We start from the raw sequence: 72089 nt of genomic DNA, 5'->3' as shown, positions 1-72089 counted from the left end.
GGCCATCCCGTTTCCACGGGAAGGCCAGGAAGGCCAGGTTCCCAGGCAGACTGGGTGCTAAATGCACCCAGGTTTCAATTTTCTGGATTGCATCTAAACCGAAATGACTTGTCTTTTCCTCGGTCATCAGAATTCACAGATTGCTGAAGTCATTAATAACGAGACATGCCGTCACTGCTGCAGTCAGGCTGTTCCTTGGCTCCAGATTTTGTTTTGCTTCGCCTGCCCAAGAAGTGTCTGGACTCTGAAAAGTCACCAAAGAGGTGAGCTGCTTGGCCAGGGCTCTGGTGTAGACTCCAGCCAAAAAAAAAAAAAAAAAAAAAAATAGAGACAACGTGAAAACTCTCCTTGGAGACTGAACTCTTAGGCAGGGCAACCACCAGACAGAATGGTCAGCTTGGCTAATAGCATCACACACCAGGCACATCCGAGGCTCCCTGGGCTCCGCTACCCTGTCGTCAACCAAACCTGACCTCAAGGAAACTCTCACCGGTTACACCCAACTGGAAGGCGAGCGCTCCCTGTGACCTAGTCCAGGGGAATCCACGTTTCCAATCTCAGGCCGGTTGTGAACAAAACGCAGTAAGGGGTTTCGTGCACCAAGACGTAAGAAGAAACTTCCTATCTGGAGGCCTCCCGTGGCCTTTCCGAAAGCTGACATTATCATTTCACGTTTTTAATTACCATTACATAACAAATCCACAAACACGTGTTCTTTCTCACATTAGAACGATATGGATAAAGATCAAATCCTGTATTTACACTGTTCATTCCTGGAACCTCTGTTCTGTCCTTCCTGACGGTGTTGGTGTGGTTGCCAATGCATCTTCCAGAACTTGTTATATCCCTTTGCATACATCTCTGTGTATTTACAGGGATAAACCTAAGAGCACTGTTCGGTGATTTTTACAGCAATGAGACGAAAAACACTTGGAAACATCGGACACTATGGTTTTTTTCCTCAACCAGGTTAGAACGTGCTAGGTACTTCATTTTTTTAACTGTGGTATCACATTTAGAGCGTAAATATACTACATTTTTTTGCCATTCCTTCACCGACGGGCCCGAAGTCTTAGCTTTCCAGTGAGCACCCTTCTTTTTTTTCTTTTAATTTTTTTTAATGTCTATTTATTTTTGAGAGAGAAAGAGACAGAGGGAGACAGATTCTGAAGCAGTCTCAGGGCTCTGAGCTGTCAGCACAGAGCCTGACACGGCGCTCGAACTCACAGACCGCGAGGTCATGACCTGAGCCGAAGTTGGATGCTTAACCGATTGAGCCACCCAGGCGCCCCCCAGTAAGCACCCTTCTTAGTATTCTTCTCAATCCAGGCACCTGGCCACAGTTCTGACTCAGAAAGAATCTAAGGAATGTGCTAGAAACCTAAGATGGGAGCATGAGACTTCCAGAGTCGTAGTTTGAAACAGCAACGACGCAAGTTCAGAGACACAATTCTCCTCCACTGGTTGTGAAAAGCCCATGTGGAGACAGCGTGTGCATTTACAAAAGGAGAGGGTGAAAAGGAAAATCTTTAAAGGGAAAATAAATTGCTGAGAGCTGGGAGTGAAGTGAGGCGGGGTAATAACCATTCTAAATCAGCGAGAATACTAATGGAAAAAGTTACACTTGGGGATTTTATGGGACCTGGGCTTGGTTTTAGCACCTAGCCTCACTCCTCATTTGAGAGAACAGGGTCCCTAAGTACTTTTCCAATATCCACACAGATTGATAGAAGAGATCCTTCATTAATTTGCTCTGGGCTTTCTTGGTCTGCTGTGTGTTCAGGTCCGTGAACTCCGTGGACTGGGGGAGTCTCCTGACTCCCAAAAGCGTAGAAAGCACAGGAAGTGCACAGCCAAGTTTGTGCTCCGGGTGTGTGATAATTTGGGTGTTATCACTCTTAGAGAACATGCTCAGAATCGAGGTGGCCAGCCTCTGGGTGTTCCCAAACAAGAAACCTAAAACTCTGCAGAGACGGAGGAGAGCCGGAGCCCACGCAAAGGTGCAGTATGGAGTAAAAGAGACCCACAGGGGAGTCCACACTCCTTAATGTGCTAAAAGGTCCATGCCTGAGGCTTTGGCTCAGATCCCTGGGTTCCAGTCCCAGCCCTGCCACTCAGATGGTGTACCCCCTCAGGCACGGTACTTAACCTTTTCATGCTTTGGTTTATCCATCTGTAAAATAAGGATAGCCATAATTCTTCATAGGATTGTGATGATTAGATTCAATAATTTCGGTAAAGTGCTAATTCAGTGCAGGGCCTGGCACACAGTAACCATTCAATAAATGCTCACTTTCATTAACTTCAGTAATGTACTTGGTATCAAGCCACGAAAGGCCTGGTGTTCGGATGTCCAAATGATTTTACGGGGGGCGCCTGGGTGGCTCAGTCGGTTGAGCGTCCGACTTCAGCTCAGGTCACGATCTCGCGGTCCATGAGTTCGAGCCCCGCGTCGGGCTCTGGGCTGACACCTCACAGCCTGGAGCCCATTTCAGATTCTATGTCTCCCTCTCTCTGCCCCTTCCTACCTCGCACTCTCTCTCTATTGTCTATTTTGATTGTCTATTTTGAGAGACAAAAATAAGTAAACAGTAGAAAATAATAACTGAAATTGTGGTGAAGAATTATGACTTCTGATTTTTTTATTTCCCACCTCAAGGAAGGACCTAGATAACATTTACTGGGACAAGGTGGCCACTAACTTCCTGTGTCATGACTCAGCCACTGTTTAGTACACATCTGTAAGTCCAAAACTCGAGAACTGCACTTTTAGAAATTGAGACTTTCTCTTTTAACAATTTTTTTTTAATTTTAACGTGTATTTTCAAAGAGAGTGTGCATGAACAAGTGGGGGGACAGGCAGAGAGACTTGGAGAGAGGGACAGAAAGAGAGGGAGAGAATCCCAAGAAGTCTTCACACTGTCATCACAGAGCCCGACACAGGGCTCGATCCCACGACCCTGGGATCGTGACCTGAGCAGAAGCCAAGAGTTGGATGCTTTACCGACGGGGCCACCCAGGCACCCCAGAAACTGAGACTTTCTCAAAAGGGCTTTTACGCTGTAGTAATTTCACCCCGGATTCAGCCTCCAACCCTCCAGTGTTGTTCACCATTCCAGAGGCTTCCAGTTCTGAATGGAAGCCAGAGGTGATTTTTAAAACACAAAAAAGCAAGCGAAGGTGCCATCAGGACACACAAACTTCCTCAGAGGAGGCTGCAGCCAGCATCTGGGTTCGAAAGCCTGGCCTGTTTGCTTTCTCGGGAGGGGGCACACAATCCCCAGAAGGCAGCTAGGGCTAGAGTTCAAAAGCAAAGTGAACAACTCCTCGTCTGCCTTGGCCGTTAACAATCCCTGACTCTTCCCACAGCCGTCACTTTCCACAAACCCGGGCATCATGGAGGGCGCGTCTGGAGCGCCTGATTCCAGGTCTTTGAACAAAGGTGCAATGACAACCGTCCCCTCAAGGGCAAAATCTGAAATTTGCCAAGAAATGGCGAGGACCATTTGCCAGTGGGTTTAACTCAAATGCCAGACGCTGCCTCTGTGCTCGGGGTCCCCGACCACGCCAGACGGCCCGTGTTTACTCGATGCCTTGGCTTCTCTTCCCTGGAAGCAGGGGAAATCGAATGTGTTCCTCACGGCCCGGTTGATGGAGAGCTCTGAAATCCCTGAAATTGAGTTGTTTGAAGTAAAGCCCTCTCGAGGTCACAAAGGACCATCTTTAAGAGGCAGGGGCCCGGGCAGAATCCCAGCTGGGATGGAGTCACAGCTGCACACACGTATGCGCTCCCCGCCCCCCAGAAGTTTCCGTCAATAGAGTCCTCTAAGATGTGAAAATGAGGACTCCCTCTCCCCTTGGCTTTCTTCTGAAGAACAGAGCAGGATTATACCACCAGCTGTTTCCTCCTTCTTCGTTTTTGTTTACGGTTTCTTTGGCTAAATGACACGGAGAGGATTGGAAGCATAAGGTTCTGTCATGGCATTTTTGCTGCATCACTGGATCCCATTAATCCTGAGACGGCAGAGCAGGTGGTTTCGGGGGGATCCCCTCCAGCCTGGATGTTCTTTCGGCTTTGGGAGCATCGGTAAGAGAGGCGGAGGGACATGTGAGATGCAAACATCTTTGGGACAAACAACCGGCCGGGGGGTTGAGCCTCCCAACATGGCTTTCCTTGTGCCAAGAGGAGACTTTCACAGGTATGGCTCAGCCTCGGGAAGGAGGGAGGGATGGGTGGCTGAGGGCCCCCCCTGGAACCCAGGTCCGGGGTGGGGGGCGGGAAGGTGCCGGCTCCCAGGCACTGGATCAGCAGGGGGAGAATTTGGTTCTGTGCCCCAAGGCTCTGCTCACTCAACGGGCCACTCAACTGTTCTCTAATTCGTCTTCTAAGGAATCATGGTTATAGGACTGCAACCCTGAGTCCCACAGCACCTCAGCCAGACTGTGACGATGGAACGTGCTTTCAGCAAATAAGGAGAGGGGAAGGGAGAGGAGGGGAAACAGAGCAAGTGGGCACTCAACTTCACTCAAGTTGTCTGAGTACGAAGGGGCCAGCTTTCCCATGGTGGTTCTGACAGTAGACTAAGACAGTGCGAGAGTCGGCCTGTGCTACGGGTGAGTGACAGCTGCCTGTACAGTCTGATGCGGGGCTCCTCACCAGGATGCTGGGTCCTCCACAACTGCCCGATGCCTGAAATTCTACTGCAGGTGCGTCAGCAGTATCCTCCCCCATGGAGGTCTCGAAATCATGGTCCCAAAGATGTTTGCATCTCACATGTTTTCTTTCATTCATTCATTCATTCATTTTGGACTTTCTGTCCAAAATCAAAAGATTTTGCCCAACACCAAGCCCTCATTTTAGTAGGGCAACAACCATCTATGGCTGGCGCTCTCATTCTCCACCATGGCGGCCAGTCCCTCTAAGAGGCCCACAGGGAGCTTTTATCTCGTGCTGTCTGGACTTCACCGATGTATGTTGCCCACCCGCTGCACTTACTCCATTCTGGCTCTACTGCGGGGTCAGCTCTTGCTTTATTGATAATGCCCTCTCTTTACAAGTGGACTTTCCTTTTCCGGAGGACGGAGGGTGTGATCGCTAGATTTCTCTGGAATCTACTACTGCACCTTCCAAGTGATTGAGTGGACTGACCATCTTTCAAATAAGCGTCACGGACAGTCATCTCTACTTTAGTGTGAATAAAGAGAAAGAGAACTGATTTGGGTTTAGAGGTGGAGGGAGAGAGCATGGAAGGATCTGGAAAGAGTATCTGGCAGTAGAAATGATTCTGCTCTGGGGCAACTTGGTGGCTCAGTCAGTAGAGCGTCCAACTTCAGCTCAGGTCATGATCTCAAGGTTTCATGGGTTCGAGCCCCACATTGGGCTCACCGCTGTCAGTGCAGAGTCTGCTTCAGATCCTCTGGCCCGCTTTCTCTGCCTTTCCCCCACTCATGCATGCTCTCTCTCAAAAACAAATAAAACATTAAAAAAAAAAAACCAAAAAACCTCAACAATTCAGCTCTGATCTAACCCACAGATCTGTTTTATCTGTTCTGCCCATTACTTCTTAAAAAATTTTTGGGGCGCCTGGGTGGCGCAGTCGGTTAAGCGTCCGACTTCAGCCAGGTCACGATCTCGCGGTCCGGGAGTTCGAGCCCCGCGTCAGGCTCTGGGCTGATGGCTCGGAGCCTGGAGCCTGTTTCCGATTCTGTGTCTCCCTCTCTCTCTGCCCCTCCCCCATTCATGCTCTGTCTCTCTCTGTCCCAAAAAATAAATAAAAAACGTTGAAAAAAAATTTTTTTTTGGATGCCATATTTAAAAATCAATTGATCAATGGCTGATTCTTGGCCTGGGGCAGGAAATATATAAGCTCAGCTTGGAGTCTCTTGTAGAAAACAAGGAAGTGCTAAAAAACAAAAACAAAAAACAAAAACAACAACAACAAAAACACCTGAATGATGGGGGCTGGGGGCAAAACAAAAGGACACGGGAACTAACTGAAAAGGCTCCCAATGGCCAAAGTTGGAATGATTTGAGTAACAAAATCACACAGTATTGAATTATAGCTCAAAATACAAACTGAATACCTTGACTCCCTACTGATATAAAAAAAGGAACAAAGTAATAAACGGGGAGAAGGGACAAATCTCCCAGGCAAAAGAATTCCACATAAATTATGTAGATGCTTCACCCTCAAGCAGGGGAAGCTAACTTCCCTGTCCTTCAATGTCGGTTGTATAGAATGACTTCATTCCAAAGAGTACAGTATGCCAAGGGGATAAAAAGAGTAACTTTTCAGTGAAGAAACCTGACAAACAACATCTCAGCCAGGTGATCAAGGTTAATTTAATACCCTCAGTGACAGTGCTGAGTCACGTTGGTAGTAGGTACCCTTGATACGATGTGATGAGAATGGCACTTGACCTGTGTGGTCTTCCTCCCCTCCAAACTCTATAACCCCAGTCGAATCATGGGGAAAACATCACATAAGCCCTATTTGAGAGGCCTTCTGCCAGTCTCCTCAAAACTGTCCACGTCATCAAAAACAAGGAGAGTGTGAGAAACTGTCACAGCCAAGAGGCAACATGAAGACTAAATATAATGTGGTATCTTAAATGGGATCATGGGTCAGAAAAAGGATATAAGGTCAAAACCAAGGAAATATAAATAAAGCATGAATGTTAATAATAATGTACCAATCTTATTTCAATATTCTAAAAAATGTGCCATAGATATATTAGTAATTAGAGACAATAGGGTATGAAATATATGGGAACTTTTTTGTTATTGTCTTTGTAACTTTTTTTTAAAGTTTACTTATTTATTCTGAGAGAGAGAGAGAGTGCTCGAGCAGTGGAGGGGCAGAGAGAGAATCCCAAGCAGGCTCCGCACTGTCAGTGCACAACCCAAAAGGGGGCTTGAACTCACGAACCGCAAGATCATGACCTCGGCCGAAGTCCGACGCTTAACTGACTAAGCCACCCAGGCGCCCCTGTCTTTGTAACTTGTAAGTGAATTTAAAATAAGTAGAAAATGTCTCCTTTACAAATCGATTTATTCCACATTAAAACCTTGATTCCCCAGCTCTTTAAGAACGCAACGTTCTATCAGCGATCCAAAGATCAGAAGGTGGAGGCCCGTCATGGCGGGCTCCCTCCAAACAGCAACCTCATGTGCCAAGTCAAACAGGAAGAGGAAGATGCCCTCGATCCCACCTTCCAAACCTCACACAAGTGCATGCAAAGGGCAGAGCCTGAACCACCTACAAAACCCTCCCTGCAATCCAGAAATGTAGAGAAGGGTATGGAGAAGCACACTGAGTGCCAAGTGACCAAATACCACACAGACGGATCTGTCACATTTGCCGTCCCCAACGCTGAGGCCAAATGTGACCTGTCATTGATCAATGTCTTCACGTTGTTCTTACAGGTGCCCTGCCTTCCTCACGTACCCTCCACCCCCAGCTCAACTTACGCACACTTCTGGCGTTCTACACGAGCTGGTAGCACAGTCTGGAAGCAATTAAGGTTTTAATGATCATCTCATATATTTAGTTCAACGAAGTTTCCCAGGCTTCAAAATATTTGGCTAGAAGCTGTAGGGGAGGGAAATGAAGAAGCCATCTCGTTTGTGTCAAAGAATCACTGTCCTACTGAGTGGGGGCATTCTGTGAACCCAAATCAGCCTATCACAAGACACCACACTGTATTGTCACATATGTCAACTGACAAAATATCACACAAAATTGCCACGCAAATTAAATCCAATGGTGGGATGGGGTTTTGAAACGAATAACAAAAAATTAAAAGATGGGGGCAGCTGCATGGCTCAGTCGGTTAAGCGCCCGACTCTTGGTTTTGGCTCAGGTCGTGATCTCACGGTTCGTAGGATCGAGCCCCGTGTTGGGCTACTCACTGACAGTGCAGAGCCTGCTTGGGATTCTCTGTCTCCCTCTCTCTCTGCCCCTCCTCTGCTTACCTTCTCTTTCTCTGTGGAAATAAATAAATCAACTTTATTTTAAAAAGCTTTTAGGGGCGCCTGCGTGGCTCAGTCGGTTAAGCATCCAACTTTGGCTCAGGTCATGATCTCACAGTTCGTGAGTTCGAGCCCCACGTCGGGCTCTGTGCTGACGGCTCGGAGCCTGGAGCCTGCTTCGGATTCTACGTCTCCCTTTTTTCTCTGCCCCTTCCCCACTCGCGCTGTCTCTCTCTCTCTCACAAATAAACATTTATAAAAATTTGTTAAATAAAAATTAAAAAGCTTTAAAAAACGACAAGTATTATTTCTATTATAGACATATTGTCCACACGTTGTCATACACCCAGACATGCAACTCTAACCACGGGCTTTACATTCTAAATTCAGTTACAGGAACTAAAAAATATTACATGTGACTATTTCCAAACCATCGTCACATCATTTACTCATTAAAGTTTTATAAACACAAAGACCCATCAATTGGCCTTATAATTAGTCTTTCTTACTCAGTGTCCTTATCTAATAAGCCTTCCCTCTAAGCCCTTCAAAAAACGCCAGCATTGGATCTGTTCAAGAAGCCCCCTTTTTCTCTGGGAATTCAAACGCTGCGTAAATGTTCACCCTCGAGAATCTCGCAGTAGCTGAGAAGCAAATTAACTGGCAGAAAACAATATCCAGCTACTCGTAGGCAGAGAAAGTCCTGACTAATGCGTGGCTACAGTCGTCTGCGCCTCCTAGCTTATATTTTATCATTAAAATAATACCCGTTTGGTGGGGAACACGCAAACAGAGCGCCAATTTTCTTTCCATGTGATGGGTCTCCTTCTCCTAACAGAAAACTGCCATGCAAGAAAATGTGGCTGGCAGCTGAACTTCAGGACGGACCTTAAGGGCCCGTTCAGTGAGAGCCAGAACAACGGACTTGCAGAGGTCGGGTCCTCCTGCCTCCACCTTATACACAATCTCCACCAGATTCAAACCCCGCTTGATTACTTCTACAAATGAGAAGCTCCCTGCCTCATGAGGTTCTTGGTTTAAACGCACAGCTAGCTCTGTGTGGTAGAAAGCGCTTAGTGATCTTCCGAGCGGGTCAGAAGACGCAAGTTCCTTCCTTCTCCCCTGGAGCCAGGTGGATAACTTAAGTGAATCGAGTAGGCAGGGGATTCCATAAGGCAGTGTGGTCACTGTCACAAACCGGCAAGCCTATGCCTTTTTTTTTTTAAAGTTTATTTATTTTCTTGAGAGAGAGAGAAAGAGCAAACAGTGGAGGGGCGAAGGGAGGAGGAGAAGAGAGAGAATCCCAGCAGGCTCGGCACTGTCGGCACAGAGCCCGATGCGGGGCTTGAACCCATGAACCGTGAGATCATGACCTGAGCTGAAATCAAGATTCCTATGCTCGACCAACTGAACCCGCCAGGCACCCAAAGCCTACGTGCCTTGTAATTGGAGGCAATGCTCTACACTGCCCAGCTTCTGAAGCTAAACACGCAAGTCTCAGGTTACCTGCAATTTTTAAAGTAGGAAACAAGGAGGGGCGCCTGCGTGCTCAGTCGGTTAAGCGTCTGACTTCAGCTCAGGTCACGATCTCACACTCTGTGAGTTCGAGCCCCGTGTTGGGCTCTGTGCTGACAGCTCAGAGCCTGGAGCCGGCTTCGGATTCTGTGTCTCCTCAGCCCCTCCCCAGCTTGTGTGCTGTCTCTCTCAAAAATAAACAAACATTAAAATTTTAAAAAATAAAATAAAATAGGAAACAAGGATCATGATGTAAAATACTCCTTAAAAAGAAAACAAGTCACAAAAGCAACAACTATGTGGCCCATACAAAACGTGTCCTTCATAAAAAAAACAAAAAACATTTGTCCAGAGACCAGAAGATGATTCTTGGGTTTTTCACCCAAGTCCAGTCTTCTGTGGACTCACCCTGAACTTCCTTTACTGCTGCTTATAGGCCACAATCACCTGGGGCCTGGCCAGAGGCAGTGTCCTAGGCTCTGGTGTCAGACGTGTGACCTGGGGCAACATTCTTGAGCATTCTATCCTCATTTTCTCTTCTGTGAGACTCTGAGAAGCTATCTCTTAAGATTACTTAGACAACATAGGTGAAGTGCTTCTCAGAGCGCCTGGCCCAGAGTAATTGCTAAGCACCTTAAAAACTCCTCCTTGTGCTTCTCTCCACACACTCTCGCTTGTGCATTCTTATTTTTAAAAATGTACTGTCCCAGGGGCGCCTGGGTGGCTCAGCTGGTCACATGCCGGACTTCGGCTCAGGTCATGATCTCACAGGTTTGGGAGTTCGAGCCCCAGCGTTGGCTCGCTGCTGTCATCCCAGAGCCCGCTTCAGGTCCTCTGTCTCCCTCGCCCTCTGCCCCTCCCCCACCTCTCCAAAAATAGAGAAAGAAATAAAATAAAATGCACTGTCCCCAGCGCAAACTATTCCTGATGGGTGTTGAGCAATGTAACGTTGCAAGCCCGGAATTCTATCTCAGCAGCCCGAGACGGTGGTTTTAATAGTACGTCACACTGCTGACTCATGACTGAGCTCATCATCGGCCAGAAAACCCTCAGCAGCTCTTATTCGGCAGACCTATCGCAGGCTAATGAACTGATTGGCGGGGGCAGGCCACCAATATGTTCCTTTACGCTCATTAGTATCTGATTCCAGAGGGTTGGTGTGAGCCCGCCAAATCCGTGCTGCCGACCAACCTCCCAAGGGTGCGAAGAGTGGGGGCTTGGAGTCAGACGGGCATGTGTTTGAATCCTGGCTCGGTTTCCTTATCTGTAAAATAGGGATAAGAATAGAACCTACCTCACAGGGGTGTCACGTGGACAAAACGAGATCATGGATAGGAAGCCGTCAGCAGAGTTCCTGGAACAGAAAGCACTCAGTGCCCGTCAGTGATGACAACGGCCATGATGATGAGGATTTTTATGTTATCGAAATATCACAAAGAGGAGATGTCTCGGATACTCCAACGGAGCTGGGAGATGTTTGTTCAACGAGATAGAAATCATCTGCCAGAACTATTATTCAGTCCGTATTTGCAGGTTTCTTGGGTCATTCTGCCAAATCACGGACAAGGATGCAAAAGAACATCCAGACGAGCGAGTGCCCTGGTAAGGCACAAAAGGCTTAATGGACTCTGCCTTCCAAGGACTCATCCCTACCTTAAGATCCCATGCCCGTCTTACCAATGCCTCATAAATAAAAATAATATCCTCCAGAGCTCTCAGACTTCTGAATGTCCCACCACCCAGGGTGTATGTGTGTCTGGGGGGGATGGGAGGGGTAGTGCACACACGCATGTGTGTTGGGGTAGAGGGGGACACAAGTTGGAGGTGGCTTTTGTTCCCCAGAACCCAACACCCTGGCAAAACCTGATCCAGATATGGTACGAGGAGCCATGGGTACAAAATAAGACGACGAAGACAACGACGATGACAATGGTTTGAGAGAGGTGGGGGGGAGAGGCAGAAGCAGAGGGAGAGAGAGAATCTCACGCAGCCTCCATACCCAGGGCAGAGCCCAACACGGGACTTGATCCCACTACCCTGGGATCATGGCCTGAGCCGAAATCAGGAGTCGAACGCTCAACCGATCCACCGAGGTGCCCCCCAAACAAGATTATTTTTCTGTCACAGCAATATATGCAGCGGAGAAGCTGTGGTTCCTCATCAGGGTCTTACCATCCCCCACTTCAGTCCCACTTCCTCTGCTTTCAGAGTGGATCTGAGGCTCCTGCTGTTCCAACTTTCCATCTTTATGCTTGTAAAAGCAACATGTACTCCCGAAACAAAGAAAATAAAATCTATACTCCCCCTGCCTCTTCTCTTCTGAGGCCACCACTGCTGACCCCACCTGGTTCTCCGCTGTCGTACCAACTCTACATCACACATGCACAGCGGGCACATTCTGTTTTGTTTGCTTTGGGTCGTGGTTGGTGCCATTTTACAAAATGCAACTTAAAATACACACATTAATTCCCACAGATTTCTTTTCCCTTTTAACAAAACTCTTGGGCATTCCCCCCCCAATCTAACTAGAATTTTATTTATTTATTTTTTTAATATTTATTTTTGAGAGAGAGAGAGACACACACAATGCACAAGTGGGGGAGGGGCAAAGAGCTAGGGAGACAGAATCAGAAGCAGGCTCCAGGCTCCGAGCTGTCGGCACAGAGCCCGAAGCGGGGCTCGAACCCACGAACTGCGAGACCATGACCTGAGCCGAAGTTGGACGCTCAACCAACTGAGCCACCCAGGCACCCCATGGAATTTTATTTTATTTTATTTTTTTGTGTAGGCTGCATGGCCAGCATAAAGCCCGACACGGGGCTCGATGTCACAACTGGGAGATCGTGACCTGAGCTGAGATTAAGAGCTGGACACTTGGGGCGCCTGGGTGGCTCAGTAGGTTGAGCATCCAACTCTTGATCTCGGCTCAGGTCATGATCTCACAGTTCATGGGACTGAGTCCCGCATCAGGCTCAGTGCTGAGCGAAGAACCTGCTTGGGATTTCTCTCTCTCTCTCTCTCTCTCTCTCTCTGCCTCTCTCCTACTGGTGCGTGCTCACTCTCTCTATGAAAATAAATATATTTTTTTTTATTTAAGACATTTAATTGATTGAGCCACCCAGGCACCCCAAACTGGAATTTTAACTAGGCACCTGGGTGGCTCAGTCAAGCATCTGACTTCGGCTCAGGTCATGATTTCGAGGTTTGCGGTTTCGAGACCCGTGTCGGGCTCTGGGTTGACAGCTCAGGTCCTAGAGCCTGCTTCGGATTCTGTGTCTCCTTCTCTCTTTGCCCCTCCCCTGCTTGCTCTCTTTCTGTCTCTCTCTCTCAAAAATAAACATTTAAAAAAATTAAAATAAATTAAAAAATTTAAACAGGTTTATAACATTCCATATTAAACATGTACCATAATTTGCCTGTTGACGACTCTTTTTTTTCTAGATCTTACTGCTAAAAATCAATGCCCTGTGTGCGTATGTGTGTGTATGTCAGGATACGTGTCCTTATATACATACCTTAATTTCTTTTAACTTTATTATCATTAGTAGTAGCATTTTCTGAGAGAGAGAGAGAGAGAGAGAACACGAATGAAGAGAGGGGTAGAGGGAGAGTTTCCCAAGCAGTTGCCACACTGAGTGCGGAGCCCAACAGAGGGTTCGATCCCGTGATCCTGGATCATGACCCGAGCCAAAACCAAGAGTCAAATGCTCAACCGACCAAGCCACCCAGGTGCTCCTCATTCTTTAATTTCTGAAGTTAGACTTTTGCATGGGCTACTGGGTCAAAAGGATTGGTTATTGAATTTTATTAAGTTTGGCCAGATTCTGTGGGTGCATTCTTTGCCTGGCTTTAGGTTGTTTTTCCCAAGACCCCGCCTCCCCGAATATTCCCACGGCTACTAATACAGCAGTCTGCAGCTGGTTCTGCTTGGTACGGGGGCCCAGGCTGAACACCCCAGCACAGCCAGGGCCCCACACCTTGGATCCCTATCAGCAGGGGCCGGTCAAAGGATACCCATTGTCGCTCGCATGGAAGACCAAGTTATCAGTCCCCAGCCCCGCTGCTGAAAAGAACAAGAAAGTGAGTCTAGAATCCTACGTTGTGACGCGCCTCATTCTCCCACTGAAACAATCTATAGACAGTAGTGCCGTGAAGTTGAGATAACATCACGATGAGTAGCAAATGACATGGACGTGAGGACTAAAAAGTCAAGGATTTGGGGGCCAGGACAGAAATCGAACCGATGTGGATGTCATGGCTCTGATGGGAGAGTGCACTTCAGATCTCCACACAGCAAATGAGCTTTTAAGCCCCTGCTGGTTTCTGAGCTGGGAACTTACTCTGGCATTTTAGAGAGGTATTTAAAAATAGCCCAGTTTAACTTGTGGCGTGGAGCTACTGACAGGGTCTAAGGTACAGCTGCAGACACGGTGAGCTGAGCACTTTGAGCTGGGAGGCTCCCAACTCTGCCCGCTCCCTCGGGGCCCAGGGGACAAGGAATCGGAAGGGGTGCCGGCAGGGAGCAGAGGCCCACGGTGTGACCCCGACAGGCCCAGGAGGGAGCATGGCATCTGTACTCCTCACTTTGGCACCAGGTCCCGTGAGACTCTCGAGAGATCGATCCGGTGGGGAAAGGGCAGGGAGTCTCACATAGCAGGGGAGCCTCGAGAACAAAAGAATTTCTGTGTTGGCGCACAACTCCCTGAATAATGTCACGGAAAGGCCTGAGTTTGGAGCAAGACTCAGCAGAGCATGACTTCTTGACAAATGATTAAGCTCTCTCAGTTTCGGTTTCCTTATTCGGAAGAGGCAGATAATACCCATCGCCATCCCCTAGGTATACTTCAGAGTTAAAGAAGACCGGGCACACAGAGTGTCGAACATGAGATATGGAACACGGTAGGTACCAAGTCTTAAATACAACGGCTCTGACTACTCCATCACGACGCCTGTTGTTGGTACTCATCCTCCAGAAGCCACTTCCCCCACCCCAGAGTGGCACGGCCCAAGCTCTCTCCAGAACAAGTCATGATACATCCCAGTTGGCTTATCACACAGTCCAAGTCTCTGCAGGAGCCAAGTGCGCGAGCGGCTGGGGGGTGGCGGTGATTAGGAAGATGGCGATGGTGACCATCATTTCGGGACTTAAATCTGTGGAGAATTCCGTTTCCAGGAAAGGGCTGGGGAAAGGAAAGGGCATGACAGAAGTTGTGGCTGGGGTGAGGGGAAATGAGGCAATGGTGGGGGTAGGGGGGGAACAGCCATGGCCAATGGGTTCCCAAGAGTGGTTTCAAGAAGGATTGACCTGGGATTCTGGAGACTGGCCTGGGGACGCCTGACAACTCACCACCCCCCTCTGCAGTGCCTTCTAATTCATCGAGAAGGAAGAAGTGGGCCTGTGACCATAAGGTGTCTCCTTTCTCAACCCTCTTTAAGTGTTCTCCATCAAAGCAATTCAGAGTCTGACTCTGCAGAGCTTGCTGGTCTCTGTCGGCTCAGTCCTGACGAAAACGAGGCCAAGAGGCACCTCGCTCTCCTTCGACCACCTCGCCACTACCTCCCCACCAGCAGGTGCTGCAGAAAGTTGAGGGACAAGGGACTCGTCTGGACTGGATGCTAGGCTCATTTTCCCCTTCTGATTACAACATGCTAGGTTCAACTGTTTCTGGAAAGAGAACGGCTCCCATGGCCATCATGTTAGTAACCACTTGAATAGAAATGGGACAACATTTTCTTTTGTCTTCCTGCCAGGTTTCCAGCTCCAGAGATGTGGCTTTTAGGATTTCCCATAAAGGCCCAAAGTGGCAGCATAAATAAACTTACCACAGTAATTATCCACCCCCCTCCCCCTTCTCCAGCTTCCCAATGGAAACTCTTATCTTTTCTCTCAGTATTCTTCACGAAGCTCTCCCGGATTTATTACCTATGTGGGGCAATTCATCATTTAGGATAAATACCATCTTCTTCCACTGGGCAGGCCTGTGCCTCACGTGGCTGTCATTTCTACATGGTGTGCATAATTAAATTGGGGCTGAGAAAGAAGGAGCCTGTTAAGATAATGGTTTCCTCAGAGTTATATATTCACAAAACAAGCTATTGGCAGTGAACTTTATTTCTTTTCTGCATTCCTCTGCTGCTGAGCTCCTTGGAGGATCCAACCACAGAGTGGTGAGTCAATGTGGTGTAGTGAAAAGTACGTAGATTTTGGAGGGACCTACATTCAACAACTTGGAGGACGTGTGACCTTGGACAAGTAAATTAAAGATCTCTGAGCCCTAGTTTCCTTACTGGTAATAGGGAGGTGAAAATTTCTGCCAAGGACTGTTGCAAGGATCGACTACTATTTACCAAGCGTCTAGTTCTGTGCCTGGCACAACGTGGGTCCTGTTTTGTTTTTCAAGTTTTTATTTAAATTGCAGTTAGTTAACAAGTGGTGTAATATTAGTTTCAGAGGTAGAATTTAGTGATTCAACACATAGTGATAACACAGTGCTCATCACAACATAAAGTGGGTTCTTTTTTTTTTTTTAATATTTTTTAACATTTATTCATTTTTGAGAGGCAGAGAAAGACAGAGCATGAGTGGGGAAGGGACAGAGAGAGAGGGGTCACAGAACCCAAAGCAGGCTCCAGGCTCCGGGCTGTCAGCACAGAGCCCAACGTGGGGCTCGAACCCATGAACCGCGAGATCATGACCTGAGCTGAAGGTGGACACTCAACTCACTGAGCCACCCAGCTGCCCCATAAAGTGGGTTCTTAATCAATGGTACTTGTAGTGACTATTTTCATATGATGAAAAACTGGATCATAGTTCTCGGTAGAGGAGAGAATTGACAATATATTAGCTTAGCTTTTCAGTGATGTTTTCTCTACAAAGATTAATGCATGATTAATCTCGCAAAGACTAATACACCTTTTATAATATGCAACAACTGAAGGTGAGGTAAGAGAATTATCTGAAGACACTCAGGATGGAGACTTGCTGTCTTGGTCCTGTCCTTAGCAAGGGGCTTTTTTTTTTTTTTAATTTTTTTTTAATGCTTATTTTTGACAGAGAGAGAGAGAGAGAGAGAGAGAGAGAGACAGAGCACGAGCAGGGGAGGGGCAGAGAGACAGGGAGACACAGAATCTGAAGCAGCCTCCAGGCTCCGAGCTGTCAGCTCAGAGCCCGACGCGGGGCTCTAACTCACAGAGTGCGAGATCGTGACCCGAGCCGAGGTCGGACGCTCAACCGACTGAGCCACCCAGGCGCCCCAGCAAGGGGCTTTCAAAGACAGGATTTGACACAGTCACCTCAGATCTAGAAGCCACCCTCAGAAAACAAATCAAGATGGTGGTCATGCGGTCAAATTTTGTAAATGAATGTTGATCTAAGAGTGTTAAGCGTGATTGGTTGTCCTCCTCTCATTAATTAATTAACACATTCAACAAATGTTTATTAAGCACGTACCCAGTGCCAGGCTTTGATCTAGCTCCTCGAATAAAACAGAAAAAGTCTCTGCTTTCATGGGGCCCCCTGACTTCCCATAAGATTCCCATCACCAGATCAAAGAGCAAGGTCTTGAAAGCAAATGTTCCGGAATGGGCTGTCCCATAGGGTTTATGGTGTGGCAAATTCAAATTTGTTTTAATTAATTAAAATTAAATCAAATTTAAGGAGCGCCTGGGTGGCTCAGTCGGTCAAGCATCCCAGTCTTGATTTCAGCTCAGCTCATGATCTCACGGTTTGTGGGACTGAGCCCTGCATCAGGCTCTGCACTGACAGCAAGGAGCCCGCTTGGGATCCTCTCTCTCTCCCCCTCTCTCTCTTCCCCTCTCCTTTGCAAGAACACACACTCTCTCTCTCAAAATAAATAAATAGGGGCACCTGGGTGGCTCAGTCAGTTGGGCACCTGACTCTCGACTTTGGCTCAGGTCATGATCGCACAGGTTCGAGCCCCACACCGGGCTCTGTGCTGACAGTGGAGCCTGCTTGAGATTCTCTCTCCCTCTCTCTCCGATCCTCCCCTACTCGCACTGTCTTTGTCTCTCTCAAAATAAATAAACTTAAATAAACTTTTAAAAAATTAAATAAAATTTAAAACTCCGCTCCTCCGTCACATTAGCCACAGGTCAAGTGGTCAGTAGCCATCTGCGGCTACCAAGTAGGAAGAACCTTTCCAGCATCACAGAAGTTCTACTGGACAGCGCGGCCTGCAACAGGCTTGGCAAGCTGAAACTGTGCACACGGCGAAGACCTATAGCAACTGGGGCACAACGACCGTGCGTCCACGGCCATCTTGTCTGTCAGAGCTGTCCCGGGAATGCTCTCGAATCAGGACTCTGAGGCTAGACATTGTCTGCTTCATCTACACTCGGTCTTCTCCCTGAATAATCCTCAGGCACCAGGAGAGACCCCGGCTCACCGATACCCACATCCAAGTCTTCTTCTCTGAACAGCACCCCCTTGCCCTCCAGCCCCTCCAGCCCCTTCTTTCCACCTTATCTGCCCAAGCACCAAAGAATAAAGGGACCTGTTGACCGATCCCCATTTGCCCCAAACTGTCCATCCCTTCCACCCCGTTTGGGCCCCCATTATGGTGTTTCCATGGAGCCCCCAACTTGCGGTTCCCACATTTCAGTTCTGATCATTACTCCGGGTCTTTTCTGTTCTGCCACCATGGCTGGACACACGTCACCGGCTTGGAAACCTTGGCACGCCTTCTTAGAAACCACTTTGTACACACGGCTTCTGGCCCTCACTTGCCACTTGGGGCTGAATGCCTCATGCCAGCAGGGAATGGTCAAGGTGGAGCAGCCATTTGAGAATGTTCTTTAGTAAACTACTGCATCACGACCCTAAGTGGTATCGGGATTCATGCTTGAGGTGTTCTCAGCTAACCACCTAGAATCAAGCCTCTGACACACACGAGCTCATTGTTGTGTGCACCGTACAAATTGTTCTTGTTTATAATGTGTAACGTGAAAACAATGTAGAAACCTCAGTATAATCTGTCACAGTAGAAGTGTAACGGCTTGGATTAAAAGAAAAAAAAAACTTTTGGTTTGATTTCAGAACGAATGCAAGGACTGACTCTTGTATGTAACAGATTTATCTTCCTAATTACCTTATGACTGAGCAAAAAACTCAAAATGGTGTCCCTTATTATACACCTATCACTGCATAAGAAGGGAGGAGGGGGGCACCAGGGTGGCTCAGTCGGTTGAGTGTCTGACTTAGGCTCAGGTCAAGATATCACAGTTTGTGAGTTGAAGCCCCACATCAGGCTCCCTGCTATCAGCAGAGTCCGCTTTGGACCCTCTGGCCGCCCCCCCCTCGCCCCTCTCCCGCTTGTGCTCTCTAACATAAATAGACATTTAAATTAAAAAAAAAAAAAAAAAAAAGAAGACTGTGTACACACATCAGCAAAGGGCAGCTGATATGGGCTTTTAAAGTTTCCTGGAAAAGAAAATGCACGAAGTTGATGATTTATAGATAGGAAGCCAAGAGCTAATGGTATGAAAATAAACTTGCGTTGCCTTTGTTTGCTTGAGGTTTATTTTTTTTGTTTGTTTGTTTTTTTGAGAGAGTGCATGAATGTGCACGTGCAGGGGAGGGGCAGAGAGAGAATCTTAAGCAGGTTCCTTGCCCAGCGCCGAGCCGGACGCAGGGATCAATCTCACAACCGTGAGTTTAGGACTTGAGCTGAAATCAAGGGTCAGATGCTTAACCAACGGAGACACCCAGGCACCCCCTAATTGTCCATTTTTGTATTGTTCTTTTCTCAGTGGTTTCACTACCCACCCACCCCCCACCCCCCCTTTTTCCAAATGCCACTTCTGCACTCTTCCAGATGGCCTGACCTGCTCGTTTTGCCTTCCTGGTCATTTCCTCCCTTTGAGCTGGTCAAGCCCAGGTGCTGCATGGGCACACAGTGTGTCTAGGCAGATCCTTTCACTCTGAAAACATGGTTCATTGTTGCATCTTCTGCAGTGATTACTGGCCCCTGGCTGCCTGGCCCACTTCATTTCCTACCCTCTTTCCCTCTCTAGACTCACACCTGGCCTTCACACTTTCTCTGAGTGCACCAAACATGTTCCTGCCACAGACCATTTGCATCTACCATCCCCCCTCTCTCTCTCTGACAGAGCTACTTTCTAGGTGCGTACGAGTCCAGTCCCTTGCTTCGTTCGTGTATTTTTTTCCCTAGAAAACAGTTCCTTGACTGTTCTATTCCCTTTTCCTCTCGTTAAAATTCTTCTAGCAGTTTCTACAAACTGAAAATATGATATGCATTCTTATAGACTATCTACTCTCATTCGAATGTAAATGTCAAGAGGGCAGAGACTCCATCTTACTGCAAAATAAACCACACCAAAACTCAGCGGCTACAACGAGTAGCTATTTAGCTCCTAACTCTATAGTTTGGCAATTTGGACCGGGCTCAGCTGGGCGGTCTCTGGTCTGGGGGAGGTTTGGTTGATCTCGACCAAAGCTTAAACATCTGCATTCATTACCTGGGTCAGCGGAAAGCTGGCCGGTGTTTGGCTGAGCCGTCTTGTTCCTTTCCCATGTGACCTCTTACCCTGTAGCGGGCTAGCTGGACTTGTTCACATGGCGGTCTGGGTGGCGAGGCCCCTGCTTTCCGTGTCCCTGAATGAGTCACATTTGTGACCGTGCCCTCAGGCGACTCCGATTCAAGCAGTAGAGACCTGTTAACAGTGCTTTGCAGGATCCTGGATGCCAAGAGAGGAATTTCTGCTTATTTCTACAAACCCAGGGGCGGTATCTGCTTTATTCACTTCTATATCTCTAGCATTAAAACACTGGCTGGCTCAAAACAGGCTCTCAGCAAATACTTTCAAACAGAGGTAACGCCAGTGGGCCACAAGCCAGGAAGCGCAAATTCCGTGGGAACACCCATCACAAATGGATGTTAGTGCTGTGACAGTCACCACGATAGACCCACCATCGTCCCTGGCTACCCCCCCCCCCCGCCCCAATCCCACAGAGGATGTGAACCAAGGCTCTTTGTATAGCTGGTTCAAGGCGTGAAATCAGTGGGAGCTTCCGACTGGCCCAGCCTAGCTCATGGGACTGCCTTGTGACATGTGGGGGAGAGAAGACCAGGCTATAAATACACACATTGGGGAAATACCCACAAAATAAGGAGGTGGATGCCGGAGAGATGAATCTTCCCCAAATTCCCACAGATACCCTGTATGGGATACACCATTAAGAACCTGTCCCAAAGCCTATTTTTTGTTAACTGATAACAGTGGCTGATATCGACCTGGACTATTGCAAGCACGCGTGCACACACACACACACACACACACACACAAATTAATTGGCAGATTTGGGAAACTCTGAATTCAGCCAAACAACTATTCTTTCCAGAAACAGCTGTTTAGCGAATGCATTAGTTATTTTGTTTCTTTAAAAAAAAAAAAATCCTGTGGATTGCTACAGAGGCGGCAAAGTTCTCTGTGTACAGAATGCCTGCTACCATTATCATTACAAAGGGATCATTAGAACGAGTGGGGAAAAGGGCCCTAACTATCAATTAAAGTAGTCGTAGGCAATAACGCACAAAGACCCTGTGTCACTGGCACTTGAATAAACACGTGCATGAAAAAGCAGAGTATCTCGAATTGGTTACTGTCAGGCCGAGCAGCAGACAATTTCAATTGTGTTGTAGAAAGACTCCGAAGCGACGAAAGGATCTCGTGGCCTTTAAATCAAAGCTTCTTAAGAAGAAAAGAGCAGCTATAGAAAATACCTAACCCGCACAAAACTGGCATCATTTTTCCTTATTTCCTCCAGGGTTTACAAGACAGTTATGGAACCATCAGCACCCTGACACACGTGTACACGCACACCCGTGGCCCCGTTCGGATCCGATATCCCTTTTTGCTCTTTTAACCGTCTGGGCTTAGGGAGGCCACTGAGTCGAGGTGGGATGCCCACGTGGGATGGAACGCCTGACTTCAGGGCTGCAGTTTCAAGGAGTCCTGGGAAGCTTGTGACAGGTCGGGCAGCACCCCTGTGGGCGACCCTCGCCTTTCCACGCCAGTAACTTCTCAGCTTGAGGGCTTTCTCTAACCACGGGAGCCTGCTTTCCTGCCTGTTGGCCAGGCCAGAAACAGCAGAGAATTAACCCTCGCCCAGCAAGCTGCCCTACCCAACAACCAAAGGAGTAACGTATAAATTCCCAAGTTCCCTTGCCCTTTGAACAGAATATTCTTTTTTTTTTTTTTTTTTTTAAGTTACTGCTTGATGGATTGGCAGAGAAAAAGAGGGAGAGAGAAATCCGAAGCAGGTTCTGCACCGTCAGCGCAGAGCCTGACGCGGGGCTCGAACCCACGGAACTGTGAGATCGTGACCTGAGCCGAAGTCGAGTCAAACACTTAATTGACTGAGCCACCCAGGTGCCCCTGAACAGGGCACTTGTGAGGTGTGTGTTTAGCACATGAATTATTTTGCTTCTTTAAAAAAAAAAAAAAAAAATCCTGTGGATTGTTGTAGAGGTGGCAAAGTTCTCTGTGTACAAAATGCTTGCTAGCGTTGTTCATTATAAAGGGATGATTCGAACGAGAGGGGGAAAGGGCCCTAACTAGCATTTAAAGTAGTCATACGCAATAACGCACAGACCCTGTATCACTGAGAACAAATGTCTTCCAGGTTCCCCCGTGGGGCTGAGGCTCAGGAGCCCACAGCCATGTCCGCTTGATCAAGCAGCTTCAGCGGCTGCACCCCTTTTCTGCTTTTATCCTCCCCCCACCCCCAATCCACTGCTCGAATCTCCTTCACCTTCTAAACTCATCGCTGACGCAAAGTTGGCTAAGGGAGGAACGAACACAAACGAAAACGAAGCTCCAGCCTTCCAACCGCCCCTCTCCCAGAAACCCCACACTATCTGCCCACGTACCTCGGCTTGTTCCTTGGAGCGCCTGGGTTCCAGAATGCGGGCCAGGTGCAAACGCGGACGCCCCAAGAGGGAAGCCTCGGCTCACGCACCTCCCACCTGAGTGAACAGAAGGGATCTGATATCAAGAGGTTGCTAAGAGTCCGGGTCTGGAGGAAGGGACATCCAGGGAAGGGGGAAGCAGGAGGCTCAGGCCTCCGTCCTCTCCCAGGATTCGCAAGTCACGCTAGGGTGGGCGTGGCTCTAACGCAAATCAGGACAGATGAGGCCCATCGCCTTGATTTCACCAGCGAGTCCTGTGCTCTCTCTAAGCCTTGAACGCCTCATCTTTAACACGGGAATCATACCGCCGCCTGTGTGGCTCAGGCAGCTGAGCGTACAACTCTTGATTTCGGCTCAGGGTCGTGGATTGGGCGCCACGTCGGCTCTGCGCTGAGCAGGGAACCTGCTTAGGATTCTCTCTCTCCCTCTCTCCTCCCACCCCTCCCCCAGTCTCTCTCGCTCTCAAAAAAAAAAAAAAAAAAAAAAAAAAAAAAAGGACGGGGTGCTTGGGTGGCTCAGTCGGTTAAGCCTCAGACTTCAGCTCAGGTCACGATCTCGTGGCTTGTGAGTTCGAGCCCGGTGTCGGGCTCTGTGCTGACAGCTCAGAGCCTGGAGCCTGCTTCTGATTCCGTCTCCCCCTCTCTCTCTCTCTCTCAAAAATGAATAAACATTAAAAAAAAATTAATAAAAAAATGGAATAATAATACCGGCCTCTGAAGTTTGTTAGAATTAAGTGAATCACTCCACGCAATGCAATAAACCCAGCGCCCTGCCCATCGTAAACCTAACCGCGATTTCATTATGAACAAATACTTTTTGTAATTATCATCTTTACCCTTTTAAATACTAGAATTAGACCCCAGACTTTTGCTTTCTCCTCCTGTCCTGCCAAGAAACGAAGATCAAAGCAAAGAGTAACTTAAAAAGTCAGAGCTGTTGCCTGTTCTAGCCGGCTCCCCCCCCCACCCCGCCTCTGGTTCAGGGGTGCACACGCCCAGCTGACTGTTCCTGTCCATTTCCTTCCTGAGCTGTGACACGGTGACCCCAGGGCAGGGCATGGAGGGACGGGACTCTCACGGGCTCTGCAACAAAAACAAAAGGGAGAGAGCTCCTGACAAAAGGTTAAATTCTCTTGTAAAAAAAAGCGCATTATCCCAAATCCTCTCCCCGCTCACCGCCTCCTCCTCACGGTGTGAGCCCGTTCTGCGGCTCCGGCAGCCTTCCAGAGCCATTTTTCAGGCGCTTTGCAGCAGATGTGATCATTATAAAATGCACCGTCGGAGAACTATGGTATTTATTTGTTTTCCTTCATTTCAGTTTTTACTAGCTTTCCTTTAAAGACAGCAAGGCACAGATTGAGCCATAAACTGTCAGATTCCGTATCTTACGAGGCTACCAATTTCCTAAAATGGGAGATGATTTAAATTTCCAATCAAACGGACAGATAGGAAAATGCATTGCAACTCCGGTAGGAGTTGTAAAGCTCCCAAGCTCTGTTTTGCCCCTTTTAATCTTTATCAGCTCACAGTATTGATACGGACACAGAGAAAATAACTGCACGTTCCAGATGAGACGCAGTTCATCAGAACCAGGTCCTGGGTGGTGGGAAGTAATTCTGGATGCGTCCCCAAAGACCCCCTTCTGTCTCCAGTCCCAGTGGGCTCGGAGGGACAATGTGCTAGGGTGTGATGTCAAGAATCAAGATGATGCAAACCACCAGTGAAATCAGTAGGCAGGATGGCTGGAACCCTGCCTGGAACGTAGTTTTGGAAGCCAGCCACGTCAAGACGAATACATTTGCAAAGCCCAATCCAGACAATTAGGATAAGTCCTCTGTGGGTACCCTAACAGGTGACATTCATTTTTTTTTTTTTTTAATTGTTGTTGTTACTCGTGTTTGCTGGTCTGGGGTTGGCGGTTTGTTTCTCCTTTGGAGGGACAAGATGCGGGGAGAAGGTAGGAGATACACTCTGAGCATGATTTCCCAGATGGAACCATTTGCCTGGCAACACTCACACCTAGAAGCTTGCCTGGTGCTGGCAGAGAAGGATTTGAATGTGGTCGTGGAGAGAAGCAGGGGAAAGCGGTGGGAGGAAGGAAGCAAGGAAGCTAGAATATAATGTGTCCATAAGCCAGGTTTCACCACGGGCACCTGACGGTGGGTCGGTCCGGCTGGAGCCCCCTAGGTGGCTGCGAACTGCAGAGTTGCCCCCACTCCAGGGACACAGAGGCTGGGGTTTTACCCACAATTCCTGGCGGAGAGCTGCTTCCAGGCTCATTAGCTCTGCAGGCCGTGTGAGTCCGCAGGACAGTGGCCACAGAGGAGAGCGGGCAGGGCCCCGGCACCATCTGCCAACAAACGCCACTCTTCATCGTGCACGGGACCAGCTGGAGGCCGGGAGCCAAAACAAGCACCAGGAAAACCGATTCCAGGAAGAGCCGGCAGCCCTGCGGAAAGGAAATGGCACTACCCGAACGCGGGGTGGTGTTTTGCTGGGCGCACCGTCCCCGCCCGGCACAGGGTCCTCTGAGACGATTTGCGATGCCTATCACACCATCCAGAAAGGAGCTTCCGGCTCAGCGGTGCAATGGTGTTCGGCGGGTAACAGGCGTGGAAAAGCAAAGGCCTCCTGGGACGTGGGGCTCATTAAATGCGATCCCATGTCTCTTTCCTTCACTGCTGAAACGCGGAAGCCCAAATCTCCTAAAAGCCCTAAGTTTGCAGCCATATTCATCTCTTTAATTACTGTGTCTGGTTCACTTTTATTTGCAATCATGGGAGCTTTTTATAGCCCTTTCACGTCTCTGTGCAAGGTGTCAAAGAACCCCGAAGACCCGGGGAGGGGAGAAGGAAGGGAAATTCGCTCACTCAGGCCAGTGAATGTGCTACTGCTTTTTCTCTAGGTCGCTGAAAAGGTATTTAAGCTGCTCAAACCTGAAGGGAGCCTAAGCTGGCGAGGCCCTAAGGCCAGAAGGGTCACAGGGCTAAATGCATCAAAAGCGGGGCGGCCTATGTACTTTGATGCGGAACCGGGTAGGTCCCAGCAGAACCTCCCATCAGAACCAACGGCTTCTTTTCGAAGGAGTGTTGGGCGGGCCAACAGCCTGGTTCTCTTTAGCCAATGATCTTAGCTGAAGGGGGGCGCCATGCCCAAGGATCCCTCCCCTCCTTGGGAGTAACCTCGAGTTCTGTGTAGGGTACAAGCCCCTTCCGCCTTGGCTCATTTGGGGCTTCTCTGAAGGATGCACTGATTCCAGAGCTCCCTGGGGCTGGGCCCCCCTGGTTGTAAGCACACGATTCATCCGCTGCTGGTCCCTGCCTTTCCAAATGCTGAGAGCCATCCACAGTGAATGTCCTGCCTGCAAAGGGCTGTCTTGGGGAACCCAACCTATGGCAGCCACACATCCTGGATACAGTTTGCCATGGCAGATGCGCTGGAGCCCTGTCCACGTGTTTCTGGAAAGCCCTGTGTTAAGGCAAATGTGCCCAGGACAGGAGAGATGCGCTAAGGGTGGCTGGGAAGGCCCCGGATGCCTGGCATTCCCCTGCATATTATCCCAGTGTCTCACAGCGTTCCGAAAAACGTGTACTTTGAGAATGACTGAAAATGTCACTGCATGAAAATGTAAATTTCTGGGGTGCCTGGGTGGTTCAGTCTGGTTAAGTGTTGGACTTTAGCTCAGGGCATGATCTCATGGTTAGTAAGTTCGAGCCCCACGTTGGGCTCTGTGCTGACAGTATGGAGCCTGCTTCGGATTCTGTGTCTCCCTCTCTCTCTGCCCCTACCCCGCTTGCACTCTCTCTCTCAAAAATAAACACTTCTTTTTAAATGTAAATTTATGCATTGTAAAATAAAGCATCAGGACCATCAAAAAGGTAACAGGACGAGTGAGAAATTGGAAGAAGGATCTGCAATCTAATTGCAGTGATAATTTTCTTCATATATGGAGAATTCTTGAAAATTAGAAAAAGATGGGCCATCAAAAAAATAAAAAATAAAAAGGACAGAGAGGGTAAACTGAGTTTGCAGCCAAACAAATGATAAAACGGCCTTTTCACCTGTACAAAGATATTCACCCTAACTCACAAGAAAAATAAATGTGGGGCACCTGGGTGGCTCAGTCGGTTAAGCGTCAGACTTCGGCGCAGGTCATGATCTCGCGGCTTGTGAGTTCGAGCCCCATGTAGGATTTTGTGCTGACAGCTCGGAGACTGGAGCCTGTTTCAGATTCTGTGTCTCCGTCTCTCCACCCCTCCCTAGCTCGTGCTCTCTCTCAAAAATAAACGTTAAAAAAAAAAAAAGCAAATTAATACCAACGCGGGATGTCATTTTCAGGTAACAGACGAATCAAGATCACGAAGCTGAGCAGCACCCTGTGTTGGTGTGTGTGTTAGGTAATAGGTAGCCTCATAAAATTCTGGCAGGTGTATAACTCGGCCCAACCTTTCTGGAAGGCAAATTAGCAGTTTTAAATCCATGGCTCCATGGACTCAACAAGAGTTTGGCTCTTTCTAAGGGTTTATCAATCCAAACCATGTGCAAAGGTGTACATACAGGATTATTCACTTTCACATTGTTTATAGTAGCAAAAAAAGCCAGAGGTCATCAAAATGTTCATCATTACACGCTAAGGTAAATAAATGAACAGCGAACCCGTGAATAAAATGTTCCTGTGCCCTGCCCACCCTGCAAAGGATCAGTTCCAGGGCCCAACCGAAGCCGAGGTCGGGAGAGCAGGCTGTTCAGGGTATAAATCGGGCACAACCCACCCCGGCTCCTCCCCGTGGGTTTGGTCAACTTGACCACCACGCCGGGGCCGGAGGGCTGGCTTGGAAACTGTTTTTGCAATGGACTGTGTTCCTTCTGACAAACACTGATATCAAAACACATTCTATCACCACTTGTATTTGAACAGATTATATAATTGGTTGCTCTCTCTTTAACAAAAAATTACTTATAATGTAAGTGTAAACTATGGTATTTGATTTTTGGATGTTCAAACCAATCCAAAGGAATTCTTTTTCCCAGTTATCTTGCGTCAGGGAGTTTATCAAATAGCTTTCAGTCACAGAATGATTTAAAAGCAAACCTTCCCGAGGTTCATCCTGTTTGTTATGGTCTGAGGGGTCTTTATTCGCAACAGTTCTAAGGGTTTTATCTAATCTATGCCAGCCATAAATTTCTGTGGTAAGGGAGCAAGAATCTTTGGAGCAAAGCTCCCTTAAAATGTTTTGCGAGATACTCATTTCTGAAAAACAAATCAGAACTTGCAAACCCCAAAGCCTCAGAAATGTTCACCTGCTTCATGCTGGCGGGAGCAAAATTTCTTTTCGTTTTCCTTTTTTTGGATTCAGAATTCTTCACAAGCCCCTGGATGTTTTCCTGAGACAAAACTCCAATGGTGGGAGAGGAAGGCACGGCCCCAGTTCAGCTTTTTCCGCTGCCCATCCACCAAGGCCTTGCTGTCCCTTCCACAGAAAGGTGTAGATGCCTATTTCCTAGCGGGTGTCATGGACACAGACACATTTTCCCAGTTCTGTGCTACACAGATTGCGCGGTCCTCTCTAGAAAAGTTGCCAAGGCACACAAACCCAGAATCACACGCCCGGATCTCAGATCCCGGTAACCCTGAAGTAGCACAACCAGCTCACTGATGCAGCTGTGGGGTGAAGCCTTCAGACGCTGCAAGAAAGGACTGGGGATGAATTGCCCTGGGCCTTGTCGGCTCACTGCGTGCTGAGATGGCGGATGGAGACACAGGGATGTTTCTTCATTTGTGCGACCCTGCAGAGCAGCTGGGGGAGGGAACCCCATCTTACGGAGAACTGAGAAGCCAGCCGTGCTGCACAAATGAACGCCTGCATCGTCAATCACCGGAATTTGAAACGGACCTTGGATCACGTGACGCACTACTCTCGCCTGTAACCTGCATATTGTTTTTAATTGCTCTGGCTAACCGCACGAGAGAATCCTTGCTCGGGGTTCGGAGAGCCGCTTCTCTGTCAGGTCTCTTGGCAGCCGCAGGGCAGGGGAGTGTTGCTCTCGAGGAGGCTGGTAGCTACCTTGCTCTGCCCCCTCTCCTTCTGTCCTGGGCTCTTCCCTTCTAACACCCCCCCCGCCCCCCCCCCCGCCACCTGCCAGCACACTCTCCCACGAGGCCCTTGCTCCCTTCAATCCCAGGCCAGGAATTTGCTGCTTGAGGCCTGGGAGCTCTAGGGGGAGGCAGCGCTGGTGCTAAAACCACAGCACGATGACGCGAGCGCGCGGCCACTGGCAGGGAGCCCGCTTCTGGCTCCTTGGGCTGATGTTTCCCGGGAAGTGGTGCCAGGGACCGGTGGGGACGGCCCGTTTTATGAGGAGTCCAGGCTGCAACGTGGAGCCCTTCCAAGGCGTCTTTCTCATGTCCTTGCTACTCCTCTAATAAGCCGGGATTAACCCTAGGTAAAGCGCTCTGCGCTGGAAAGGGCCTGTAAATTCTCTCTAGAACCCTGGCCCCCAAATGCTGGCTTTGCGTTTGGCAAACAAAGCTGAACAAATGAGCAGCCACTGGCTTGTCTCACCACCCCCCACTCCCGCCACGCAGCGTGGGGTACACTTCTCAGGAAGCAGGTTTATAAAGTGGGGGTCCCTATACGGGTGTAACTGGACGTGGCTCTTGTGCCAAGTCAAACTAACACTTGTTTTCTAGGACAGGGTCCCTCCGTCCCCCGCCCCACCCCCCCTCCCAGCACGCCCCCCTCACTCCTTGCCTGGGCTGGCCTGGGGCAAGCACCCTGAGCAGTTCACAGGCTCCCAGGCTCAGCAGGACCCCACACTTGGTTTCAGGCTTTGCTGCCGCCATCTTGAAATTCTTAGCTTCTCTTTGAACAAGACGCCCAGCAGTCTCATTTTGCAGTGGGCCCTGCAAATTAAGGATCCTGACCCGGAGGAAGCCATGCTGGGCAGGACACCCCCTCCTGAAACACCTCCTGGGTTTTGCGTTTTCAGAGGAGAGCTGTGGGCTTTCCAGTGTGGGGGGTGGCCAGGTTTTCGCCACCTCACCACCTCTCTTTAGAGCGACAGCCCCCTTGATGAGATTTTTAAAACGCTGCAGAAATTAATACCTATTGAATGATGAGTCGTCTCCAAGCCCTGCTGTGTGTACTTTGCATTTTATCACGTAATCCTCACAAGAGCACGGCGAGGCAGGCACCATCGTTCCCCCATTTTAAAGATGGGGAAACAGACTCTCAGATCAATTCGGCTCAAATCAAACTCAGATGCAGTTAATTCCAAAACATGTAGTTTTAACCACTAGACCATACAGCTTGATTATAAAAGGAAAATATGTTCTCCATTTCATTGGCAGTAAGATTCATAACTGATGTGTTGATTGACTCTGAGCGTGGAGATGAAGGCAGGTTGGAAGGAGGAAAGTAATAGAAAAACATTCTTTTTCTACTCCCACCCCCACCCCCACCACCAAGCACACAGGAGGATATAAACTGATATTGCCAGAATGCCATAAAGAAACAAGACTCTCCTGTAATTTTTTCCTGTTCACTTTGGTCTGGGCTTTACTTTTAACGCTGTTGGCTTGCGTAACTGTAAGCTCTTTTGGCTCTTGGACCGTGGGATTCATTATCCCAAAATGGCTCGCAGGCCTCGGTGTTCGATATCTTCTCAAATGCATTCAGCAGACCAAGGATATGCCCAGAATCCAACATCAGGGAATTTTCCACAATTATAACCATCATCATCGAACAACCAAAGCCAATGTTTACTCATTGCTACGAGCCAGCCAGTTTACATATATCGATTTATTTAATCCTCACACCCACCATATAAGGGAAGCATCATCATTGTGATTTTACAGATGAGGACACTGAGGCCCAGAGAGATGACGTAATTCCGTGAGATCACCTTGCTGGTAACTCTGGGAGCCAGGACTGGAATCAAAGAGCATACTCTTAACCCTTACGCCGCATGAAAGCTGAACGTCGTCTGTCAAAGGAGCTGTCCTGAGAACAGAACTCTAGACATGAATAATCCAGAGTAGTGGGGACTCCTGATCCTACAACTATGGTGACCGTCTCTCTTGACCTCCCCTTATTTATATACCACTGATGAAATGTGGACTCACTGGGAATGAGACCCGTCTGGACCCAGCCCAAGCAGCACTGGGGCTACATGGTTCTTTACCTATCCGCATTAGATTACAGATGTCCATGACTCAAGAACATCATCTCCTTTAAGGTGCCTGGCTAGCTCAGTTGCTTAAGTGTCCAACTCTTGATTTCCACTCAGGTCCTGATCTCACAGTTCATGAGTTCGAGCCCTGCATCAGGCTCCATGCTGACAGTGCAGAACCTGCTTGGGATTCTCTGTCTCCCTCTCTCTCTGCCCTTCCTCCCCTCTGCCCTCTCTCTCTCTCTCTCTCTCTCTCTCAAAAATAAATAAACATTTTTAAATTATATCATTTCTGGGGCGCCTGAGTGGCTCAGTTGGTTAAGTGTCTGACTTCAGCTCAGGTCACGATCTCACAGCTTGTGAGTTCAAACCCGGCATCAGGCTCTGTGCTGACAGCTCGGAGCCTGGAGCCAGCTTCTGATTTTGTGTCTCCCTCTCTCTCTCCCCCCCTCCACCACTCACATTCTCTCTCTCTCTCTCAAAAATAAACATTAACAAATATTTAAAAATAAAAATAAATAAAAAATATCATCTCTCTCAATTTTCTAACCGGACCTACTGGAGAGTGACAACCAGTTAATCTAAGGGAACCCAGTCTCTGACATATACTGCTTGTGAAGCCACTAGCCTAAGGATAGAATTGAGAAGTGAATGGAGAAGACATTTCACGAATCCCAATACCTCTCATTTAATTTCTTGCTGCACCACCGAGACGAAGGTATCAGTATCCCCATTCTACAGACGGGAAAGCAGAGGAAATTTAGCAACTTGCCCTAAGTCCCAGTACAAGGAAACGATGGAGCCAGGGATTCAAATCCCAGATCACTAAAAACCATGAGCTGAGTAACCTCTCCGAATCCTGTGCCACGAAGCCCAGCATCAGCCTTACACAGGACTGCTTAGCGTCTTCCGTCACGGCATGAAACTGTGCTCCCAAGGCCACGTTCAGCCCCCACCCCGGCCGGCCACGGTATCCTAATCAATATGAGCTGCTCATTGAGGTTTTCTTGCCCCTGAAAAGGTTCTACACAAACATTTTTTTTTCTCCCGACTAGATCATATTCATAATCATTTTAATGGGATGATTTCATGTTTATGGAAGTCATAGCAACTTACCTTCAGCCAAACCTATCAGTCCTCTTTCTTCCTTTCCTTCTCTCTAATTCTGTGACTGTGGGAACTGATTACGCTTTAGAAAAAGTATTGCCCTACATGCCACTAACTTTGCAGCTGCACATGTAGGTTACTGTTCGGGGAAGAAAAGCACTTTTAAAAAGAGAGCTTGCGCCCCTCTGTCCACTCACCGTCACACAGAAAACACCTGCAGGTGCACACACTCACAGACCCATGTGTGCCCACTCATGCATGTGCACACAATCACACAGGCAAGCTCATAACGTGTGTGTGTGCACACGCATGCACACACACACACACACACACACACACAGATTGGCTCACTCCCTAAGACTCACTGACTGGGCGTTGAGGTTCTTGGAAAGCAGGCCATTCAGGTAAACAGTGTTCTTTCTGGAAAACCGCCTCTGCCCTCTTTGCTCAGACACACCCACTCCTGGCTAGAAGCCAGCCTCAGGGACTTACCTGGTGTATTTTATTAAAACAAAGGCTACAGTCACTTTCCAGCAATGACTGCAGGGTGACTCCACACTGTAAACAGAATCTGTATTTACTGAGCCACACTTTTTTATCCACTGGCAACTTTTTTCAGACACGTTTCCAGTTTTATTTATTTATTAAGTGTACTTATTTTCAAAGACAGAGAGAGAGAGGGAGGGAGGGGCAGAGAGAGAGAAGCGAGGGGACAGCGAGCCAGGGAGAGGAGGGAGAGAGAATCGGAGCGGGCTCCATGCTGTCAGCACAGAGCCCGATGTGGGGCTCGAACCCACAAACAGTGAGATCATGACCTGAACCGAAACCAAGAATCAGACGCACCACCCAGGTGCCCCAGACATGTTTCCAATTTCAATCTATTATAAATATTTATAAAAATCAAAAAATCAAGAACAATTATTACTGGGAAGTGACAATTTTCTTTATAAAGGATTCACCATGCTTTGAAAGAAGACTCTTGGTGCACACAAAACACGGCTATCAACAACATTTAACTATACGCCTGGCTTTTCAGGGACCTCCTTATCACATAAAGCGTGGGGGATGATCACTACTGAACCCACAGATAATTAAAACTGCAGGTTCTTCTGAACAGACAAACACAATGCTGAAAGAAACGTCTTTGATTTCAAATCAAAAATTTTAAATGCGTTGAGCAGAATTAATGGGTTGAGAAAAAGAAAGGGGAAAGTTGCCTCAGAAGGCATTCAGAAATTCCAAAGACAAACTCAAGGAGGAAAAAACAGATGTCACCTGCAAACCTCCAAACATGGGGTCTTTTCCTAAGTCTTGCAGTCTTGAGGCTTCCTCCACACCCAAAGTCCAAATCCTTTTTCTCCCTTCACCGCCAGCTGGCCCCGAGGTCATCAAGCAGTGCTAAATACAGGCCAGCCTCTTTTTGTGTTGCCTTTCGCTTCCTTTCGCGTCCCTTCGCTGGGGACACGGTCATGTTTTAGTCCAGAAGAAACCCAGGCAAAATTGACCATTTTTCCTGGAAAGCGTATGTGTCTAATTCCTGATTTTGCAAGAACCAGGCAGCGTAAATTTAGTTTATTAAAACATGCATTTAGCACATTTGCCAGAGTGGTGATATTTATTCCCCCTGAACTTTAAATCATCTTGGACGGTGAAAGAGATCTTTAATTATGTATAGACGCAGGACAACAGAACACAACACGCTGGGTTTCTTTCTTTAATATATATTTCCCAAGAGCAAGAAAATGATAGGTTAAGCATTTAACGTGCTTGCAGACTTCATTTTATTTCCATCAAGTGCTGGAGTTAAGTCAAATTTTCATTCTGACATTTAAAAAACCTCCACTATAGGAAATACATAGGTTTAAAATTGGCCTGCTGTTTTTCCATTGGATTCAGGAGGAGACTAGGAATTCGCAAGAATAGGCTTTTCCAATTTTCCATGGCATCTGACCTGACATCTGGAAATAGCCAGAGAGAAATAACTGTGCATGTGTGAAGTGTTGTGGACTTTGCCCAACCCCTTTACCTACAGCATCTCATTTTAAGCCTCCACACAACCCTGATAGGAGCTTAACAATCCTCTTTTCTGATCTATTTAACAGCAAAAAACAAAAATCAAGGTCTGGAGGAGTTGGGCAATTTGACCAAGGTTTCACAACTAATACATGGAGGAACTGGAACCAGCATTCAGACTTCCCGAATCCCAGATCGGGCCTTTCTGACCACGCTTACCACCAGAATCCAGTTTTCCAGTGGGTCCTGGGGGCCATTGGCAACATGGCCTCCAGCGTAAGAGATTTCTTAACAGAAGACTCCCATGGTGGTGCTGGAGAGTTCAAGGCTGCCTTTTCCTCCTCCTCCTCCTCCTCCTCCTCCTCCTCCTCCTCCTCCCTCTTCCTCTTCTTAATTTATTGTTTTGGGGGGAGAGAGAGCACAAACGAGGGAGAGGCAGAGAGAGAGACACTGCTGACAGCAGTGAGCACCACACAGGTCTAGCATTCTCTAACCATGAGATCTTGACCTGAGCCGAAATCATACACTCAACTGACTGAGCTACCCGGGTGCCCCGAATTATCAAGGCCTTCTGAGGGATTCTGGAGGGAACCTGCGAGGACCTCCTTCACCCAGCCTCCAACAGCACCTGCAGTGACTACCCAGGAACCGCCTCTCTGCCGGCCTTGACTCCCTGTCAATTCCAGCGGATCAGTGCGATGACCAGAAGTGCCGTGCTCAGAATGTGCCCTGGGGCTGGTTATTCTGGGATCAGCGAGCAAAGGTGCCATGAGCACCGGCCACCGTACAAGTGCAGGGAATGAAGGTGTCACTTCAGGGTCGATTCCGTGACTTTGCTTTCCATGGTGGGTGACCTGAAAGGTGCCCATTTTTTTACAACCCTGCCTTTCTCTCCTGAATATTTCCACCACACATTATTACTATTATTATTATAATTTGAGAGTGAGAACACGCATGAGCCGGGGAGAGAGAGAATCCTAAACAGGCTCCACGCTCAGCATGGAGCCCGACACGGGGCTCGATCCCACGACTCTGGAATCGTGACCTGGGACAAAATCAAAGGCCAGAGGCTTAACCAACTGAACCACCTGGGCGCTGCCCACCACACATTAGTTCAACTTCAGATGACTGGCTGCCTCTTCGGAGTGCAAATCCTTTTTGTTGCAGGGGTGAGGGGTGGGCGTGGGAGCTGGGAGAGGACAGGCAGCACACTGCGTAAGTTATATTCATTAAAACCTTAATTCTACTGCCTTTCTCAGATTCTTTATCAGACCTGGCAAGGGTTCAAACTGGGAGCTGGTGGAAGCTGGTAGAAGCGTCCCCACAGAAGTGTTTTCCTGTGCAAGCTCTGAGGTCAGCAGTGCCTTCAACTTGACGGCTCTAGACAGAGCATCGGCTCCCCTGTGCACGACCGGCTCCCGTGCTCCCTCCCGAGGACACCCACCGCCTACCTGAAGGCAGGTGTCTCAGGTCGTCATCCAGCTGAACTCTAAGTCCCTTCCGCCCAGGACGTGGCATTGGATATTTCCCGTTGAGGGCTGCGCCGCAGGGAGGCGACAGGCTCAGATCCAGAGAGAACGGGGCATCTTCTCTTTGGAGTAAGCAAAGCAGTAAAGCGAGACTCAGAAGGGGAGGCTGCCAAGGGAGAAGGGTTACTGAGATACAATAAAAACACGCTTGACAGTTTTGCTTATAATGGAGCCACTGCAGGGAGCTTTCCGAGTGCCCACTACCGCCAATTCGCAAAAAGGCTGACCCTTCAGCATGAGACCTCAGCGGACAGAGAAGGTCCCTCACCTCCTGGCACAGGGCAGAAGGGTAGACTTACCTCCTAATCCCAGACTCAGGGAGTGCACGACCTGGTCAATAACCTCCTACCCTTTGCAAACGTGTTCTCATTTGCTTGCTCCCATCCGTGCCGCCTCATGACAAACTGTCTCTTTGCGGAGTCCCGGGTCCTCCGCCGCCCTGTACTTCGGAGAGAGTCTCTCTCATTGCTTCTGATCTCCTTTTTGATGAGCTAACCCCTTTGCATGTTCAGATTTGTTTTTTGTGTACATTCTTTTCAAACTGACGAAAAGCAAAGGGACAGCAGGGCGTTCTTTGATTTCTCTCTCCTGCACATGGAAGATGAATTCTCTGTGTGTGTTTAGAAGTGATTTCCTTCCTCCCAGATTTTATTTTCATGAGGTTAAGAAAGCAATTGAGCAAGGAGTTAAGGATCCCAGGAACCACGACTGTGGCCGTGTATTACCTACGTGCCACTCTCTGCTTGTGTTCAGACTGGGTTCACCAAGCAAACGGAAGCATCTTTTCTTGTGTCCTCTTCACGTTAACATGTGAAATTACACTAAGGGACAAGATTATCGTTATTTTATCGTTATTGTTTACTTATATCTGCTTTGTTCCAGAAACAATTTAAAGCAGCATTAAGAGGGCACCGGGGGCGGGGGGGGGGGGTGTAGGGCGGGCTCAGACGGTTAAGCATTTGACTTCGGTCCAGCTCGTGATCTCGCAGTTCGTGGGTTCAAGCCCTGCATCGGGCTCTGTGGTGACAGCTTGGAGCCTGGAGCCTGCTTGGGATTCTGCGTCTCCCTCTCTCTCTGCTCCTCCCATGCGTGCTTTGTCTCTCTCTTTCAAAAATAAATAAATATTTAAAAAAAATTAAGCAGCATCATGTATGAATTTCTGATCTATGTACAGGAGCAGTTCTATTTGATTTTTTATGAAATCTACTTTTTAATGATTGATATGTTAACGATGTGATTAATCCATTGGGTTTGATTCATTTAGATCATCATTTACATTTCATCAAGATGTGTTTTCAAGGCGATACTTGATGTCCTTCTCAAAATGCTCCATTTCTCAGCATGGGGAGCCTCTATCTTCTATAAGCAAACAAAATCTGAACCACGGCCTTCTGACTGACAGGAAGCTGAAATCTAAGTGTGGGGAGGTTAAGTAATCCCACCAAGGTTTGCAGAACACTGGAGAAGCCAGCTTTTCCTTATGCCTATGTGTTTTCTATAAGGTACATTTCTCTATAAGATACACAAGTCTGGGGCACCTGGGTGGCTCGGTCGGTTAAGCGTCTGACTCTGGATCTCAGCTCAGGTCATGATCTCATGGTTCGTGAATTCAATCCCAGCATTGGGCTCTGTGCTGATGGCATGGAACCTGCTTGGGATTCTGTCTTTCCTTCGCTCTGCCCCTCACCTGCTTGTGCTCTCTGTCTCTCTGAAAATAAATTAAAAAAAAAAAAAAAAGATACACAAGTCTGTACAATTCCTCAAAGAAATCTAGGAGACAATAATCACCACCTACCTCCACAGCAGCCTGAAACAATGCCCTGAAAGCCTCGGGCCCCAAGCATAGGCTTTCTCCAGCTGGTAGATAAAACTGTGCCCAGGAGCATCCTTTTAGGACACCCCACAGTCAGGATGTGACCGTCTGGGCATTCCGAGTAGGTACGTTGAGTTCATACGGAGTTGAGTTCATGTGAAATAGAATGGTTAGGCCAGAAAGGTGTCATGTGTTTTTAATAGGACACAGAACATCAAAAAATGTTGAATACACAGTGAGAAAACTGTTCTCTGCTTTCCTTTTCATTTTCAATTCCTTTTCAGTGCCTCCAGTGACATTAAGGAGAAAGTCTCCACTAAATGGTAGTAGACATTTAACACCCCATCTCCCTCTGGCTAAGTTTAACTATCAATAAGGAGCTGGCATCAGGTAAGAACCTTGGGCAAGCAACAGTAACCAGCCACAATCTACTGATGACGATTCATTTTTACTGTATTTGGATTGTTTACCTTCTCTTTCTTTTTTTTATTTTTTTTTTAATGTTTATCTATTTTTGAGAGAAAGGGACAGAGCATGAACAGGGAAAGCACAGAGAGAGGGGACACAGAATCCCAAGCAGGCTCCAGGCTCTGAACTGTCAGCACAGAGCCCGACGTGGGGCTCGAACTCATGAACCACGAGATCACGACCTGAGCTGAAGTCAGATGCTTAACTGACTGAGCCACCCAGGTGCCCCAATGTTTACCTTCTCCTTCTATCAAGTGATGCTAGTTGTCCACTGAGGTAGTGATATAAAGTCTCATTTAAAATAAACATTTTTTAATGTTTTTAAAAATTAAAATAAATGATTGTATAGCTGATATGTTTTTTAGGTTTATTTATTTATTTTGAGAGAGACAGAGAGAGTGAAAGAGAATCCCAAGCAGGCTCTACACTGTCAGTGCAGAGCCCAGTGTGGGGCTCCAACTCACAAACCGTGAGATCATGACCTGAGCCAAAATCAAGAGTCAGATGCTTAATTGCCTGAGCCATCTGGGTGCCCCTGTTAACAATGACATTTGGGGTAACAGGAAGAAAAACAAAAAGGGTCTTCAATGAAAGACAAGAAGCTAATGTCCTGAGAGCAAAATTGGCATCAATCTCAGAAGAGTTGAGTCTGAGGCCAATACTCCTACTGATAAGCCATGGGAGGTGATGAACGTCTGGTTATTGATCTCTCCACCTATAAAGGGGATATAATAAAAATATTCACTTGGGCCACCTGGATGACTCGGTCAGTTGAGCATCCAACTTTTGATTTCAGCTCAGTTCATGATCCCAGGGTCGTGAGATCAAGCCCCATATCGGACTCCGTGCTGACCATGGAGCCTGCTTGAGATTCTCTCTCTCTCTCTCTCTCTCTCTCTCTCTCTCTCTCTCCCCTCCTCCTCCTCCTCCCCTGCTCACTCACTCTCTGTAAAATACATTTTTAAAAATTAAAAAAAAAATAGGGGCGCCTGGGTGGCGCAGTCGGTTAAGCGTCCGACTTCAGCCAGGTCACGATCTCGTGGTCCGTGAGTTCGAGCCCCGCGTCAGGCTCTGGGCTGATGGCTCAGAGCCTGGAGCCTGTTTCCGATTCTGTGTCTCCCTCTCTCTGCCCCTCCCCCGTTCATGCTCTGTCTCTCTCTGTCCCAAAAATAAATAAACGTTGAAAAAAAAATTAAAAAAAAAAAATTAAAAAAATATATTAACTTGACCTCTTTACAGATTGGTGTTGAAGGATCAAATGAGAGTGTGTAAGGGAAAGTCTGTTACAAACTATAAAATATTATATCCAGGTAAGGGATTATCATAATAAATGAGCAATGGGTGAGGGGGGAGATAACGGAGGATCAAAGCAAATTAGCCTAAAGAAAATTAATTAGCTAGAAAGAAAATTCTACCGTCCCATTAGGTAGATGGACCTGGGTTTTGGGAAGCCGGGAAGCCGGGAAGTGACCAGATTGTCATTTGGTTTGTACAAGGGGAGGGATCAGAGGAAGAAAAACAATCAAAAACAAACAAACAAAAGCCTCCTTCAAAGGGAAGACCCCCCCCCCCCCCCGGAAGAGAAGAGAAAGCTGGGGAGACCCTAGGTCTGGGTGAAACTCTCATGAGGCTGAAACCACCACATAATGGGCTCTGTGCCTCTTTCCTCACCTGCTCTGGTCCCTCCGAACACGGTTGTGTCCTGACAAGTCCTGGCACATGCAGGTAAGCACTTTGGGTCCACTGCACATGAGGCCACTCGAGTTGTCCTAGATGAAGGGGACGGGAATGGGCAGAGGAAACCGCATTGAGGCAACAATGCTGTTGGCTTCCCTCAGTACTGAACACCCAGGATCCAGTAGAAGTGCCTGAAAGAATGGGGGTCCAGGAAGGACTCATTTGGTGAGTGCAAGGAAGAAGAAAGTGGGGGAGGAAGGGAGGGAGAGAGAGAGCAAGAGGAAGGAAGAAGAAAAAAGCTCCAGCTTCCAGACCAGCACCCCAAGTGAGGGGAGGCCAAAGTGGGAATTTTATCCCATGCCTCCCAGGATGGCAAGGAGACCTTAGGGGTGCTGAGTGTGGGGCTGAGAGTCTACGGAACTGACTCACAACCTCCCTTTGACCACCTGCTGTAACTGGGGGATGCTGGGCACATTCCTACCTTCTCTGACTGTGAGCGTGTCTCACCAACACCATGGGAATGGGCAGACCAGCCTCACATGAAATAATCGACATTAAATGGGAAGAAAAATATACGCACGCACACATAGTAAGATGGGCCAGAATTGTAGCTTTAGTCGTTATGGTTGTTGGTGCTATTACATACGCTCTACGAAAACGCAGGGGAATTATTTTGATTCTGTTAAAAGTGTGACATGATATGGATTTTCGTTCCATAAACAGATTCTTATAACTTTGCTTCCTAATTAGACTGTATCTGTCATGTCTGTAATTCCTGTGTAATTAAATTGAAATTAAATGTCAATTTGCTTTGAATTACAGAGTAATTCTATGTATACATGCCACGCAATCTGCATTCTGTTAGGAGACGACAACCAAAAATATCCTGACGGTCCCTCTGCAATTACAAAGTGATCTGATTAAGATCAGCGTTGACAAACGACCTGCCAAGGCCTGAAGAAGAAAAACCGTGGGCTGGTGGAGGGGTTGGCAGAGGTTAGGTGCAGCAGGGGAGGGGGCAGTGAGCTCACCGATGACCCCTCCACTCCCCAGGAACCCATGAAATCCTGAACTGACAGTGATCGCTTGGGCAGGCGGTGGGGGTGATCCCTTAAATGAAAAAACAAAAAAAAATAGAGACCTCAATTACACAACACGCTAACTGGCACGGCTTTCTCTTCACTCTCGAACCCAGCTGTTTTAATTAGGTTGGCGTTTGAGGTCCTGAATCCCCGGGGCCCCAAAGACAGTGATAAATGTAGAGAGAATATTTCAAACCTCATCCAGGAATGTGATCTTTCTGTAATACATAAAATGCCTTCCATCCTCCAATTAAAAAAAAAAAAAGAGAGAGAGAGAGAGGCATGGAAATAATCCCTATTCCATTCCTATCATATCTGTATTGGTCCTGAGCACAGGAGCCATGGGAAAAGATGAGCTAGGTGGGGACGCGGGGCAAGGAAAGAACCAGAACGTGAAGGAACCAGGAGCAAATGTGGCAGCACAGAGAGGGAAAGATTCCCACCCGGGCTTTCTCCCTCGTCTCCTTCCTCCAAGGCCACTCTGTGGCCAAGGAAGGTCACTTTCCCTCAGCCTCCCTGCCCTCGGCTTTGCCCCTGGGTGCGCTGCTCCCCCAATTATGGCTTCTTTTGGACACTTCACCAAACTCTACCCCGGCACTCCTCTGTGATGAGGAGCTGGTTATTTCCCGTTTACTCAGTGGACGTCTCCTTCTTCTGCTCCTCCCCGGGCCTCAGACAACCCCCTCCACCTCCTGGCAAAGTCTGCAGGGCCCCCCAGTGCCAGCCTTCAGAGGTGGGAGAAGGGCCTCGGAGATTACGGGCCAGCAATGCCCAAGTCAAGGGGCCAGTCACAGGCTCCCTTTCTTACACGCTATGACCCTAAGCAAGTCATTTAACTTCCGTGAGCCTCAGTACTCCCAAATATAAATGGAAGTTAATATAAACTGTCCTGACTATTGCATAGAGTTGTTGGAAGAACACATTAGCTAACGTAAATGAAGGTGTGCAGGAAAGAGTAAAGACCTGTCCAGGTTTGTTATATCATCCTCCTCCTGGGAGGTATGTTAGCGTTCTCTCTTTTGCAGATGACTAAAAACCCAACCCAGCCCAAGGAGATAGGGGTAGGGGGAAGGGAATTGGGTTTCGGGGACTTTTATAGCTAAAATGTCCGGGGCACGTGTGGCTTTGGGCCTGGCCAGGTGCAGGGATCGCGCAGGGTCCACTGCATGGCCCATTCAGCTCACATCCTGCTCAGTTTAAGTTCAGTGGGAAAGAGCATGTTCCAGAAGCTCTCTCTCTCCAACCCCAAGACTCATGATGCTATGATCAACTCGTCGCAAACCAATCACGGTGGCCAAGAGGCAATGGGGCATTCACGGGTACCAGTCCCAGCTTCTGGCCCTGGGTCCAGAAATGCCACCGTCCTCACTATCTGAGCTGCACAGACTGACCCAGAGGAAGTGAATGGCTCTCTAGGGCACGGAGAACAAGGAAGAATGAAAGTTGGGCAGGATGGTCACACACATGCACCCTCAGATGTGAAGCGATTTATGGCTGGACTCAATCTTAGAACAAGAAGGAAGCAGATCAAGGGATTTGTGGCTAGACTCAATCTTAGAACAAGAAGGAAGCAGATGAGCTCAGGTCTAAGGACAGGAGAGGCCCAAGTAGAGAAATTCCTGATTGAAAACAGCAGATAAGGTGAGGAACGGTCGACATTAAATGAGCAAACTGTATCCCTAATTCATGCAGCGTAGGAACACCAGACACGGCCAGTTCTCTTACAGAAGAAGGAGCAAGAACAGCTACTGATTGACAGGAACTTTACCCAAATGACAAAACGACGGCGGATGTGCAGCAAAAGGTTGCCCGAATTCTGTTTTCCCATCCGGAGACAGGAACTCCGCGCCATGTCTGCGTTTCTCCCCAAATGGAGTGTTCCTGCCACCTGACCCTGAACAACATGCCTCACTCTTATTTTTTTTTTAATAATTATTTTTGAGAGAGACAGAGTGTGAGAGGGGGAGGGCAGAGAGAGGGAGAGGGGGAGAGAGAGAGAGAGAGAGAGAGAGAGAGAGAATCTCAAGCAGGCTCCACACTGTCAGAGCGGAGGCGGAGGTGGGACTCAAACCTATGAACCGCGAGATTGTGACCGGAACCAAAGTCAGACGCTTAACCCACTGAGCCACCCAGGCGCTCCATGTTCTTTTTTCTCCCTCTTCTCTTTAAAGTGAAAACTAAGGCACATCCCTAGACCAGCTACTGTGGAGGAGGCATTTAGCCAGCCGTTGGCTCCCCCGCTGGCCAAGGACATCTGCCATGTGACATAGATTCTGATACATCTGCACGAGAATTTTCTTTAAGGTCATTGTGCTTGCGGCGTGCATCTCTTGTGTTCTGAATATTTCAGAATGTTGCATAACGGGCAACTCGGAAAAGTCAACACTTTCTTTCTTTTTTTTTAGCTGCCAAGTTCCATGGAGGATATATTTTTTTAAAAAGTGCAACATTTATGGAAAGGGAATTGTTATCGCCAAATAGGTCTTAAACCTAAGCTTATTATTGCTCAGAATGTAAAGCCATCTATCATCTGTGATTGCCTTTTCTGTCTATTTGGCCATTTTGGAATTAAAGATGTACCTCTAGGACTTGGGCTCTACACTTTATGAGCTTGGCTTTTCCTTCAACATTGATTTTCACTTGGCATGGTTCTCTCCCTCCAGAAGGTCAACTCAGCTGTTCAGAAACCAATAAAGCCACATGTTGGTCCTTGTGTTTATGTTCTCCTCTTCGTCTAAGTAATTATTATCTGGACATGGGAACTTAAAACTCATAAGGTATATAAAGGGATACATTGCGAAGCAAGTGCCCCCAGGGCACAGGCCCAGAGTCTGTCACTGTTTGTGTGTCTTTTCATACACATGGATGTCCCATGCCTATTCAAACTGTTTATATATATATTTTTAAATTTTCCCATGAAGGGGACATAGTATATATTTTTCTGAAACTTGTTTTGGCTTCTGTTTTAGTTTTGTTTTTTTTTAATGTTTTTATTTGTTTTTGAGAGAGAGCGAGAGAGAGAGCATATGAGCATGTGGGGCACAGGCAGAGGCAGAGGGGGACAGAGGATCCGAAGCAGGCTCCGTGCTGACAGTGTGGAACCTGTTTGGGATTCTCTCTCTTTCTGCCCCTCCCCTGTTCTCTCTCTCTCTCTCAAAAATAAATAAACTATAAAAATATTTTAAAAGGTATAAAAGTGTATTTACAAAAAAGTAAGCTTCCTGAATACCACTGTTTGAAAGCCATTCCATTTCCATTGTGTCTGTTACCTGCTTTTTTATATATCCCTAGAAATGGAATGTTCTATACCTCCCCTTTTCTCATTTAACCATGTATCTTGGTTATTTGGCTATGTATCAGGATATAAAGAGGTTCCCATTCTTTTTTACAGCTGAATAGCATTCTATAGAGGAATGTGCCATAATTTAATTCAGCCAGTCCCCTTTTAATGGATTTGTAGATTATTCCGAGTTTTTTTGCTAGTTCAAACAATGCTGCAATAAATAATCTTCCAGATACATCATTTGGCGAAAGGATGCATATGTCCAATGGAGGATACATTTCTAGAAATAAAACTATTGGGGCAAAAGGTAGCTGTATTTTAAAATATGGTAACTACTGCCAGATTGCCTTCTATGGAGGTTGTTACCAAATTACATTCCAACAGGAATTTATAGGCCTGACTGTGTCCCCACACTCCCACCTTACCAGAATACACATAATGCATAAAGGAACTTTTTGAACTTTGCCAAACTGAGAAATTAAATGGCATTTCATTACGGTATTAATTTGAGTACCTCATCTTGCAAATAATCATTTTAATATGTTTAAAAAACATTTATAGGGGCGCCTGCATGGCTCAGTTGGTTAAGCTTCTGACTTCGGCTCCAATCACGATCTCACAGTTTGTGAGTTCAAGTCCTGCGTTGGGCTCTGTGCTGACAGCTCAGAGCCTGGAGCCTGCTTCGGATTCTGCGTCTCCCTCTCTCTGTGCCCCTCCCCCACTCTCTCTCTCTCTTTCTCTCTCTCTCTCTCTCTCTCTCAAAAATAAACATTACAAAAAATTTCTATTTCCTTTGCTGTGATCTGACTTTTCATATTTGTCTATTTGCTCTATTGGTTTGGTGTTCTCCTTACTGACTTGGAGGAGATTTTTGTACACTAAGGAAAGTAGCTCTTTGCATGAACTGTTAAGTTATAACTTCCCGTTTGTCTTCGACTTTACTTTTTTGTCGTGCAGAAACATGGATTTTTTTTTTTTTTTTTTTTGAGACAGAGAGAGACAGAGCATGAACGGGGGAGGGTCAGAGAGAGAGACACAGAATCTGAAACAGGCTCCAGGCTCTGAGCTGTCAGCACAGAGCCGACGCGGGGCTCGAACTCATGGACCGCGAAATCGTGACCTGAGCCGAGGTTGGCCGCGTAAACGACTGAGCCACCCAGGCGCCCCCAGAAACATGGATTTTTATATAGACTAATTACCGGTCTCTGATGCTAAAGGCTTTATGTGGCACATAGAAATGGCTTCCCCAAGCTGGAGATTATTGTTTTAATTTTTTTCTTTTTCTTTTTCTTTTTTTTTTTTCCTGGCATGGTTTCAAATGTGTGCAGATTTTGCACTTAAATTTTTGGCAGATATTGATAAATTGTCTTGCGGAGAGATTATACTCACCTATGTTCCCAGGGACACTGCATGTTTACTCTTTGAAGTGTCTGTTGTTTGTCTCCTACGAATTGCCCATTCTTGCCTCCTTAACAGCCTTGGGAGCAAAGGCTGTGTCTTCGATCTAATCCATCTTAAGACACAGCATCGAGCACAGGACTGTGCACGTGAAGGACAATCACGAAGGTTCTCTTTTTTTACTGGGAATAATTTGTGACCGAGCAAGGATGGCGTGCCACATTGCTGGCCACCTTCCACGCCAAGTGGTGCTGGCAAGGTGAGCCATGCTGCATCGGAGACGACAGTCTCTGAAGCACAAATGAGAATCATGGTCTACTTGGTTTGGGACTTTAAGGAATCTATACATGAAGTTTTACAAAGCACAGTAGTTAAAATCCTGCTAACTGCATACCAAGGATCTCCATTACTGAGGGGAGGTGAATGCATGAAATCGGGAATCCTCCCTAAGTCCAGAATGCTACCTGTTAAGGGAGCCTGGGTGGCTCAGGTGGTGAAGTGTCTGACTTCGGCTCAGGTGATGATCTCGTGGTCTGTGAGTTCGAGCCCCACGTGGGGCTCTGTGCTGACAGCTCAGAGCCTGGAGCCTGCTTCGGATTCTGTGTCTCTCTCTCTCTGCCCTTCCCCTACTCACACTCTGTCTCTCTCTCAAAAAAAAAAAAAAAAAAAAAAAAGAATGCCACCAGTTAGGACACTCAGGGAAGTGCATTGGGTCCTGAAGGGTGAGTCCCTAGCAAAGTAGACTAAACCAAAGAGACGAACTGTGCCTACTTGGAAGCATGTTTAACCCCTCAATAACGTATAATTTATGGAATGTTATTAAATATGGACCTATTGGTACAGAGCAGAGAGGCTCTTGGAAAACAATTCTCTTCCCTGTGGCCTGCTCTCCCTGGAAGTTTAATTCATTCCCTTAAATTAAAAAAAATAACTATATAATGAAATACGGTGCTTTGGCAGAATGCAAAAGTCTTCCGATGAATTCAACTCTCTTTCCCATCACTTTGGCAAACAGAGAGACACCAATTGTATAAATTGGTACAACAAGAGGCTGGGGGAAAATCAGAGCCACACCTTTCCTACAATTCCTGGGTTTCCCCCAAAGAATAGATCTCAGCTTCATCTTCCCTTCCTAAGATTCCAAAATCTCGGTGAAAATCTCCAAGGTAGAAGGCTTCATAATTAAGGGACTCAGGACCTGATGAGGTAACAGTGGACATTTGTGGTCCTTTGACAGCTCAGTGTGTTTCTTCTTCTGGTTATAGCCCCTCAACGTTCCTTGAGGCAATCAGCTGTCTCCAACTTCTGTGTTTTCAGGATGTGCTTGACCCCATCCCTGGGGGGACTGGCATGTTATTTAGGTTGTGAGTCAGTGTCTTCTCTTCCTTAGCGGTGGTGGTTAGGTCAGGAACAGGTACGCCATCCAACTCACATTCGATGTGACCTAGACCTGAGCCTTTTCCTGGAACAATTTTGGGGAAAAAAAAAAGTGCTCTTTCTGCTGGGACAGCATAGCTGAGAACAATGGGGTCAAGGGTCTATTTGAGAAGGAAATTAACTGGGAGCAAAGTAAGGCTGAGGGATAGAGGGAGCTCTCCAGTCCTAAAGACCTGATATGACCCCCTGTATCCAGCTATGCCAGAGACAGGTCAGCAGATTAATTCCTCATCTCTCCCGCTTTCAAATTTTAGGTTGGGGGCGCCTGGGTGGCTCAGTCGGTTAAGCGTCCAACTTCAGCTCAAGTCATGATCTCGTGGTCCATGAGTTCGAACCCCGCGTCGAGCTCTGTGCTGACAGCTCAGACCCTGGAGCCTGCTTTGGATTCTGTGTCCCCTTCTCTCTCTGCCCTTCCCCCATTCATGCTTTGTCTCTGTCTCTGAGAAATGAATACACACAAAAAATTGTAGTTCGAACCGGGTTTCTGTCAGTTACAATCGATGGAGTCCACTAACATGGTAAAAGGAATAGGCGAGGCAAAGTCCGTTCATGAGTGAATCTGTGACGGATTTCATAAATATGGTCCCATGTCAATCAATCAAGGCAACAAATGAAGCGTGGGAATATTTGTGATGTTTTACACAATCTCATTTAGCAATGATGCATAAACTGTCATTAATTCCCATTTATAGTCCCTCCACTAGAAACTTTTTCTGGTTTGTTTTGCTTCCCTGTCAGTCTCAGTAAGATACTGTATTTCCATTCCACTTTGATGTAGATAAACAAACATTATAAGGCGTTCTCTATGACTCAAATTGAATTCCACACAGTCAGGGGGGCACCTGGGTGGCTCAGTCGGTTAAGCGTCTGACCCTTGATTTCAGCTCGGGTCACGATCTCACGGTTCATGAGATGCAGCCCTGCATCAGACTCTGCACTGACAGCGTGGAGCCTGCCTGGGATTCTCACTCTCTCCCTCTCTCTCTGCCCCTCCTCCACTCGTGCACGCCGGCTCACTCTCTCTCTCTCCCTAAGTAAGTAAACTTTGTAAAATATATATTTAAAAAGAAATCCACACAGTCAGGAAAGAGGTACACAGGCATACAAAAATGCCCACATGTGATATAAGTTCATGACAAAGAGTCTCATCGCTCATCTGTACCATGGATGATTTACAAAGAATTTAAGAAACAATTTAGTGACAATGAGACGTATTTAAAATAGCCTAATGAAAACGTTTCCAGACTCAAGTTCTCCAGAAACCTGCAAATGTAGGAGAGTATCTTCACTTGTTAAAACCAGCTATGTTTAATAGCTGAAAATGTTCTAGACCAATGGTTCTCAAGCTTGTTTGTATATCAGAATCGCCTGGAAAGATGATATACACATATACAGTTTTCTGCTGGGGGAACCAAGTTGACAGAACCAGAGTTAGGTCCTATACTATACCTTTGACTTACAACCTGTGTGCTAGTCCCAGGATCTAAAACCAATGATAACAGTCAAGCGTATGGATATATGTATGTATATTCACATACACATAACTGCACACAGTCTGGCTCCGTCATGATCTCACAGTTCCTGAGTTCTAGCATCGGGCTCCATGCTGAAAGTGCAGAGCCTGCTTGGAATTCTCTCTCTCTCTCCCTCCCTCTCTGCCCCTCCCCTGCTCTCTCTCTCCCTCTCTCTCAAAATAAATAAATAAACCTTTTAAAAAAAAGAATATCAAGTTTAAAGAGTTTGAACACTTTTCCTGAGGCCATACAACAGGGCAAATCCAGGACTTTAAACCCAGACCCTTAACCACTCCAAAATACAGATATCACAGCCCGTGTCACAACTGATGCATGAAATCAATAACTGAACTTTACTAGCAACATCATTAGAGAATTGGATAGAGTAATACTGCTCACAAAGGGAAAATAAGCAATGCAAACAGTTCCTAAAAATAAAGACATGTATCCTAGAGAGCTGAAAGCAGTCTCTATTTAACTCCTTAGAAGCCAATTTTAGAAGAAAAAAAAAAAAAAACTGTTGCCAGGTTATCTGAAAGGTCTGCATACAAGAAACTGTATACCCTCCATTACTACAAAGACCTATATCTCATCTTTTCTCTTCTCTTCCTTTAATTAAGAATCTGAGTCCCAACAGATGCCTTGGGTGTTGATGCATGGGTCCAGAGAGGGGCATCCCACAGGCATCTAATTCACGCCACCAAAAGCCACGGTAACAGGGTGGAGACAGGGAGTAGATTTTTCCAGTGTGTAAATTACACAAGTCCTTTTTTTTTTTTTTTTTTTTTTGCTTTTTCTCCCCCTTAACTGCAACTAAACGACATCAAAAACATATCCCTTTTAGAGGCAGGCAGGATACAGGAAGATTTTAAAACCATCTAGAAATAGTAGCAACTGGTGTATAATAAAGAGAAGATTCTGAGAGAACACCAAATTGCAAGAGTTTGGGAAGGGCAGTTTAAAGAATGGGCCTGGGGTGCCTGGGTGGCTCAGTCAGTTAAGCAGCAGACTTTGGCTCCGGTTATGGCCTCAAGGTTCCTGAGTTCGTGCCCCACAGCTAGTTCTCTATTGTCAACACAGAGCCCACTTTAAATCCTCTGTCCCCCTCTCTCTCTGCTCCTTCCCCACTTGCTTTCTCTCTCCCTCTCTCTCTCTCTCTCAAAAAGAAACATTAAAATAAAGAAAGAATTGGCTCCTACACTGGTAACAAACAAGACAATACAATCTCGGGTTCCTTCCCAGCTGAGTCACTTCATCTTCCCAAGGACGCCCTTATTGGGAAGTTATATTTTTGATGCGTTAATAAGATCAGGACAACCTCATAATGTGGTACAGGTTATTTATATCGCAATATTCTATGCCAGGGTCCGTGCATTTTGTATAAACAGAACTTCAGGCTTTCAGCTCTGGCCAGCAGAGCCTCTAACGGTATGGGTAGGCTGCCTGAGCATTTTTAATGGTGAGCATCTCATATACCACTGGTTGCCAACATCCATATGCTTTTGTCAAATATCCTGCTGCTGGGTACTGAAGAGCTAATGGAAAAAACACTCTGACAATAAAACATCGGTGCTTGACTTTCTGGTTTAGTAATGTTTTTTTACATTAGGGATGGCAAATGGGGACCTATCGAGATGTCTCTCGAAGAGATAAACATTCTTGCCATTGTCCTTCAACAATTTCTGAAGATGCTAAAGTAAATTAGGATAAAGTTGACAGATATTTAAGCATGTCAATGCCTTTGACAGGTCTTCCGTGTTTTTCTTTAAACTTTTTAAAATGTTTATTTATTTTTGAGAGAGAGAGAAAGAGACAGAGTGCAAGTGGGGGGGGGGGAGGCAGAAAGAGAGGGAGACACAGATTCCAAAGCAGGTTCCAGGCTCTGAGCTGTCAGCACAGAGTCCAGTGTGGGGCTCGAACTCACAAGCCATGAGATCATGACCTGGGCCGACGTGAGACACATAACCGAATGAGCCACCCAGGTGCCCCTCCTGCCCCCCACCCCCCATCTTTCATGTTTTTTGTATTCCCATTCCTCCTCTAATATATGGCAAAGAAAGCCTTTTGGCTCTCTGGATCACAGGAGAGTACTGTGTCCTTTCCTTCCCTCCCTCCTTCCTTCCTTCCTTCTTTCCTTCCATTTTTCCCTCCCTCCTTCTTGCCATTTTTTCTTCCTTCCTTCCTTCCTTCCTTCCTTCCTTCCTTCCATTCATTTATTGATCACCTACTATATGTCAGCTATTGTGCACAAAGACTACGTGAAGATGGCTCATCCCCAGCCTTCAATCCTCACAGTCTAGTGAGAAGTGAGGAATAGCGCGCAATCAAGAAGCAACATCATCTGAAATCATCAAAGAGTAAAAGTTTGGCAAGAGGGCAAATGTCACCGCCTGCTCTGGAGGCTGAGAGAAGTCTTCTCAGAAGAGGTAATATTTGAACCGAATGTTGAAATAAAAGTAAAAGTCAATGAGGAAAAGAAGAAGGAGAGATATTCCAAGACATTGCGCGATGTGCAAAACCAAGAGATATTAAAGAGCGTGGAATTCTTGGATTCAGAAAGAACTCTGGCAAAGTCACTAACAAATGGATGAAGGGACATGTCAGGAATAGATGCTCTAAATACAACAAGTGGCAGATTCTGACCGGTCTTATATGGCAAGCTGAGGAGTTTGGTGTCACCTCGTAGGCAAGGAGCTCTTTATGAACGCAGTTGTAGAAAGTTGGTGACAGGCTCAAATAGTTGGTGTGTCGTCAGTCATACCTCCTCTCGCTGAGGTGAACCAACAGTAAGAAACAGTCACTCTGTGGCATAAGAAATCTCACTGAGGCACAAAGAAGGATTTAGAGGCAGCAACATTGGCTAAATATTGGAATGTGTTCCTCAGAGGGGTTGGAAAATCACCTCGGGAGGTCTTTAAGAATAGACTAAATTATCATTTGTCTTAGATGTGTCGCATGTGATTACCCGTTAGGGCAAAGGGATTCACTTCAAGTCTCTTCCCGACGTACAGTTCCATTGTTCACAGCATATTGTAGTGAACAGAGCCCCGCGTTGGTTAGCAATTTGTACTTGATCCTGTGGTTGCAGATAGATGACGAGATTACAGAAGCAGAATGTGCACTTGAGAAATATGCATAGAGTGAATGCTGCATGCAGGGGAAACTATTGTTCTGTTGAAGATAAAGCAACCTGGTTTATGAAGGAGGTAAATTTCCCCTGAATTTCTCAGAGGCTCGTGATATAACCTTGATGTAACTCCACTTTTCTTAAGGCTATCTGAACACGAAAGCAGGTACCATCAGGCATGAGAAGACACAATAATGAGCTACAGGAGGAATAAAAGAACTCATCCCAGATTAACTCACTATGTGGGGGTGCCTTGCGTCATTGCTCAGGGAAGTAGTTAAAACTAGCTATTATGGAAGGTGCCCTCTGAGACTATTAATAATCCCCCAAAATTTCGTAGTTTTAGAGTTTAGCAAGCACATCCACGTGCATTATCACCTTAGCTGCTGTTTGCGAGAACACGGCAGCGGACAGGCTTTTACAAAATAGAACACTGAGGCCGGGAAATTTCAATTACCTGCCCACTCTACTTAGCTACTAAGTAGCCTAACTTGGACTTAGCCAATATCAAAACACTTTATCTGACTCTGAGTTCCCAGCAATATTTCCAGAGGAAGGGAGTTAACAGTTGGGAGGAACAAGAGAAAGAGAGAAAATGAAGCCACGATCTAAATACAATAAGGCGGGACACCTGGGTGGCTCAGGCGGTTGAGCGCCCAACTTTGACTCGGGTGGTGATCTCAAGGCTCGTGAGTTCAAGCCCCGTGTCGGGCTCTGTACTAACAGCCCAGATCCTGGAGCCTGTTTCAGATTCTGTGTCTCCCTCTCTCTCTGACCCTCCCCGTTCATGCTCTGTCTCTCTCTGTCTCAAAAATAAACGTTAAAAAAAAAATTTTTTGACTTAAAAAATAAGTAAATAAATAAATAAAATAATGCTAAATCAAGCAAAGACCCGAACTTTAGTTTCATCTCAGGATCATGAATAATCCCAAAGTGGATTTTCAAGTGGCAAACACCTATTCTTGGTAAAAACCAGCTTTTGGATGAAGAAAAATCTCCTAAAACACTGATGAGGTAACAGATGAAAGAGAAGTTAATACTAATAATGAATAATAAAGAAGTAACCATAATAGAGAGCTTTCTAATGTAGCTCCGCGTGACGGATCTCGTTAGCAAAATAACACTGGATTGATAATTTCATTAAACTATAACAAGTGAATTTTTTAAAAATTTTTTAATATTTATTTTTGAAAGAGAGAGCATGAGCGGGGGAGGAGCAGAGAGAGTGGGAGACACAGAATCTGAAGCAGGCTCCAGGCTCCGAGCTGTCGGCACAGAGCCCGACACGGGGCTCCAACCCACAAACTGCGAGATCATGACCTGAGCCGAAGTCGGACGCTTAACCGAGTGAGCCCCCCCAGGCTCCCCTATAACAAGTGAATTTTACTGAAACTAAAATATCATTGGTTATAAGATGCACTATTACCTTATGTCCTAAGAAGGAAAAAACGCTGCCAATTGCAACACGCCATCGATTTTAACCTGTGTCATGGTTCCGAGGGTGCTAAATGAAGAAAAAAATTCTGCATTTTAAAACATGTGAAATACAATGGTTACATATATTCAGACCAGGGGGTTAATGATAACCGGAAGGGGTGCCTGGGTGGCTCAGTCGGGTAAGTGTCCACCTCTGGATTTCAGCTCAAGTCATGATCTCAGGATTCGTGAGTTCGTGAGGGCACAAAGCCTGCTTTGGATACTCTCTCGCGTTCTCTGTCTCACCCTCCCCTCTCTTTCTCTCTCCCAAAATAAATAAATAAATTTATTTTTTTTTTTAATTTTTTTAACGTTTATTCATCTTTGAGACACAGAGACAGAGCATGAGCAGGGAAGGGGCAGACAGAGGGAGGGAGACACAGGATCCGTAGCAGGCTCCAGGCCCTGAGCTGTCAGCACAGAGCTCGATGTGGGACTCGATTCACGAACTGTGAGATCAAGACCTGAGCTGAGGTCAGACGCTCAACTGAATAAGTCGCCCAGGTGCCTCCCCTGGGGCTTAGTTTTTAACGCTAGAAACATCTTTAGACGTAGACAGTAGAGGGTTTTGTTCTAAGAAACCATATACAAGGGAATAATAACAGGTAAGAGGAAAACATTTTACTAAAGCAAAACATTCTAGGGACCACGGAGTTATAGAATCATCTAAAGGGATGTAGGGTAGTCATCTGACCCATAAAAAAACAAAAACTGGAAGTGGATCCACCCAGTAGATGGATCCTGGGGTACGTAGACTTCAAGTCCAAGAATAGGAAAGGTGTCTGAAGCATCCAGTTGGCCCTTGCAACTTGTCAGTAAAGTTTCAACATAATAAATCCTTGAAGTAGTGTTTTCCTATCAAAAAATAGAAATATTTTTAAATGTGATGAATACTATCAAATTGCCTTCCAAAATGTAGTAGTTTATACGCACAGAAGTACATGGAGGGGCGCCTGGGTGGCTCAGTCGGTTGGGTGACCGACTTCAGCTCAGGTCATGATCTCGCAGTTTCTGAGTTCGAGCCCTGCGTCGGGCTTTGTGCTGACAGCTTGGAGCCTGGAGCCTGCTTCGGATTCTGTGTCTCCTCCTCTCTCTACCCCTCCGCTGCTCACACTCTGTGTCTCAATAATAAATAAACATTTAAAAAAAAGAGTACATGGAAATTCTCATTTTCCTATAACCCCACCACCCTTAAGTATTATCAGTGATGAAATGATTATCAATATAATAGATAAAACATGAAAAATCATATATCATTTGAATTCAAATCTCAACACTATTAGCAAGGTTTAGAATATTCTCATCTCTTTTTTGATCATCTGAATTTACTCTTCCAAATCACTTGTTGATAGGTTTTGTGTAGTTTCCAATTGGGTATTGTCTTCACTTCACGGATATGTAAAAACTTTTTATATATCACTGATATGCTACTATATATATGTATATATATATATATATGCACACACACACACTTATATAGAGTTATCATACATATAGATTACTCCTTGATCCATCATTTATTCATTAATGTTATTTGTTGTGTGGACTTTTTTTTTGCCATATCATGCTTTTAAAATTATATATAGTATGTATCTTGGGGCACCTGGGGCGCTCAGTCAGTTAAGCATCTGACTTGGGCTCAGGTCGTGATCTTGCATTCATGGGCTCAAGCCCATGTCAGAGCTTTCTGCTCTCAGCACGGAGCCAGCTTCGGATCCTCTGTCTCTCTGTCTCTGCCCCTCCTCTGCTCAGGCTCTCTCTCAAAAATAAATAAACATTTTAAAAAATAATAACTAACGAAATAAAATTTTATCTAGTCATGTATTTTAATCTTCTTCTTTATGATTTATGTGTCGTGTATCATACTTAAAAGACTTTAGTTACCTGAAAATAAAGTATTGCCTTTAGTATTTTCATTGTTCTGTTTTTTTTGTTCAGATCTTTAACCCAATGGAATTTATTTATATATTTGGTACAAGTAGATATTTAACTTTTTATTTTCAAACGGAAATCCAATTATCCTAACGTCATTTATTACAAAATACATTCCTGCTCCACAGATTTCAAATGCGATCTTTTTTTTTTCTTCTAGATCTCAGTGGATCTTCTTTAGTGTTTCATTGGTTCATTTATCCATCACGCACCTGGGCCACAATGCTTTAATTATATTATTTTAGAATTCCTTACTTCCTAGGAAGGCAAGTCTCTCTGCAATAATATCACTTTAAAAAATTGTTTGAGTAATCTTTCGAAATGTTTTGCAAGTGTTTAAACAAACTTCCACATACAGTCTTTCAAATAATGTTTAAAAAAAAATTGGCCAAGTCCCCTTCCACTGACTTTCCATCAAAACTGCATTACAAAATATGATAGAAGTTTCAAAAGATTGGCAATAAGAGTTTAAGAAAGATGCCATCCTGAATGCTACATTTATTCAGTTGTAAATCTCTTTGGGCAAAATGCCACTTCTGACTTCATGAAGACTGACATTCCTTATTACCTCTCATCTGAGACTTTCCACAGTTGCTGTTGCTATCATTAATGAGACTTTAAAAGCTCATATTTAAAAAAAAAAAAAGTTAATGTCAATTAACCATTTGTTGTGGTAGAATTAAACTACCTCTGTATATTTACCTTGCTTCCAAACACCTTGGTGAACTTTATGATTGGTGTGGATTCTACTTTACTGAGGTCCATTTGACTTTCTAGGCATAGGGTCATGTTTTCTGCATATAATGAATGGTAACTGTGTCTTTTTTTTTTTTTAAGATTTTTGTTAATGTTTATTTATTTTTGAGAGAGAGTGTGAGCAGGGGAAGGGCAGACAGAGAGGGAGACACAGAATCTGAAGCAGGCTCCAGGCTCTGAGCCGTCAGCACAGAGCCCAACGCGGGGCTCGAACCCACAAACCAGAGATCATGACCTGAGCCGAAGTCAGATGCTTAACCAGCTGAGCCACCCAGGTGCCCCACGGTGTCTTTTCTAATACTGCATTAATACTTTTCATACTGCATTAATTAGAATCTTCCAAAATTCGGAGGGAGGGGGGAAATGAGGGGAAAAATGACAAATGCCATTTCCCCCGCCCTGAATTTAAAGACAATACATTTAGTATTTAATGTGACAGTTGCTATTTATGTCTAATACTGTTGTTGTTGTTTTTTAAGATTTTATTTTTAAGTGATCTCTTCACCCCACACGGGGCTTGAACTCACAACCTCCAGATCAAGAGTAGCACACTCCACTGACCTAGCCAGCCAGGTGTTCCCCTCCCCCCCACCCCCACTTTTTTTTTTTTTTTTCACATTTAGGAGTTTGCCATTTCTTCCTATTTGTTTTTGAGCTTCTGCAAAGAATGCACGCTTAGCTGATGGAGTTACTAATGTACTATCCTTGTATTTCTCGAATAAATCCCATGTGATCACACTCTATTTGCTAAAATAATTTAAAGCATTCTGGAATGCCTAGAATAAATCTCACTTGACCATGAGGTCAAGTCAGTAAGTAAGACTACTTGTAGTTCGGGCACTCTTTCTGTTGCTCCCTGGCACTCTGGGAATCTCTGAGCACGTAACTCCCCAATCATTCTTTGCTGGGCTTTGTGGGGTTTGTCTTCATGCGCTCTCGGCAGAAACCTTAAGAAAAGGCCAGGCTGGTCTTCGAGCTTGTGCTTCTCTGTTGGACCTTCAATTCTGGAACTCTGCATTACAGCGTCTGGTCCTTTCAGTCCCCCAGCCCCAAAACGCCACTCCCCATCCTCCACAACGAAGCAAGGGTTCTTTGTCTTTCTTGGTTTTCTTATCCCCATGCCTATGGTCCGAATATCTCCTCCAAGCGTTAAGCCAAGATCACAGGGCTTACATCATCGGCTCCCTTGTCTCAGGGATCGCGGTGCGTGCTGCCGGTCTTCCAATAGCTAAAAATAGTTGTTCTGTAGACTTTGTCCAGTTTTACTGCAGAAGGTTACATCTGGTCATTGTTACTCCTCTGAGGATGCAAGTAGAATTCCCAATGCCTTTTTGAGGACAGATAGTTGATACCTTTTGTCATTTCTGCAGTGCTTAATTCTTTGTTCAGTTTTGGTTTCGGCCACCTCTCTCGAAGCAATTTGCGTCATTTTAATTCTCTTACAAAATGATCGAATTCATTTATAGTCTCAGGCTTAAATAATTACTCTCTTCCATTGGTAACATCGCCACATGGAGCAAAGAGCAAGAGAGGACCCACAGTGAAATCTGAATTCCCAGTAATACAATAATTTAAGTACGTCCCATATATTTGAGACATTATTGGAAATATCCCTTAGATTGTTATCCTAGATTATATGCTGTTTTTCGTAAATTCTAATTTGACTGAGTGTACAGTATTTTATCTGGGAAGCCTATATATTATGCATCTTTATAAAACAAAAAACAAAAAAAAAAGGTCCGGTTTTTTGGATTAAGTCCAGCATATTTGTTGGTTTGGGTGGTAGGTTTGTTTTTTAATTTTATTTTAATGTTTATTTTTTTTTTGAGAGAGAGAGACAGAGACAGAGTGTGAGCAGGGGAGGGGCAGAGAGAGAGGGAGACACAGAATCTGAAGCAGGGCCCAGGCTCTGAGCTGTCAGCACAGAGCCCGACGCGGGGCTCGAACTCACAAACCAGAGATCATGACCTGAGCTGAAGTTGGACGCTCAATGGACTGAGCCACCCAGGCACCCCAAGGTTTTTTTTTTTTAAATATAGCAATTTCTGCCTCACATTTATTAATTTCTTGCTCTCTTGCTTTCACTTGTGGTTTGTTTCTCCTTTTCTAGTTTTCTAAGTGTTCAAGTCATTTGTATTAAAATAAAAAAACATCTGAAGTCATGAATTTTGCTGAGTGCAGCTCCATTCACATCATGGAGATTTTTCAGTGAAGGGAGCTCATTTGCATTAATTGCTAAAGCATTTGTAATTTCGGTTCTTTATTTCCTCTTGATTCAAGAGTCATTTAGAAAAGTTGTTTTTTTTTTTTTTTTTCCAAGTCCTGAGTGGTTTTTTATTATTTTGTTTTACCACTGAAATCTAATATTTTGACTTTTTGGTCAGGATGTGTCCTCCAAGTGTTCTAGTTTAAGAAAAAAGGTTAGAGCTTTTGCAGGCCAAGTGTTTAATTAAATTCTGCACACACTTTATAAGCAGAAGAGGGTCATATGTACTCCCTCTTTATTGGGTTCAAATAGAGAAATATAATAAAGTCGGTTAATTGTGTTATTTAAATCCTTCAAATTTTTACTTGTCTTTGGCCCAGTTCACCTTGAACAAGATCCACAATGAACTTTTGCTCAAGACTTGCAAATGCAGCAAGCTTTTCTCTCCATGATTTATGATGCCTTTTGGAAACATGGCTGGGTAGCTATGAAAAGTGTCCTTTTACAGGGATTTATTAGACAATGTATCATTGAAAGCCAATTAGCCCCTTGTTCAGAAGATAGTAAAGGCCAAAAACATGAACGAGATTATGTAGACAAGATGCCTTAGACAATTCACCAAAGCCGGGTTTGCCCATCCTTCTACATAAAAAGCAAGATAGTCATTGTTTTAATCAATGGATTGTTTGAGGGGATATGGAGAAAGAAGGCTGTGAAGGATTGTTGTAAGGTCTTTCGTGAGCTTCCGGAGGGAAAGCCTAGAAAGGCCCACTCAGAATTTTACGCATTGCTAACAAGTTGGTAAAAATAACAACACTCCCCCACCCAAGGTTGGATGCCACTAATGCTAACGAGTCAATTACAAAATGAAAGGGAGAGGGAAGGTCACATTTATATGTAATTAGGAGTTGTTGTCAGTTTTCAGCCCTATCAACCACAGATTTTTGTGAATTAAGTAGACAAGACTTTCAAAATGTGGACTTCTTTTTTTCAGCGTTCTGAGCTTTTCAATGGAGGACACCTATTTTTTTGAAATACAGTTGATCCTTGAACAACGCAGGTGTTAGGGCACTGACCCCCTGCATGGTCACAAATCCACATATAACTCCAGACTCCCCCAACACTTAACTGCTAATAACCTACCATTGACTGGACGCTTTACCAATAACATAGTTCATTAACAAATAATTGTTAGTTATATGCATTTGACACTGTATTCTTACTATAAGCTAAGCTGGAAAAAATATTATTAAGAAAATCATAAGGAAGAGAAAATACATTTATAATATTGCATATGGAGGGGTACCTGGGTGGCTCAGTCAGTTAAACTTTGACTTTGGCTCAGGTCATAATCTCGCGGTTCGTGAGTTCGAGCCCCGTATCGGGCTCTCCGTTCTCAGTGCAGAGCTGGCTTTAGATGCCCCCCCCCCCTTTCTTTCTCTCTCTCAAAAATAAAAAATAAACATTAAAAAAAAGTTGTATAATACTGTATATGTATAGTACTGCCCTGTATTTCTTGAAAAAAAAATCAAGAAGTATAAGTAGACGCATGTAGTTCAGACCCATGCTGCTCAAGGCTCAGCTGTGCTGTCTGAACTGGCTGGACCAAGGACTGGTATCATCATCATAAAAACATCACTCTCTGTGATGCAGTGATAGAGCCAGTGCTCTCAACCTTTCTGAGTTTCTTAGGGAGACCAAGCCATCACTAACCTTCATCTACTTGACAATGCGAGGCTTCGGGTGCCTTTCTCTGCATCAAGGTTAGAGCAAAAGCTGAGGAATTAGATCACAAAGGCTCAAATTCCGAGTCTGACATTTCATAGATAAATTATGTAATCTCTCTCCAAGGCTCGGTCCCTCCATTTTAAAATGGAGATGATGATGATGATAATGCCTTCCTCCAACACAGTGCTCATAAAGCATCCATCACAAACCTGACACTCAATAAATAGTATGTATTGTTAGATGGTATTTTGTAAGCATGCTATCTTGATTTTGCAAAATCCCTAAGCAGAAATGGTTTTCACATGGCTTCTTTAAAGCATTTCAACATCCTGGTCCTCACACTTTTTAAGAGTGATACCATCCATGCCTTTTACGATGAGCAACCCCAATCAATTTTAAAGATGATCAATGGTGCCATGTTCCAATCACTACAATTGTATACTATTTTAGAAAACTGATGAAAGGGATTCACCCAAACCACTGACCAAGTCAACTCAATGACCTCAAGCATATAGTACAAATGACTCTCCCCAATAAGGCTGCTCACCAAGGCTTCTCCCTATAACCAATGTCAGAAGGTTAACATTTGGTAATTCGCCCTACACTGAAAACTGAAAAAAAATCTCTACATTTGGATTGTGGATTCCAAAAGAGTCCAGATCCTGTCCTTTTTTCCATGTTGTATCCAGAAGCTAGAACAATGCCTCACTCAATATCGAAAGTACAATATGTATTTTTTTAACTGAGATATAATTGACATGTAACATTGTATTAGTCTCAGGTGGACAACATAATGATTCAATCTTTGTACTGCAAAATAATCTCCATGGTCAGTCTAGTTAACATCCATTGCCAACACATACTTTCAAACAAATTATTGCATACGATATTGAGAGTGAAATTAAAGAAAGTACAATCTTCAATTCTTCAATGTGTATAAAGAAATGAAATTTTAAGATCGTCCTGCCAACGTCATACTGAAATTGAAGCCTGATTTTCAAAAATTGTGGTAAGGCTTCAAATGGAAGCAAACATGCCGTGAGACTGGCGTAATAAAAAAGCCAAAAACATCAGGAGGTAGAACGCCAGGGTCTCCGACCCAGCTAGGCTGCTGAGCAAGTCACTTATTTTCTCCAAGCCTCAGTTTCCTGATTTGGAAAGCAGCAGTTGGCTTGCTGATGTCACAGAAAAGTTCAAGCAAGGCAGAGGATTGGGATGAAAAGGCTTTGAAACATAGAAAGTACCACACGATACAAATGAGTGTTTAGAAATGTAAGGTGTAGAATTGTATTCATCATACCAAGCACATAAGGAATAAGATGAGTCGCTAATGGAAAAGCACAAGAAATAGAATCATAGAGCACAACTGTTTTCTTAAAAGAAAAAAATCCAAAATGGGTGTCTAGATAGCTGATGTCCATTGTTTGATATTTGAAAAGAACATCTAATCACATATGTGATACTCAACTACTGGGAAAAGCTATTTTCTCTTGTACAGTTTTTCCTCTTTATTTTTGCCCCAAATTAAACTTATTAATGGTCTCTATTTATAGAACAAAAAATAGCTCTGCTGCTTACATTGTGCCTTTCCTAACTTGTCAACAGAGGCCAGAGAATGGATGAAATGTGCTAATGGAAGAATTTAAGAATCTCAGAAGGCACATCTACTAGTCTATGTACAAACACAAAAGACTGCAGAAGAGAAACAAACAGAGGAGGGGACACACACACACACACACACACACGCAACACACAAATTCCTACAAGCATGTCTCTGAAGAGCAACTAGGAAAAAGATTTAGCAAACTTGCACAGGTGTTTAAACTGCCGAGATAGGTAACCAGTGACACAATTGCTACATAAAGATGTCAAGGTAACAATGAAATGCTAGTTGAACCTGCTTTTTCTTTTACCAGGTTGTTTGATGGAAGTCTTTTTTTTTTTTTTTTTTTTTTTTAAGTTATCTCTACACCCAGCGTAGGGCTCAAACTCACAACTCTGAGATCAAGAGTCACATGCTCTACCTACTGAGCCAGCCAGGTGCCCGGATGGAATATTCTTTTTTTTAATTTATTTTTAATGTTTATTTATTTTTGACAGAGAGAGAGACAGAGTGTGAGTAGGGGAAGGGCAGAAAGAGGGAGACACAGAATCCGAAGCAGACTCCAGGCTCCAAGCTGTCAGCACAGAACCCGACACGGGGCTTGAACCCATGAACCATGAGATCATGACCTGAGCCAAAGTCAGACACTTGACTGACTGAACCACTCAGGTGCCTCCCGGATGGAATATTCTTCATAGTGATCCGGCTACTTAGACAATCTTTGGTTTTATGGGTAACTACAGGGAAAAGAGACCATGGATAATGTGAGTAAATGTTTAGATAAGCAGCATATACAAACTTTTGATCATGAATGTCTAAATGTTTTGTGCCTTTATATACATGTAGGAACAGACACTAAGAAAACATAGATCCGTGACTCATGCTTTGGGGAATAATGTTTCAGAAGGGAAGAAAACCTATTTTCTTAATTTCAAATAGTCAAAACATTTTACGAATCGTTTCCTTTTGGCCAGCGTCCGTTGCAGTCGAGCAAACTTTTAAAATTCTATTTGTCTTAAAAATCTACATTTTATTTCCTTTCATCGTGTTTCTCAGGATTATCATCTTCTTCACTGTCCCCTCTCCATCAGCACACAACCATTTTGTTATCTTCCATTTACAAAAGCACCTTGATCCCACGAACCCTTCCACTATTTGCTTCAGTTCTCTGTCTCCTTTTGTACCAAAACTTGATAAACGATAGTCTGTGCTCCTTCACCTCGCCTTCGCCCCTCAAGCCACTCCAGGGAGGTCCTCACTGCCCCGCCAAAACCACCCTGGTGGACATCACCGAGGCTTGCCATCTTGCCAAACGCGTCACTCCATTTTTCTAGGACTTCAATTCAATTTCAAATGGTTCCCACATTTACATCTCAGCCCGACTTCTCTCCTAGGCTCTAGCTCATATATATGTAACCGCCCAGTCGACACTTCCACTTTGATGTCTCATAGGTATCTCCAACCTAACATGTTCAGAAGACAACTCCATAGCCCACCATCCCATGCCAGGCTCCCCCAGTTTTTCCCTTCAGGAACTGAGAGTCCACTCACTCTCTTGATCAGGCTTGGGACCAGAGTCATCCTTGGCTCCTCCCTTCCCTCCACCCTAAGTCCCACCGTCCCTCCACAAGTACTTGGACTCTTTATCTTCATGACGGATCCAGAAGCCAGCCCTTCTCCAGCATCCTCACAGCTACCGCCACGTCCAGCCACTGGCATCGCTCGCCTTGGGGGCGTGGCTCGTTGGCCCTTCCTTTGGGAGGGGTCATCCAGTTCACCTGCCAACGACCCTTCTTGACCCAGCAGCCCGAGTCGTCTGCTAAAGACAAATATGTCCTTATATTCCCTTCCTCCTCACAGGACTCGAATCTCATCCTGTCACGTGTAGCACGTGCACAATACAGTCCAAATGAATCCAATCTCACTTGGCCAGTTTCCTCAGGACATTGACATCTGTTGTTCAGATACTACCTCCTCAAGCAGACTTTCGCAGCAAACCTCTTTAAAAAAGTCACTCCACCTGCTCCCTCTCCATCTTCTTTCACAGCAAACGAATTTTCCTTTACAGCCCTTGTCGCAAGGGGAGGGACTAAGGGGGCCAATAGCAGTTTGAGTCTGCGGCTGATGGTGTAGCACTTCCTAAGGTGAGCCAAAGTGTTTTCTGCTGGCTTTTCATCATATACCTGTAGGACCGCTATAAAAGAGTAAGTAAGCTCTAGCAAATTTTTTCTACGTCCGTTGTTTGCAGGGACAGAAGCATGGTAGAGAGCTGAGTAGCACAGGCAATAAAATTGACTCCAATAACCCTAAGAGAAATAAGTAAGTGAAAACTAATCCTTCTCAATAGCCACGTGACCCGTAAATATAGGAAAAGACGCAACCTTCTTAGTAATTGAGAAATGCAAATAAAATTATAATGAGATGCCACTCTTCAGCCCAAATGGCTAGAATTAAAAATAATCACAAGATCAAGGGTTTATCAGCATGGAGAGCAGTACGAACTCTCATACACTGCTGGTGGCTGTGTAAATTGGTATCATTGATATGGAAAAATGCTTGGCAGTATCTATTACAATTAAAATTGGTTTAAAAAAATACCCCAGTTCCAACAATTCTATGCCAGTTATATAACCAAGAGAAATGCAGCTATGTGTAGATGAAAAGATAGGCACAGGAAGTGTTGGCAGTCACAATATTTGCAGCTATGAAAAACTAGAAACGACCTAAATGGCCATCAACCGTAGAAGAGGTGAATAAACAATAGTATATTCACACCATGTCATAACGCTATTCACCCGTGTAACCAAATTAATTATCATTCTTTCCGAAATCTAGGAGCTCGCTCAGAATAATACACAGTACATGGCTCCGTTTTTATAAAAATTTTCAAACAGGTAAAATTAATTCATGCTGTTGGCAATCAGGAAAGTAACAGGAAAGGGGCCACCTGGGCTTTGAGGAACATTCTCCTTCTTGACTTCATCTGTAGTTACACAGATGTGTCCACATACTGATAATCCCATTCCAAAAGAAATTGTGATCTATTCATATAATACAATACCATCAACAAGCATAAATGAATGAACTGCTGCTATATGCCAAATCTGGGTGAATCTCAAACATTTTTTTTTAGATGAGTGTGATTTGAAAAAAATTTCTTTTTAATGTTTATTTATTTTTGAGAGAGAAAGAGTGCAAGCAAGGAAGGGGCAGAGAGAGAGGCAGACACAGAATCTGAAGCAGGCTCCGGGCTCCGAGCTGTCAGCACAGAGCCAGATGCAGAGCTTGAACTCACAGACCGCAAGATCACAACGTGAGCTTAACCAACTGAGCCACCCAGGCGCCCCCAAACATAATTTTAGGCAAAAGAAGCAGACACGAAACAGGGCAGACCATGTGATTCCAGTTCTACAAAATGTGAAAAGCAGGCAACATGAATTAATGGTTTTGAAAATCAGGAGAGGAAGAGGAAACCAAGGAAGGGCTTTTTATGTTTTGATTTCGAAGCACCTAATTCCATGGGTTTTTCTTGAGCCCAATTTTTCCTCTTCTCGGGAACTAAAACTTGCCAGCTCCCTGGATGGCCCAAGGATGTCGGTGAACGTACAACAAACAAAAGAGTTGGAGAGGGAAAAGCCTGAACCCTGGCCCAGGGCAGGATGGTTCATTCCTGGAATACTCATTTGCATTCAGCCTGAGGGACGGGAGATTAGCATTTCCAAGAGAAAACAATCTGGGCCTCCCAGTCCTGTCCCCTCCTGGAGCCCTCTGAATCACTCTTTTCCCTTGCTGCCGCCCTACTTCTACACCAGAGAGAGCCATACTGTCGAGATGGGGCAAGTGACTTTAGAATTACAGGTAGTTTGTAAAGAGGGCTCTGCTGTATTTGGGGCTGAAAAGCACTTTGGAAATACATGTGATTATTGTTGCATTAGAAGTAAACCTAGGATAAGAAAAATCCATTAGCAAGTGTTTCTGCCGAATGCTTTCTCAGGTGGCCATTCAGAGATACATTTGAAGACACAAAATGCACCAGGATTCAATTATATCTTCCTGATAAGAAATACTTTTAAGTGTCCAACAAGAGCTAATCATGGAAAGCCATCAGAGCCGCAATTTCTAATGGGAGTGAAAAGCAAATCCCTCCTTTAAGGGTAACAGCCTAAAGATTTGCTTAAATAATACCATTTTAGAGACTTCCAAAACAACTCGCCTGTATTTACCCAAGCAAAAGGTCATAATAACAACTTGATCTCACAGTCTGTCACCAGCCTAGCAGAATTGAAAAACCTGGGATTTTCTATTCCTTTCTTAAATCTGAAACATTAGGTCAAAGCCTATTATTTCAAGTTAGGGTTGAAATGAGAGCAGAAATTGATGTGCATATTTTAACACTAACAAGATGTCTTATACTGTTGAAGATCCTTTAAAATTTATAAGTGATGCTTAGGGTCAGACTGTGCCTATGGGTGAACATTACTTTTCAGCCAAAAAAACAAGTGATCTCTGTAAACCACTTAAGCCCCTGAGTATAGAATAGAGACCCAGTGAATGTTAGTTATCTTCTCTTTTCCCTTGTTCTCTCAAATTTCTGTTTAAGTTTATTTATTTATTTTGAGAGAGAGAGAGAGAGAACACAAGTGGGGAAGGGGCAGAGAGAGAAAGGGAGAGAAAGCATCCTAAGCAGGCTCTGCATCACCAGTGCAGAGCCTGACACGGGGCTCGAACTCACGAACCTCGAGATCATGACCTGAGCCAAAGTCAGACGCTCAACCGACTGAGCCACTCAGTTCCCCCTCAGATTTCTTGAATCCCGTCTGAAAGAGAAAAATAATAACATCAACAAGATGCCTAACTATCTTTCAGTTGGTGTCTAGGAAATGTGGTCATTGTGGAAACCACTATCCAGTAAATATTCTCTAATTTGACCAACTATGGGATAGATCGTATCATTATCCTCATATAACATATGAGGTTAAGAAAACTGCCCACAGTTTAGATGGCAAGTTTTAAAAAAGGAGGACTGTCTCCTCTCCCACATTGGTCACAAGGGAATGACCACAGATTTCTTTTGACCCTCTGTGATGAATCTTTGGGACTGAAGATTTGCTGGTTCCAAACTGGGCACTCTGTAGGTGTTTTACTGACATCCTGAAGAAGTCAACTTGCTAAAGAAGACTGGTTAGCTCTTTTTCTGTTTCCAGAATTCATCTTTCATGATTCCGTGTTTGTGGTAGGTGACTAGACACACAGAGGCAGGGTCCGGAAAATTCCTTTTGGTTTTCAGAACAAATTGCTTATTTTACTTTCTTCAGGGCAAACGTGTAGGTATGACTTACGTCAACGCTCATACAGAGCCCTGCAAACACGCGCCATATGCCGGCAGGTTAGCAGAGTGCTCAGGATGCTGTGGAAGCCAAATGGAATGTTATCGAGAAGTCCTTCAGAGTTCAGTACCTCTCATCCTTGAAAATGAGTTCAAATCCCCTTATTGGTGAATACCTCTATATGATTCCCGATTGCTCTCCCACACAGTGATTCCATGGTGTTTCATTAATTACTTCCAACTATCTATTAAATCTTCTGAGAGAGCAAGGTGATTTTATTTGGGGGATCATTTTTCATAATGAAAGAAAACGTCAGTCTCCAAAATAGGTCCCATTCATTCATTTTTTTTAATTTTTTTAGACGTTTATTTATTTTCGAGAGACAGAGCATGAGCGGGGGAGGGGCGGACAGAGAGGGAGACAGAGAATATGAATATTATTACGCTATATTGTAATAATAATTTCAGGAATAGAATTTAGTGATTCGTCACTTACATATAACACCCACTGCTCATCCTGACAAGTGTGCATCTGTTTACATTCTAATCATCCTTCAAGGTCGAATTAGATTGTGGGTCTGTAGCCATCACTGAGCTCCATGTGCCTATTGCTTTCTTGATTACATACACCTTGCCTCTCCTCTCTTGGTTCCTTTGAGAGCCTTAGTGTCCTACGTATAATGGCACTCAAAACATTCTGCTGATGATATGTCATTTGTGGCCTGCAGTCCACAGTTCAGTACTGAGTCATGTGTTGTTTTACACCGTTCACCTCTAAGCCATAAGCATTAGTCTGGCATATTTAACTGAATTACATGATCCCTAAGGGCAGAAATTAAGTGGTATATTTCTTTCTTATCAAACATAAAACTAAGAACATAGTCGTGATGAATGAACACAATCTTAGAATTGCTCAACAAGTCACAAGCACACACACACGTACACACACACAACACTGTGAAACCTAAATGAGATGATTTAGGCAAAGTTTCTTAAATAGCATGCCTTGGCACAATTAGGCACTTACCGAGTATACACATGTACTTGATTTCTATTTAACCAAAGACTGCCATCTTCATTCAAAACAAGTAGCAAAGCGACAAAAAGGCAAAGACAATTCACATTCAGTGTTTGGGAGAGTGTGGGGCAGGGCACTTTCATAAACAACGAAAAGTGAAGAAAATCAACATAACCTTTTTGGAGGAAAATTTGGCAGTCTGAAGAGATACTACGAATAATCATCTGTTTCTGAGATCTTTTAATTTTTAGACTCAAAATTTTTCCCATCGTAAACAGACCCATGTTACTTTTTCACATTTTTACTATATTATAGTTGAGAACATAATGAGGGTAATGATCACTGAGAAATTATCTCAAAAAAAAGCCCCAAAAAGCAAACGTCTTACATTGTAAGTAACCCTTTGGACAATACAGAAATGGAGGACAGTTGCTATACTTTGGTTCCAGAGTGTTTTTTTTTAAAGTTTTTATTTATTTACTTATTTTGAGAGAGTGAGAGTGTTGGGTGGGGGCAGAGAGAGGAAGAGAGAGAATCCCAAGCAGGCTCTGCACCGTCATCACGGAGCCCAGTGCAAGGGCTTGAACTCACGAACCGTGAGACCATGACCTGAGCCGAAATCAAAAGTCAGAGGCTTAACTGACTGAGCACCCCAGGTGCCCCTCTCATATTAAAAATTTTGAGGGGCACCTGTGTGGCTCAGTTAGTTATGTGCCCAACTTCGGCTCAGGTCATGATCTCACGTTGTGGGTTCCAGCCCTGCGTTGAACTCTGTGCTGACAGCTCAGAGCTTGGAGCCTGCTTCAGATTCTGGGTCTCCCTCTCTCTCTGCCCCTCCCCCACTCATGCTCTGCTCTCTCTCTCAAAAATAAATAAACATTAAAAAAAATTGAGACACTGCTGCAGCGGGTGAGAGCATAGAGGCTGGGGCCCAGGCTACTTACATTCAAGTCCCAATTCTACCACTTATCAGCTGTATGATGGTGGACAGATGACTGAACCATCTCTCTGTGTCAGTTTCCTTATCTATAAAATGGGAATAATAGTAATATCAATTTAGGACTATAGTGAGGATTAAATGTGTTTGTAGATCTCACACTGACAGCAGCGGTAGGAAGAGCTTCGAAAGGGTTCATTTTATTATTGTTATCACTACTTACTAAGTACCTATTATGTGCTAGGGGCTGAGGATATAGTAGTGAAAACTTCATGAGACATATTCTAATGAAGAAATTATATAGGTTGTAACAATCACAGTAGGGGACTTTAACACCCAATTACATCACGAGAGATCATCCAGACAGAATTTCAACAAGGGAATAGTAGCTTTGAAAAACACATTAGATTGTTGCCTGGGTGGCTCAGTTGTTTAAGCGTGGCTGACTTTGGCTCAGGTCATGATCTCATGGTTTGGTTCATGAGTTCGAGCCCAAATCCCACGTTGGGCTCTGTGATGACAGCTCAGAGCCTGAAGCCTGCTTTGGATTCTTTTCTCCCTCTCTCTCTGCCCCTTCCCTCCTCTCTCTCTCTCTCTCTCTCTTTCTCTCTCCCAAAAATAAATAAATAAACATTAAAAAAAAATTAGGGCGCCTGGGTGGCTCAATGAGTTGAGCAGCCAACTCTTGATTTCGGCTCAGGTCGTGATCTCACAGTTTGTGGGTTCGAGCCCCACGTCTGCTTCTTCACTGACAGTGTAGAGCCTGCTTGGCATAGTCTCTCTCCCTCTCCCTCTGCTCCTCCCTTGCTTGTGTGTGCTCTCTCTCAAAAAAATAAATAACCATTAAAAAAAAATTTATAAAGAAAAGAAAGACACGTGAGGCCAGACGAATCTAACAGATATATATAGAACATTTCATCTAAAACCAACAGAATACATATTCTTTTCCAGTGCACAGGCAACATTCTCTAGGATAGATCACATGTGAGACCACAAAACAAGTCTCAATAAATTTAAGAAGACTGAAATCATATCATATCTTTTCTGACCACAACACTGTGAAACTAGAAATCAATTACAAGAAAAAATCTAGAAAGAATCTAACTATATGGAGACTAGACAACATGCAACTAGACAACAATGAGTGGGTTAACTAAGAAAATCACAAGGGAAATAAAAAAGCACAACAATCCAAAATCCTTGGGATGCAGCAGAAGCACTTCTAAGAAGGAAGTAGAGACCGACCTCAAGAAAAAGAAACATCTCAAACCACCTAAACTTACAACTAAATGCACTAGGAAAAGAAGGACAAAGTCCAAGTCTAGTAGAAGGAAGGAAATAATAAAGATGACAGCAGAAATAAATAAAACAGAGATGAAAAAAATTGAAGTAAAAAAAGTCATTATGTAGGTATTGACTAAATCGACGCACCTACTCTTAAAATTATGGTAAATATCCTAATAGAAGAATCATAGTTGAGAATAAAAAGGATACCAAATATGCTCTAGGGGTTGGCAGTCATGTAGGATAATCCAAGAATCAATGGGAAGAAGAATATTCTAGGCAACGCACATTCAATAAACCGAAGAAAACCAAGATGGCTCACGACCAGAGAGTGATGAGGGAGAAGGGCACAAGATGAAATTGCAGAGGTTGGCAGGATGGATAGATCAGAGCCATACGGACCGGACCATCTTAGAGATCTGGGATATTGTCCAAGTTCAGCCGAAAGCTAATAAAGAGTTTTAGGCAGGAAGTGACATGATCAAATTTATATCATCCTGGCTGAAAAATTATGTAGAAGATCTTGAGTTCCTACACAGCACAAAGACGATATACAATAAAATCTCCACACTTGGAGAAATTCAACCACACGTTCTTTTTTAAATATGTAATTAAAACACTGTAAATTATATAAATCTATTATGTTTTATACATTATATATTTATACATACACATGACTGTGAAGATGTGTACTATGCATGGTGAAAGTTATTACAGGTCCGGTTTCACCTTGCAGCAGGGTGGGAGGGGTCCCTATATTTCCAATAAGCAATTCTTGGAGACCAGTAAGATGTCCAAGAATTCAACTCAATTCTGACACTTACTACCCAGAGATAGCTTCAGATCCCACAGGTTAAGGGCTCAATCCTGAAAGATTCCCTCCACCCCAGTTCAGCCATAAAATGAATGATGTAGATCTTCATAGACCAAAATGGAATAGTTAAGGGGGAAAACAAGCCATTTCTAGGAACATATAATTAGTAATAGTAAGATTTTTGTGAAAATATAAATATGAAGAAATAAATAAAAGTGTCAATGTTTGTTTATCCAGATCTCAAGGTATACACATCAAACCATCAATATTGATTACTCCTTGAATAGTAGGGTCAAAGAAATGGTGAGCCTTTACTTTTTATTTTGGGTGCTTCTAATTATTTGAATTCTTTATAATGAATATCTGTCAATTTGCAATCAAAAGCAAGCAATGAAGAAGGGGCACCTGGGTGGCTCAGTGGATCCAGCTTGACTCTTGATTTCTCTTGGATCATGATCCCTGGGTCACAGGATGGAGCTCAGCACTAGCACTGAGTGTATAGCCTGTTTAGGATTCCCTCTCCCTCCCTCTCTCTCTTTCTCTCTCCCTCCCTCCTTCTCTCTTAAAAAAAAAAAAAAAGAAAAAAAAAAAGGAAAGGCAAGGAAGAAAGATACAAAAATAAAATCACATCCAAGCTTTGCTTTCTGTTTAGCACAAGTAATTTATAGCATAATAATAAAGTCACAAGTAGTGAGTGAAGGGAAAAGATTGATCTATGCTATTTATAACTTTTTAAGAGTGGCATATAATTAAGGTATTTCCTGTTAATTACTGACAGGCAGAATTAAGGAATCTCTGTCACCCATTATTGATCAGGTAATACAACCTGATGTCAGACTAATACATGATCTGTAGAGGACTGGGCTTTCTTCTATGCCGGCTTCCTCTTCTTTCTCTTAATCTGCCTGCCTGCTTCAATTTGTCTTTTTGAGAACAAATGGACATGGAAAGACTTTGATCAGAGTAGATGCAGAAACTGCCAGCTCTACTAATCAGTATTCCTAAGTCATGTAGCCTGTGCCTGTCCACAGGTGTCTGAAAAAAATCATGAACCTTCTTTATCAGCTTATAATTAGAGGGACAAGCTAATTGTATCATACTATTAAGATGTACTCAACAGAAACATGAGAGGGTAAAGTCATCTAATTCAGTATGATTCACTTCTCTGACTCAGCTGAATGACAGGTCCCAAAACACCAGGCTTGCCTTTCAATAGTTTCAAGATAGCTGCCAGGAAATTGTACCAACAAATTATTTTTTTATATTATCTCAGTGAGTTCCACCATATTGTGGACCAGCCGTATTAAGGACAGGTTGTTCTCCAGAACACTAATTTCAAGTGCATTTAATAGATGTCAGGTACTTTTAAAAGGTGGGGTGGGTTATTGATTAAGTAAACTTGGAAAATGTTGAGTAGGGGCACCTGGGTAGCTCAGTCCGTTAAGCATCGACTCTTGATTTCTGCTCAGGTCTTGATCTCAGGGTTCGGTTCTTAGGATCGAGTCCCTACTTGGGATTCTCTCTCCCTCTCTCTCTGCTCCTCCCCCACTCGCTCTGTCTCTCAAAATAAATAAGTACACATTTTTTTTTTTTTTAAATGCTGAGTAAAATGAAGTTAGGGGAGTTTTTTTATTAGACTTTTTGGAGCCATTAATGTGCTCATATGAATTACGCATCTTCAAGACATTGCTAGAATAAACAGTATCTTCAAATACCGAATTTGTTTTTCTAGGAAATCCTTTCATTGGTGATATCAAAGGCATGTGAAAGATAACATTAGGGGTTTATTGCTCTTTTGGAACCTCATGGTCGATCCTAAATTTGGTGCTTTAGGCTATAAAACAAGTTTCGGTTGCTTCCTTGCTTTAATCATTTAAAAGAGTTGTAGGACCTTCAGGGGTGCTGGGGTGGCTTGGTCGGTTAAGGGTCCAACTTCCCCTCAAGTTATGATCT

Source organism: Lynx canadensis, chromosome A1 (assembly GCF_007474595.2).
Source record: "Lynx canadensis isolate LIC74 chromosome A1, mLynCan4.pri.v2, whole genome shotgun sequence".
Classification (NCBI taxonomy): Eukaryota; Metazoa; Chordata; class Mammalia; order Carnivora; family Felidae; genus Lynx; species Lynx canadensis.
Note: the sequence above shows the minus strand (reverse complement) of the source record.